This window comes from Hemiscyllium ocellatum, chromosome 6 (genome assembly GCF_020745735.1).
Source record: "Hemiscyllium ocellatum isolate sHemOce1 chromosome 6, sHemOce1.pat.X.cur, whole genome shotgun sequence".
NCBI lineage: Eukaryota > Metazoa > Chordata > Chondrichthyes > Orectolobiformes > Hemiscylliidae > Hemiscyllium > Hemiscyllium ocellatum.
Window position 1 is genome coordinate 42,929,052 of NC_083406.1, and position 72,089 is coordinate 43,001,140.

Below are 72,089 nucleotides of genomic sequence, written 5' to 3' on the forward strand. Positions count from 1 at the left end.
AGTCAAATCTGGAGAAAGTTCTCAAGGAGGACATACCTGAGCATTTGCAGATGCAAGTCAAAATGTACTGTTTACATCTAAATAGTGGATGTTGTTAAAAATTATTGCGACTGTGCAGAATCATTTAGCAGACAATAAGAATCCTATCCTGTGATCGAAAGATGAAGCAAAGTGCATTGCCATTAAAGTATTTTTCTCAAGATGTGGGCAATCATCAAACATGTAGAGCTGGCACTAAGCCATATAAAACCTAATATGACAAATTTCACTGATCAAAATCTTCCCAGGTCATCAGTTTCACTGAAGCAGGTCTTCTTACAATCTACTCACCCCAGTGACTTTGAGGAGTTGCTGACTTTGGAGAAAAATGCCCACTGTTATTGGAATCCAGCAGTGATGGTTAAAACATTGGCATTTTTGTTAACCAAAAGACCCAAGTGAATTCCTCAGTTAGCTTTAATTCCACCCCCTAGCAGCACAGGAGAGTACAGGATGATGTTGGAATCACAATCTGACATCCATATCAAGGAACTAATTATGCACTAGTATAAATTCATCTTCGCTTGTACATTTGAGTCAATGTTTGTATCTTTTTGTTCTGATAGGTCATTGATCACTCCAGGTACAAACTATTTGCTGTAAGCAGCGATAGGTTTAGTAAGTAGAAGTGCAAGTAGTTCTGTAAAATGGTATTTAAGGCAGGAATCTCAATCTATGCTTAAAAACACCAGCTTGAGGCTATCCGGTTGATAGGGGCTTCCTGCTGTGTTCCTGTTGCTGCTGCATTCTTGTTGAACACAGTTTCTTGGTGCTCTCTTCTTGTTTGTGTGTTGAGAGACACAAGACTCTTCTTGTTATTTCCTTTTTGGTAGAGCTTTTTGCCATATTTGGAGACTGATTAGTTTACCACTGAATATGGTGAAACCTTGTTATGGTCAAACTGATCGATTAATTCAGAGTTGACCTGATAGCGTACCACTATTTTGCTATTGCCCATGACTGTATTGCACATTGTTCACTCATTGCATTTCCTTTCTAATTAGCAGAAGACCCTTTCACCAAAATAGTTAGCATAACACAGCTCTTCACCTTTGCTACAGAATTCACCAGATGCAAAGGTTTATCTAGACTTCCAATCAGAGTATATTCTGACCTAAGTTTTATAACTGCTTAACATTTTTTTCCATATTCTTCTTATTTCAAAATCTTACATTGACCAACTGATAGCATGTTTCTCAGTATTTTCCAAATTGATATTCCATACTAACCTATGCACTCACCTTCAAAAATTCCTCCACTATGTTAGGATGAAATACATTGTTCTTAATTGTTAGGCAAAAGTGAGGACTGCAGATGCTGGAAATCAGAGTCTAGATTAGAGAGGTGCTGGAAAAGCACAGCAGGTTAGGCAGCATCCGAGGAGTAGGAAAATTGTCATTTTGGGCAAAAGCCCTTCATCAGGACTGAAGGCAAGGAGCCTCCAGGGTCCCTGCCTTCAGTCCTGATGAAGGGCTTTTGCCTGAAACATCGATTTTCCTACTCCTCGGATGCTGCCTGACCTGCTGTGTTTTTCCAGCACCACTCTAATCTAGACTGTTCTTGATTGTTATCCTATTTTATCACAGTCTGTCATTTTATCCTTAGACTTTCTCCATCATAAAGTCCACTGAAGTACACAATCTTAACACTAACTTACAGATCATATCTCAAATCCATATTCTGCAGAAACAGTCTTTCATGTCTTTATCATTTCCAGACTCAGCTATTCTAATACTCTCCTTGCTGTCCTTAGCTACCACCGAATATTTGCCCATTTCCATCTCCACAACTTGTCCTTTTCCGGTTTCATAATTGCAAGCCATGGCTTCAGTAGTCTAGAAGGCATTCTGTAGAATACACTCTCTAATCTTCTCTGACTTCCCACCACCTGCGCTCCTTTAAGGGTTTTATTGCAATGTTGTCTAGTCCCTCCTTAACAAATTAGATAACTCCAAGCAAGTTATTTCAAATGAATTTGCCCAAGTGTTCCACAATACCGAAGCAGTCAAATCACTACAAGCAAGCTGGTACCAATATAACAGTCTCAACTTTATTGGGAAATAAATTACAATAGCCTTTAATACTATCTCTAATCACACTCAATAACTTAAGCTTACAATAGTTCCTGAATCTCTTGTATATTTATGCAATGGCTCTCTGTCCTGTTATCTCTGTCTGTGTGACTGTGAAGCTGCTCTCGCTCTGAGGACTGTCAGCTGGTCTCTACCTTTCTCCTCAGAAGGTCTCCTGCCTGTTTTGCAAGGTAAGTCCTCGTTTTTATAACTATCCCCTAAACTTCTGGATCTTTTTCCAGCTTTAGCCAATCAGTAGTTCCTGCTTAATGGCTATCAATGGTTTGGATGGTTTTGTTAATTGCTAAATGTCCTGTTACTGTTTGTTTCATTCTTTGAGTATTTAGTTCTTGGTTTATAATATGCATTCTTTCTTCTTTTAGTTGATGAGATATATCAATCCAGAATGACTGTTGACAGAATATGTCTTTTACACTAGGCTAATATATTTTGCACCAAGTTTCTGTTTGTGACTGGTATCTGGGTTTTGTGACTTCAGACTTTTCATTGGCAAATGTGCTTTCAGCAGTCAGGAATAAATTGCAATCAGCTAGCTACAGCAATTAATCTGCTTAATTATTGTTGAGCTTTTGCTCAGTCTTTATAAATTCCCCTTTGGCCCGGCAGCACTTTTTGTTTCTTTGACATGCAAGACATAATGTACTTCAAAAAAGCAGGGTTCTGTTGGAAAAAAGTTACAATAATTGCTGAGTTGGTACTTTACCATTTGGTAGACACTGCTATCAATAGCTTCGAAGGTTCAACCCATTGTCAGTCTCACATCAAGTTATTTCTCAAATATATTTAATATGATATAGGCATTTGCTAGGAATGTGCTAAATGGACATCCTTCGGTTGAGCTGCATACCCCAGTGGAGCCAATGCAGAAAGGTACCTGCAGAAGAATACAGTGGCAACATATAAGTTAGGAACATAAAGACTGGGAGGAGGTTTTGGAATTTTGGGCCCAAGAAATTCCTTTGAAAAGATAAGATATGTAAAAAAAACAGAATGGAGACATTGGAAAGATTAGGCACAAATTTGATAAATCACAAGGAATAATACAGATTTATTTGATGGAATGGTAAGATGGAAAATTTGGAAGAGAAAGTAAACAAGCAAACATAATTCAAATAATTGGGCAGAGACTCTTGTTTATCCGCCAGAAGTTAACAAAATTCTGAGGATCACTTTGCTTTACGTACTTATCCTTTTACATTGTCAACAGCACTTCTATTTAAATAATTATAGCTACACAATTAGATCATTAGGTTGTTCTGACAATATTATTTGAGCAAATAGGAACAGGAATCTAAATGCCAATGGAGAAATCCATTTTGTACACTTTACAAAAAAAAATGTTATCCAAATTCTAATTGTGTGATTAATTGAGTAAATATATTACTTCTAACAAGTACAAATAACAGAAGAGATAAAACATTGAGCATAATGTTGAATACAATTTGCATTTTATTTGCATGAATTTAATAACTATGTCATAAACCTTTTTTAAAATTTAGTTGTGGGAGGCATAAATTAACAGAATTGTGAGGTAAAATCTACACTTTATTGCTAAATGACAGAAAACACTATCCAAACCAGCTACCCTAATTATTATCCGTCCATGTTCACATAACTTCTACTTTTAGTTGACATCTTGAATTATCTAAAATAAATGCATTATCAGCTTCAAAACCTATTTGCAGGTGTTGAGCTTGTATCAAGCATTTTCAAGACATCTCAGCTGGTTCCTCAACAAATGATCTTCATGGTAAATTGTTAATTTTCCTTCAGAGTTAAAAAATGGGCTAACTGAGTTGGTGGATTATCTTCTGTTAACATAGACATTTATTTGGTTAGGTGTTCAAATTTTTATAAATCCTTACAAAGAAGACTTGCAATGTTTCAAAATTTTGCTGCGAAGTTAGAAGGAAATAAAAGTACAAAGAACAGAATATTTTTGAATCTGGAGATTTCTGTCAACACTTGTAAGATTCAAATTGATATCACTGTCAACATCCAAGACTCTTCAACCATAGTACTCCAGGAGTCTGAAAACTATGAAAGACTGACAGGTTACAAGCCTGACATGTACTAGTCATTGCAAATATTGACTGCAATTACAACTGTAATGCATAACATACAGCACTGGAAGAAACAAAAATATTTTCTGGTTTACATAATGCCAATATTGAATGATCATTTAAAGTACTTTTGTAGATTTTGTATAAAGTATATTTTTGGAAAACGACAGAGTGTCTTGGCCCTTGAATTGGAATCTGCATTTGGAACGCATTCCTAACAAACAATTTTATTGTTAATCTATTGCCAAGTGCTCACTCAATCCTTCATTTTTAAATGTATAAGTCTTGTTACCTGTTATTATGAATGAATTGTATCGAGTTTTTTGGTGCGCAGCCGATAGTATTAGTAAAGATATATTACGCAAACTCTATTTGATGATTACCTTTTAGCAATTAATAATTTGTAATGTAGGGTGCACATGGATCAACAAAAGGCGGCTTGATGCCATTCATCTCAAGTACATTTCATAAGATTCAATGTAATTTATTCCAAGTGTATCAGATTGAGAAAAGATGACACCCCCATGATCTTCCAAGTGATTGAGACATTGCCTCCAGCAATTTCCACCTTTGTTGCTCAAATATCCTTTTGCTCTGCCTTTTAATGCTCTAGGTAATAATTTGCCAGTTTTTCAACTAGTTATTTGAACAAGTATATATTAAGTAGCAATACATATTGCATTTATATATTGTCTTCAACAGAGTAAAAGATCCAAAGGTGCTTCACAGAGACATTTTCAAACAGAATATGTCACCAAACCATACTTCTTTGGAGATGTGATGACCTAATGGTATTATCACCAGACCAATAATCCAGGAAATATTTTTGGGACGTGGATTTGAATCTTACCGTGGCAGAAGGCAGAGTTTGAATTCAGTAAAAATTTTAGAATTAAGAGTCTAATGATGACCATGAAACCATTGCTGGGTGTTGGATTCAACCATCTTGTTCATTATTATTCTTTGAAGCAAAGAAAGATAGCTATCATTACCTGGTCTATCACATGTACGACTCCAGACCCACAGTAATGTGTCTGACTCTTAATCGCCCCCTATAATGACCTAGGAAGCCAATCAATTAAAACAGTTGTTAGAAAGTCTAAAAACAATGAGAACTGATGGATCATCTGGCATTGACTTAGGTACCAGAAATGCCCAAAGCAAAACTACAAAGTCCACTCCACCAACAACTGGGGGATAAAGTCAAAACTGGGAGAGCTGAGTCACAGACCAGCCAGAGAGTCATAGAGATGTACAGCACGGAAATACCCTTTGGTCCAACTCATCCATGCCGACCAGATATCCAGATAATCTAGTCCCATTTGCCAGCACTTGACTCATAGCCCTCTAAACGTTTCCTATTCATATACCCAACCAAATGCCTTTTAAATGCTGCAATTGTACCAGCCTCCACCAGTTCCTCTGGCAGCCCATTCCATACACATATATTCCTCTCCAGATGTAAACGTTACCATTTTTTCTTGACTGGTTAATTCTTTCCTTCCCATTTAGAAGTGTTAGGGCTGCCCATGGTTCTTAGTTAACATAAGATGTCCAAAGTAGTTTGTTTGCTGAAGCACTCATTTACACAGTCAGAATCGTGGCCATCATAGTAACCAGATAAGATATATAAATCACACAGTAAGATCTTATTAAGAAGAAGCAAAAACGTAGCCACTGCATGCACAGAGACAGTTTTGGTAAGGGACATCCCCTCTAGCAAGCCAATTAAAGGTTTGCTATTTAACGTGGGGTAGAAGGGGAAAGCTTGACTCACATGAATTAGATGTAAACAGTAGAGAGAAGTCCTCAGCCTATTAGGAGGAAGGAACGAATAACTTATGTAGAAGATAGTAGTATCAGAATGTGCTTGAATAAGATGTATTGTGAAAACACAAGAATAGGTGAAATGGATGTCTGGTAAACATCATGAGATCACAGAAAGACCTAAAACTGCCTGTGGACCAATCACACAGTCACATGAATGACTTGATTGGATGTGTATGTAATCAATCGATAACACTAATGGCTTGCAATTGTCTTGTAAACACTGTAGTGGGCTGAAAACAAATGTATAAAAGTTTATAATCACACAATACCGGATTATAGTTTAACAGGTTTATTTGGAAGCACTAGCTTTCAGAACACTGCTTCTTTTCCAGATGGTGACAACAACCTGATAAAGGACCAGCATGCAGAAAGCTAGTTCTTCCAAATAAACCTGTTGGACTATAACCTGGCGTTGTGTGATTTTTAATTTAAAGCTGCAGTATAACCACTTCCTTAAAAGAACTATCCACAGAGTCCTCTGCTTTGCAGTTATATAGCAGAGACTTCAACCACTACTCAAATTCTGAAATCTCATGATTGTGCAATAAAAATACATAAGGTCATTCAATAATTTGAGAAATCTTAGTACTGATGGTTGAAATTTAAAAATACTTCCATAAAGTTGAACACAAGACTGGAAGGACACCACAGACCACAAGTTTTGTGATTCTTGATGAAGGGCTCTGGCCCAAAACTTCGATTTCCTTGCTTCTCAGATGCTGCCTGACCTGCTGTGCTTTTCCAGCAACATACTTTGTGGAACAATAATTCACTGAAATGAACATCAGCAGGTATTTTCTTTGATTGCGGTTGAAAGAGCCATTGGCTCTTTGGAGATCTCAGGAGACTGTATGACGACAGCTCGAGCCTCCAGTTCCAACAGGCCCAGCTGTGAAAATTAGATGAGAGTTGAGGTTTCTCTCTGCCACTGGGAGCTGAAGAGGAAAAGTGCACTGAAAGGCTTTCTGGCCTATTGATAAGTGTAACGTGCAAGTTTTCAAGTTTTATGTTGGCAGAATCAACAAAGAGAAGTGACTTTTACTTTGTCCCTGAAACTGCTCTACCTACTGAGCCTACTTAGAAAGACAAACACCAAATATTTAACTACAGAAGCTACTCAAAACCTCTGAATTCTAACTTCAGGTTTTCAGCCACCACCCTTTGGAAATAGAAGCTTTGAGCAACCTAAGCCTGTAAAGATCTTAGGCAATGAACTTATTGTCATCTTTTTATGTAATCTTCATACTTACAGGCTGTCAATCTACTAAGCTATTAGTAACTTCCAGAGATAGTTGAGTAATAAACTAATCATTGATCTTGTTTCAAAAACAAATTGTGTTGCTGGTTAATTTTAAATTTAAACATTCAATAACTATGAAGTTTATAAATGAGCTATATAAATTCACAGTTCATGGACCACTCTGAGGACATGGGTGGAATTGTTGTGACAAGAAAAATGAGTTATTCTGGTATTAACAGAAGGGGAATTGGTACTTGGAACTCTTGATGAACAATAAAACTTTATTTGAAAAGCAGGAGATTGATTAGTTGCTGAGTGTATAAATACCATTTACACAGGAGATTATTTTACATTTCGTAATGCTATTGAGAGAAAAGTAAAACTTGAATTGAAGAAAAGAGAACATGTTACCAGTCTAATTCCCATAGGGACTGAGAACTTTCTAAACAAAAATAGGAATTTCTCTGTAATTAAGAATATACCACACAACAGATTTCATGTTAAGATTTTATGAGATGTGTGCAGTTCCAACAACACTGGAAAGCTTGGCAGCAGGCATCATCCTGCTGAGATCAGCTCAAACATTATCTTCAACATGCACTCCTTTCACCATCAACACACAATGGCAGCAGTGTCTACCCATTACAAAATCTATTGCAGCAAATCAAAACCTCTTGTGACAGTAACCTCTTAATCTGTAATCTTTACAAGCCTGGAAGAATCAAGGTAACAGAAGGCACTCCACCACCTCCAAGCCATACACCTAACTCAGAACTATATTCCTTCACTCTCACTGGAACTAAATCCTGAAACGCCCTCACTAATAGCACTTTGGGTGTACCTACACCACAAAAACTGGCACAGTCCAAAACAATGGCTCACCTCCACTCTGTTAAATGCAAGTAGCGATGGACAACAAATATTGACCGAAGTAGCGATGGACAAATCCTTTGAAAGAATAATAAGTAAAACAAGGGAAATCTATTGTGTTTTAAATTTAAGGAAACATTCTAAAATCTGATCTTATAAACCTTTACAATCACAATGTATCTATGAGAAATGAATGTAAGACTCAAATGACATAGGCCAAGTTCTAAATTGGAACAAGGGAAGAAAGGTAAGAATGTGCGGTGAAACATATTTTGCTCGATATTAGCAGTTCAAGAACATTTATAAAATTCGAGATGGGATGCAAAGGATAGGAATTTCCTGAGGTAGTTAGACATTAACAGAAGTTGGCAATAAAGTCTGATAAGTATTTAGCTTTAGCAATTACTGAAAAGTTCAGGAGGAAATAAATCCTGAGTTGCTTAAAAGTAAGTGGAACCTTTTTCAAAATAAATAAATGAAAAGCTTTCAAGAATACATTAAAGCAGAGGATAACGGTGCCTTCTAATGGGATACAAGCAAAGATCCTGAGGAATAGGCTGATTAGGAATAGTCAACATGGCTTTGTGTATGGGAAATCATGTCTCAAGAAGTTGATTGAGTTTTTTGAAGGAGTAACAAAGAGGATTGATGAGGGCAGAACAGTGGATGGGATCTATACAGACTTCATTAAGTTGTTTGACAAGGTTCCTCATGGTAGTCTGGTTAGCATGCATAGATCACATTGAATACAAGTAGAACTAACCACTTAGATACAGAACTGGCTCAAAGATAGAACACAGAGGGTGATGGTGGCTGATGGCCACAGACTGGAAGCTTGTGACCAGCAGTGTGCCACAAGGATTGGTGCTGAGTCCACTGCTTTTCATCATTTTGTTAAATGATTTGGACGTGAACGTAGGAGGTATGGTTCGTAAATTTGCAGATGACACCAAAATTGGAGACGTAGTGGACAGTGAAGAAGGTTACCTCAAAGTATAACGGCATCTTCGTCAGATGGGCCAATGGGCCAATGGGCTGAGAAGTGGCAAATGGTTTTAACTCAGTTAAATGTGAGTTTTTGAATTTTGGAAAGGCAAATCAGGGCAGGACTTATACACTTAATGGTAAGGCCTTGGGCAGTGTTGCTGAACAAAGAGACTTTATAATGCAGGTTCATTGTTCTTTGAAAGCGGAGTAGCAGGTAGATAGGATAATGAAGAAGGCGTTTAGTATGTTTTTTTATATTGATCAGAGCATTGTGTATAGGAGTTGGGAGGTCATGTTGCAGCTGTACAGGACATTGGCTAGGTCACTTATGGAATTTTGTGTGCAATTATGGCCTTCCTATTGGAAAGATGTTGTGAAACTTGAAAAGGTTCAGAAAAAATTTACAATTCTGGGTAATCCAAGATGGAGGACGGGAAAAATTTTTGGCTGTAAGAGCTGCTCCTTTTTTTGAGGTGTTTTTGGTGTTGGAGGTGATTTCCTCGAATTCCAGGAGCAGCAATTACTGTTTTATATGCTGTTGCATTGTTTTGGAACTTTTGGGAAAAAAAAAGTCATTAAAAAAGCAGTTTAAAAGGGAGAAGAGCAGACAAAGGAAACACATGATGAGGACAGTGCAGGACAGAGAGAGAGAGAGAGAGAGAGAAAACCTGCACAGTTACCGCCTTTGCTGTTTGAATTTGTGTATCACTGGACATCGGCGTGCATATGGGAAAATTAACAATCAGTGAAATTTACAACTAATCTTGGAGGAACTGTTGGGCGTAGTTCACAACACAGAATCAGATAAGTTCATTGTTGTTTTAAATCTGTCCAAGAGAAAGGCTGCAGTAGTGAGTATAGTGGATTTATTTTTTGGATTATATGTTTTTGGAGATAAGTCTCTTGATTAAACTTAAAATATAAGCCATAGCTATTAATTTAACCTGGGGCAATGTTTGTAGACAAATAAGACGGTGTGATTTTCTGGGTCTGGAGATTGTGAAGGAGCAAAAATGGCCTTTGCAGCGATGTGTACTTTCTGTCAGATGTGGGAGTTTAAAGAGAGTTTAAGGGTTACTGCGGATTATATCTGCCATAAATCCTGTAGGATGTGAATCTTATCCGATCAAGTGGTTTGGTTGGAGAGACAGAGAGAAGTGATGAGGAATTTGCAACAGCAACAGCATGTGATGAGTGGCAGTTATAGGAAGGAGGAAAGTCTCGGATACAGTCACATAGATGGGTTAACTCCAGGAAGGGTGAGAGAGGTTGACACCTAGGGCAGGAGTCTTTTGTGGATACACCCATTTCAAACAGGTATGCTGTTTTGGAAAATGTAGGGGGTGATGTATTCTCAGGGGAATGTAGCACGAACAGCCAAGTTTCTGATATTGAGACTGGCTTTAATGCAATGAGGGATAAGTCAGCTTCCAAGAGATCAATTGTGTTAGGGGATTCTGTAGTCAGAGGTACAGACAGACGTTTCTGTGGCCAGCAGAGAAAAAGCAGAATGGTGTGTTATTTCCCTGGTGCCAGGATCAAGGATGTTTCAGAGAGGGTGCAGAATGTTCTCATGGGGGAGAGGGGCCAGCAGGAGGTCATTGTCCACATTGGAACCAAAGACAATGGAAGGGAAAAGGTTGAGGCTCTGAAGGAAGATTACAGAGAGTTAGGCAGAAATTTAAAAAGGACGTCCTCAAGGCTAGTAATATCTGGATTACTCCCAGTGCTAAGAGCTAGTGAGGGCAGGAATAGGAGGATACAGCAGAAGAATGCATGGCTGAGGAGCTGGTGTATGGGAGAATGATTCACATTTTTGGATCATTGGAATCTCTTTTGGGGTAGAAGTGACCTGTACAAGAAGGATTGCACACAACTTGGAAGGGGACTAATATACTGGCAGGGAAATTTGCTAGAATTGCTTGGGAGGATTTAAACTAGTAAGGTGGGGTGGGGGGCACGGGGAGGGGGGGAGCAGTGGGACCCAGGGAGATAGTGAGGAAAGAGATCAATCTGAGACGGATACAGCTGAGAACAGAAGTGAGTCAAACAGTCAGGGCAGGCAGTGACAAGGTAGGACTAATAAATTAAACTGCATTTATTTCAATGCAAGGGGCCTAACAGGGAAGGCAGATGAACTCAGGGCATGGTTAGGAACATGGGACTGGGATTGGCAGGATTGGCAGCTTAATGTTCCAGGCTGAAACATTATGCTACAGGAAGGATAGAAAGGGAGGCAAGAGAGGAGGGGGAGTGGCATTTTTGATAAGGGATAGCATTACAGTTGTGCTGAGGGAGGATATTCCAGGAAATACATCCAGGGAAGTTATTTGGGTGGAACTAAGGAATAAGAAAGGGATGATCACCTTATTGGGATTGTATTATAGACCCCCCAATAGTCAAAGGGAAATTGAGGAACAAACTTGTAAAGAGATCTCAGCTATCTGTAAGAATAATAAGGTAGTTATGGTCAGGGATTTTAACTTTCCAAACATCGACTGAGACTGCCATAGTGTTAAGGTTTAGTTGGAGAGGAATTTCTCAAGTGTGTACAAGACAATTTTCTGATTCAGTATGTGGATGTATCTACTAAAGAAGTTGCAAAACTTGACCTACTCTTGGGAATTAAGACAGGGCAGGTGACTGAGGTGTCAGTGGGGGAGCACTTTGGGGCCAGCGACTATAATTCTATTTGTTTTAAAATAATGGAAAAGGATAGACCAGATCTAAAAGTTGAAGTCCTAAATTGGAGAAAGGCCAATTTTGATGGTATTAGGCAAGAACTTTTGAAAGCTGATTGGAGGCAGATGTTCGCAGGTAAAGGGATGGCTGGAAAATGGGAAACCTTCAGAAATTAGATAACAAGAATCCAGAGAAAGTATATTTCTGACAGGGTGAAAGAGAAGGCTAGTGGGTATTAGGAATGTTTGATAGCTAAAGAAATTGAGGGTTTGGTTAAGATAAAGAAGGAAGCATATATCAAGTATAGACAAGATAGAAGAGTGTAAGGAAAGCAAGAGTATACTTAGGAGGGAAATCAGGAGGGCAAAACGGGGACATGAGATAGCTTTGACAAATAGAATTAAGGAGAATCCAAAGGGTTTTTACAAATATATTAAGGACAAAAGGGTAACTAGGGAGAGAATAGGGCCACTCAAAGATCAGCAAGGCAGCCTTTGTGTGGAGCCACAGAAAATATGGGAGATACTAAATGAATATTTTGCATCAGTATTTACTATGAAAAAGCATATAGAAGATATAGACTGTAGGCAAATAGATGGTGACATCTTGCAAAATGTCTCGATTACAATGGAGGAAGTGCTGGATGTCTTGAAATGGTTCAAATTAATAAATCCCCAGGACCTGATCAGATGTACCCGAGAATGCTGCGGGAAGCTAGAGAAGTGATTGCTGGGCCTTTTGCTGAGATAATTGTATCATCGATAGTCACAGGTGAGGTGCCGGAAGACTGAAGGTTGGCAAGCGTGGTGCCACTGTTAAAGAAGGGTGGTAAAGACAAACCAGGGAACTATAGACCGGTGAGCCTGACCTCAGTGGTGGGCAAGTTGTTGGAGGGAACCCTGAGGGACAGGATGTACATTTATTTGGAAAAGCAAGGACTGATTCGGGATAGTCAACATGGCTTTGTGCTTGGGAAATCATGTCTCACAAACTTGATTGAGTTTTTTGAAGAAGTAACGAAGAAGGTTGATGAGGGCAGAGCAGTAGGTGTGATATATGGACTTCAGTGAGGCATTCGACAAGGATGCCCATGGGAGACTGATTAGCAAGGTAAGATCTCACGGATTACAGGGAGTACTAGACATTTTGATACAGAACTGGCTCAAGGGTAGAAGACAGAGGGTGGTTGTGGAGGGTTGTTTTTAAGAGTGGAGGCCTGTGACCAGTGGAGTGCCACAAGGATCGGTGCTGGGCTCTCTACTTTTTGTCATTTATATAAATGAATTGGATGCGAGCATAAGAGGTACAGTTAGTAAGTTTGCAGATGACACCAAAATTGGAGGTGTAGTAGACAGAGAAGAGGGATCTGGACCAGATGGGCCAATGGGCTGAGAAGTGGCAGAGGAGTTTAATTCATATAAATGTGAGGTGCTGCATTTTTGGAAAGCAAATCTAAGTAGGACTGATACGCTTAATGGTAAGGTCCTAGAGAGAGTGCTGAACAAAGAGACCTTGGAGTGCAGGTTCATAGCTCCTTGAAAGTAGAGTCGCAGGTAGATAGGATAGTGAAGAAAGTGTTTGGTATTCTTTCCTTTATTGGTCAGAGTATTGAATACAGGAGTTGAGAGGTCACGTTGCGGCTGTACAGGACTTTGGTTAGGCCACTGTTGGAATATTGCATGCATTTCTGGTCTCCTTCCTATCGGAAATACATTGTGAAACTTGAAGAGTTCAGAAAAGATTTACAAGGATGTTGCCAGGGTTGGAGCATCTGAGCTACAGGGAGAGGCTGAACGCTGTTTTTCCTGGAGCATCGGAGGCTGAGCGGAGACCTTATAGAGGTTTGCAAATTATGAGGGGCATGGATAGGATAAATAGACAAAATCTTTTCCCTGGGGTCAGGGAGTCCAGAACTAGCGGGCATAGGTTTAGGGTGAGAGGGGAAAGATATAAAAGAAACCTAAGGGGCAACCTTTTCACATAGAGGGTGGTATGGGTATGGAATGAGCTACCAGAGGAATTGGTGGAGGCTGGTACAATTGCAACATTTAAGAGGCATTTGGATGGGTATATGAATAGGAAGGGTTTGGAGGGATATGGGCCGGGTGCTAGCAACTGGGACTAGATTGGGTTGGGATATCTGGTTGGCATGGACAGGTTGGACCGAAGGGTCTGTTTCCATGCTGTACATCTCTATGAATCTATGACAAGGATGTTGCCAGGGTTGGAGGATTTGAGTTATGAGGAGAGATTGGATAGGCTATTTCTGTTTTCCCTGGAGCATCGGGGGCTGAGGGTGACCTCATAGATGTTTATAAAATCATGAGAGGCATTTGTAGAGTAAATAGACAAGGTCTTTTCCCTATGTTTGGGGAAGTCCATAACTGGAGGGCATAGGTTTAGGATTAGAGGGGGAAGATTTAGAGGGACACAAGGGACAACCTTTTCATGCAAAGCATGGTGAATGTATGGGATGAGCTGCCAGAGAAAGTGATGGAAATTGGTACAATTACAACATTTAAAAGGCATCCGGATGGATATATGAATAGTAAAAGTTTAGTAGCATATGGACCAAGTGCTGGTAAATTGGACTAGATTAGTTTAAGATATCTGGTCAGCATGGATGACTTAGATTGAAAGGTCTGTTTCTGTCCTGTAGATCTCTAGGACTCTAGGACTCTAAATTAAGGCAAGAAATAACAGACAGCTGAGTAATTACAATTCAGAGTTGAAGAATACATTTCACATAAGCAAACTTAAACATGGTAAATCTAATAGACAGTTTTGATCAAGGAGGTAAAAAATAAATTAGTTGATTGGAATAAGTTGTGGGCTTTGCAGCTGGACTTGCAGCAAATCTTTGCCAAGACACTGCACATCGGACCATTGGGTAAGACAAACAGATATAGGGTGAAATCTTTTCCGGCTTGAATGAAGTGTGTGACCATAAAAAAATTGGAAAAATTGAGATGTCAAGTAAAGCCTTTCCTAGCGTCAAGACCGAAGAAGTCATATTTTCCAACAAAGTTTTGGACTTTGAACTGACGTTCTCGTAGTGAACAGTAAAAGATTTATTAACAATATCACTCTTGTTATCACCAAATTCTGCCTTATTAATATACAGCCTCCCATTCTTGGTGCCACAAATCCATGAGCAGACACCTGGAGATTTTGGCTTGCCACTTGCGCCTCTGGACATCATCTTGGACATCTGGGATCAGCTCCCTGCACAGCTGCTGCATGCACTTCTCATTCACAGATTTTGATGGCAAAGACATACCAGCCTCATAACATCATCAAAGCACATCTCAGATTGACGTACATTATATTTCTGCACTATAATTCTGTGCATTGGAGTGCAATAGTACCTTCTATTACAAAGCTGCTGTAAAGAAATTTTGTATACAGAGATAAGCAATCATGTTCCAGTCTCAAACAGGGAGTATCTCAGGGCTGCCCACTTGCTCTCTGAGCATTTACTCAGTTTACACTTACCTGAGTCACACAGCATCCCCGCTTTGCCTTGCCTTGCCTTTGCTTGTTGTATTTTGCTCCCCTCAGCCACTTTAAACACTCAGAAATATTTTGCACCTGCAGCACAGGCAGTAAGGAGAGCTGCTTGCCATGATTATCAGCAAGCCCAGATTAGAGTGATGCTGGAAAAAGCACAACATGTCAGGCAGCGTCTGAGGAGCAGGAAAATTGATGTTTCGGGCAAAAGCCCTTCATCAGGAATGAGGTCATCAGTCAGGGGTTACCATACTGTCAGTCAAAGGGCTTCATGTCATATTAGTCCAGGGGCATGGGCATGTTCAATAGGCTACTCAGTCAGACAAGGTCAGGATACTTGTCTTGCAAGGGAGTCAAATGTCAAGCAACCTATTTCCCATTTTGGCATTTTCTGTTTGGGTATTGCCTGTTCCTCCTGGACTGAGACAAAGGGAAGGATTAGGTGAGATGATAATGGCTACCACATCTACTCATGCTGCAAAGAGGGAAAAGATGGTAATCTGTCCCTAGTAAATGAGTAGGAGGCAAAGAGGTCATGCAAGGCTCAATGTTTGGTCTGATTGAATGGGTGAGAGGAAGTGAGGGAAGATGTTGCTGTCAACATTGAGAGTGGAAGAGCATAAGCCTTAGCAGGAGTGGCAGAGATAGATTGAGGGTGAGATGGCAGAGACAAGATGGTGGTGGAGAAATTCAGTGATGGTTCCTCAGATGTTTGAAATAGCACTGACCAAGATGATAACCTTGGACCAAGCTAGCAGCCATTTCTACCAATCCAGTAGAAGGCAGATCACCATCCTCTGCACTGTCAACCATGAACTCCGGGTCCCTGTCTGCAAAATGGAGCATCAATTTCCTCTTCGCTACCTGCAGTTGCAAATGTTGCAGGACGTTGTGCAGCCATCAATAAACATCTTCACTTATGACCTTGTGAAGGAAGGAAGCTCATTACTTAAGCAGCTTAAGATGTTTGGGTCTCGAACACTACTGAAAAATGTGCTGCTGGAAAAGTGTAGCAGGGCAGGCAGCATCAAAGGAGCAGGAGATTCGACGTTTCGGGCATAAGCCCTTCTTCAGGAACACTACCTTGACTAATTCCCGTAAACATACCATGGAGCTGAAATTATTGACTTTCAGCTATCGTGACCATCCTCCATTTTGCGCCAAGTGTGACTTTCATCAGTGGAGAGCTTTTCCTCTAATTCTCATTGACTCTAGTTTTGTTAAGTCTCATTGATGTCACACCTGGTCAAATGCAACCTTGTTTTCAAGGGCAGTCATTCTCACCTTTGCTCTGCAATTCTGCTCTTTTGTCCATACTTGACTGAAAGCTGTAATAATGGTAAGGGCAAAGCCCTGGCAGAACTAAGCTGAGTGACAGTAAGCAGGTTGATGCAAAGCAGGGGCTGCTTGATAGCACTGCTAATGACCCTGTCTATCACTTTACTACATCTTTGTTAATTTTTAAACAATAGCACAATGTTTGTCCTTGAGTACTATACTCATAGCTAGGGACAATAGGAAAACAATGACCACTACATCTATTTTTGTATTAACAGATTAATGATTAATTTCACCTAGGCCTGCAGATTTATATACTTTTAACTATATTGATTTCCTAAATATCTTCTGTTTGAAATTTCATTAAATAATTTTCAATTGTCTTCAATTGAAATGTTTTTGTTGATAAAAACAGATGCAAAGTAGTTAGAATATAACCATTCCAAAATCATTTATCTTTATAAACAATTTACTCTCATATTTTCCAATAGGCCACACTATTCATTTATCTTCTATCTCTTTAAGTTTTCTAAAAAAATATTGGTTTTTCCTTGATTTTACTTGCTATTTTGTTTTTCATGGCTCATTTGCTGTCCGAATTTCTTTTTTTAATTGCCATCTAAATTACTCTGTACTCCTCTGGGTTTTTGCAGTACTCAGTCTTCGGTATCTCTGAAAGCCTTTCACACTTATTTTTGTCTATTTTCTTTAAGCCTGTTGATGATATTGGTATATTGTTCCCTCATCTGGTGAGGTGAACTTGCTCACTTTGTGCCTCAGAAAGTATTCTCCATTCCTCAAGAAAATAAAACTTTCCCATACTGTCTCTTCAGCGACATGCCCATCAATGTTTCTTGCTATTTCTGTGTTCACAAACATGTGACACTGACAGCAATCTGGAAATTGCTACCATCTATATTTAATATCTTACTTATCTCTGTAAACTCTGCTTGAGAACCTCACCCCTTTTCCTGCTTATGTCATTGGCACTATAAGAAATTGCAATCACTGGTTGTTCTTCCTTTCCCTTCAGAACATTCTTGACCCTGGCACTTTCTCATCCTGGAATCATGTCTGTGGCTGAGTCTTGGATCTGTTTCCCTTACTGTCCCTAATACTATAGGTCTTTCACTGCTATTCTTTTCCCTGCCACCCAGGTGAACCACCCATAGTCCTGAGGATTAGTTGCCAATGCACTACATTGAATTCCGGTTGGACAGTGTGATGCACTTATAGGATCTTAGGCCAACTGCCATTCCCTTCAAGTCCTTCTGCAACCATAAGACCATAACCATAAGTTATAGAAGCAAAATTAGGATATTTGGCTCAGCAAGTCTGCTCTGTCATTCGATCATGCTGATATATTTCTCAACCTCATTATCCTGTCTTCTCCCATAACCCTTGATCCCCTTAATAATTAAGAATGTATTTACTTTTGTCTTAATGGCACTCAATGACTTGGTTTCCAAAGCCTTCTGCGACAATGGACTCATCATCCCCCCAGGTCAGAAGTTCCCTCTCTGCTTGCACATTTTAAAGCAGTGAGTTTACAGCATCCAACAACATGCTATCTACAAAACTATAAGCCTTACAGAAGTTCTGTTTTGACTTCAACTGCTGATAAAGTTCAAAAGCTCAGAGCCTAAACCGCTGCAGCTGTCTCCACTTCCTACTCATGTAGTTTTACAGGACACACAGTCTGCCAAAAATTTTATACTTTTAATTTACCTTCATTACAAAATGTACTCACCTGATAAATCATTTGCATTATTTGATCTAATTTGATTTATTGTAGTCACATATACCTAAGTATAGTGAAAAGGTTTGTCTTGTGAGTAGGACAGGCAGATCATACATGACATACAGATCATGGGGTGCTGAGACAGAGTGAGGCATACAAGGTTAAAACTGCATAGGAATTAAGATCAATATTTAATAAGATCAACATTATTTGAAGTTAGAGCGGTCTATTCAGTAGTCTAATAATGACAAGGAAGAAGCTGTTCTTGCACGTATTGGTGTAGGTTTTCTCTGAAGGAAGAGGTTGGAAGAGAGCATTACCAGGTTGGGAGGGGCCTTTGGCGATGCTGGCAGTCTTTCCGCGGCAAGGAGAAATGTAAATGGAGTCCATGGGTGGGAGGTTGGCTTTCCTGATGGTCTGGTCTGTGCACACCACTTTCTATTCTTTCTTCCAATTCTGTGCAGAGCAGTTTCCATACCAGACCATTATGCACCTGGATAGAATGTTTTCTATGGTGCATCTGTAAAACTGATTCAAATTCCTTATTCAAATTGTGCTTCTTGAACATGAAAGTAAGAGTTTTTTGTAAATCCTGATTGTGGTATGTTTGTTTTCCAAATCTTGCTCACTCATTTCCCTGAAGGCGATGCACAAGCCTAACCCTGATTTCCAACTGACTAGCATTTGGTCCACTGACAAACATAACAGGGAAAGCCATGAATTTGTCATTTAATACCAAAACCACCCCACATTCCTGTGGGATCAGGGTAATGGGTGTTAATACATTCATGAATGAGCCTAATTGACATAGCACTTACAATTGCTGGGAATCAACAAGAGGTTAGCATGTGCATTAAAGTGCATAAGACTGGGGGTAGTGCACTGAAATCTTTAGAAAACTAGTTGGCAGACAGGAAACAACCAAATGGCAGGCAATAATTAGTGAGGGACCACATGGATCAGTGTTTGGACGCCAGCTGCTCACAACATTGATGATTAGATGAAATACTAAATGCAATATCTCCAAGTTACAGCTGACACAATCTGGGTGGGTGGGTGAATTGTGAAGAGGATGCAGAGATTCTTAGGTGTGATTTCAATTAGTTGAGTGAATGTGCAATTGCATTGCAAATGAAGTATAATGTGGTAACAAAAACAGGAAGACAAAATATTATGTCAATGGTGATAGATTGGGAAAGGGGGAGATGCAATGAGACTTTGAGTTCTTGTAACTGAGCTCTGAAAGTAAGCTTGCAAGTGCAATTGGCAGGTAAGGGAGCAATTGATATGCTCACCCTCAGAAGATTTATATACAACACCAAGGATGTTGTGCTGCAATTGTGTAGGTCCAGTAGTCATTCAGGAAAAGTTATTGAAAAAATTATGTGGGAAAGATGACTGAGTATTGCCTGGGTTTAGGTCAATTTTGTTAAAGCAATGATCTTAAGAAAAGACATTAGCAAGATTTGAGAAACTTAGGTGTGACCAATTGCGAGAGTGAGGAAACTGAAAGAGAATCTCTTTTTACTGTAATTGCAACTTCAAGAATATTTGAAACTTGGAATTTATCTTAATGCACACCATTGCATATTGGCCAAGTCAAATCAGTAGCTTAAAGGCCAAAAAAAAGGAAAGTAATACATTTTGTGTTCATGATATTTCATTAATCCGGACATCAAGGATAATTCACACCAATTGCAACTATTGATGACAAACAAACATCACTACAAACATTACTTACTAACACAGAGCTAATTTGGAAGAATAAGGTTCAATGATTTTAGAGGATTTGACAGTGGTGTGAATCTGCAACCAAACAGAGTGTTTTATGTGATACAGCAATGCTTACATTGTCTCCTGCAACAAAAGAACTTTACCTGGACATAGTGGTATTGATGAATCTAGTAGACATTTATTACAGTCAACCATTAGTTACTAATATTATTTTCTTGAGACACAAACATGTCTGGGCAAACATTAAGCTTTTAGGTTACAACAGAAAAGTATGTTTCTAGTAGTTATGCTTCAAGGGATCTGAGCTGAGATGAAATATGACACATTTATGTCTTCAGGTCACATGCTATGATACATTGATGATATCATGATCAAGTTTCTTATGGGCATTTGACATATTGACTAAGAAAAGTAACATCACAGAAATTGCACTGGAAGACCAGGTGAAAAAGCAGGGATTATATCTTTCCTATAATGTAGGAACTAGTGACATTTTGAGCTTCTGTTGGAACTTCACAACTATGTGTTTTCATTTGCAAGATTTTTGTCCAAGTTGTAAAACATTTATATGAAGTATGAAGAGCTTGCTCACCATTTTATCTACTTTCCAACTCTCTTCTTTGATTCAAACTTCAGTCTTCTAATAGGAAATTGCATGCCTTTTCCCTTTTAACGATTAATAGTCTCATGAAAACTGTGAAACATGATGTTTCACTTCCTTTGAAATTGAAGTTTTTTTGTTGATGTCAGCCTAGAAATTGCAAAAAAATGTGTAAGAAATCATTGCTAATGATCCTGGTTAAAGATGATGAGTTGTAGCTCAAAGCTACTCAAGGCTGTTGAGCCTTTCCTCAACAGGAGGTCATATTGGAAAATTGGCTGAGCAACTGGAATGCCCGAGTCTTGGCCCTGTTGATTTCTCTGGTCATTATAACCAACAAGAAGAAATTACAAGGGTTATAAGGCAGGCACACAAGCACTTGCAACTGATTATTTGAACTGTCTGCTGACCAAACACAATACTTTTCACTTCAGTAAGCCTCAGTTCCACACTGGTAAATACATGAGTCAACTATACATTTGGCATTGGTGCAGTAATGCTGTAAATGTTTTTTTTGTTTTAACTAGAAAGCCAAGGTAACCTCTACTGTAATGCCTAAATGGAGAAGAATGTAAACTTTCTTCACCGTGAAGTGTAACAAGTGCTTCTGTGAAATTCTCACTTTGTTTGCACTTTCTTTTGGTCTCCATTGGCATCCATGTGCCAACTCAATTTAAAGAATTTAAATAACTAAATGCAGCTTCAAATGAGTTCAAGCAAGTGTCAAGTTATGTTCCATAATGAAGAAAATCCTGCTGTGCCTCAGAAGAATAAATTTACAACATAACAACAGGAATAATGTGAACTCCAAAAGAACAGGAAAGCAAATATGTGAAACGGGAAGAATGCCATCCATTTGCTGGTGATTTATTTTTGCTCAAAGGTGTTTTTCAGATGTGAAAACATCTGTTTCACCTATTTAATTGATTAACTATTGTCAGACATTGTTAAGGATTTTCAGTTACAGTATATTGTGGATGTTCATAAACAGCAATTAATTTCATTGTTTTTGTTAGTGCGTCATGATTGTGGTAAAAATGGACCGTCAGTTTTCAAATTCCATTATCTGATTCAAATGTTTGGGAACTTCATGGCCTTAAAAGCATTTTAATAAAATGAATAAAAACTGAATGAAATGGCTCACTAATCATCTGATGAGAATAAGCCAGTTCATGAATGCATCAATAAACAAGATGGTGTCTGAAGTGAAATTAACATGTCTTTAACTTGTCTGAAACCAGTAAACCAGATTCATATATCCTGCTTAATGTATACCTTTTTGTAAGTTTCATATAATGGGATTAAATTTGCTTGCAGATGATCCAATTTGGGAAAATCAGTTGCGAAAGATAGTTTGGAAGTAAAGGTTACATAGTTGCTATTTTGTAGCAGTAGGCAGTTCCCATCTGAGTAAAGACCAGAATCATCAAGAATCTGCAGGTGGTCTTTGATAAAAATTAAACAAAACATCCCAAAGAGGGCTTGGATTCAGAGAGATTTAGAGACAGGGAAATAAAAGATAAGTGAAGGGCCAAAACAGTACCAGGCTAAGATAATATAAATTGATTTTTGATTGGATGAAGGAGACATTAATGACATTAACCCAAGCAACAAGAATGTAGATGACTAGAATGGCATAACAAAACTGAGTTCCTCTGTCTTTATCAGAATCTTACTCCAGTTAGATTGAATTTTGCTTGAAATAAATAATTTTCACACCCATATTCAGTCTCCAGTAGTCAATTATTAGTCAGTTAAGGCAACACAATCAATCCAGATATGGAAACAGGCAAAGGGACTGTATTTCAGAAGACAGGTTTTTGAGCAGAACAAAGAGAAAAAATAAGATTTGTGCATCGGAACTAAAAATCTCAATGCCTTTCTCTATCCCCGTTCTTCTCAGGCTTTTGAAAACAGAGGAGAAAGTGAGGACTGCAGATGCTGGAGATCAGAGCTGAAAATGTGTTGCTGGAAAAGCGCAGCAGGTCAGGCAGCATCCAAGGAGCAGGAGAATCGACGTTTCGGGCATGAGTCCTTCCTGAAGAAGGGCTCATGCCCGAAACGTCAATTCTCCTGCTTTTTGAAAACAGAGCGCAGGGACAAACAAATTGGAGAAGCAACCACTCACTGAGAGCTCCAATATATCTGCTAATTTCAAAATTGTTGAGGATACATGTTACCCAGTAAACAACCATGACATCAGATTAAATTTAGCACCCTAAGGACTCTAAAATTTCTGAAAATGTATATTTCTGATCTTCCCTGTGATTGATTTGTGATATAGTTAAATGCTACAAAGAATTTGAAACCTTTATTGTGGACACCCAAGCTGTTTTAAAAGAGGGCAGCCTATTCACTCCACCTCAACTGCTCATAACATCTGCTTGTGCTGTTTTGTTATAAATGTTACAGGGGATGCAACGTGGACTCACTAGGATGAGTGGTCTTCTTCTACGCTGGAATAACATTGACTCTAGCTAGTTGTTGCTTAACCATAAATTAACCAACTTTTCCAATCAGAATACTGAACGCTTTGACTATATATATATAGGGGAAGATCAACAAAATATACTGTGAATTTGTTTGTAGCGTGATGATCTCATGGCTTCCCCTCAAGTGTTCCCATTCCGGGTTAGTGAATATACACCTTTCTTTTGCAGATTTTGTTTTTTTGAGTATGAATGAGGACTCACCTACAAAGTGCAGGTACAAGTGTACTTAGAAATGTACAAAAATTGTCTGATTGTTTTCATATACTGTAAAAGAGTTCCCCGCATTGTCTTGGACTAATTAAAGCCAGATTTGGAATAAAATAATGAATATACTGTAGGATCTCTTATTTGCTTGTCAAAGTGGCTGTTCCAACTGTAGGATTTATCTTCCATGCTCATTTAATTATATGAATAACTTTGTCAATGTTATTAACACAGTGCTTTACATTTCATCAGCTGGACAGTGAAATCCTTCCCAGTCCCATGATCAAATAGCGTATGAGATTTCAGGAAGATGAGCTCATGGATAAAATAACTAAAGTCTCTATTTGCAGTTGTAAATGTTTTTGATATTAAATTTAATTGTCATATAAATCAGGGCAAGACTCAGTGATAATGTCCTGTGGAGTGTTACTGAACAAAAGTGGAGCTGCAGGTAAACAGGATAGTCAAAAAGGAGATGGTATACTTGCCTTCATTGGTCAGTGCATTGAGTATAGGAGTTAGAAGGTCATATTGCAACAATACAGGACATCAGTTAGTCCTCTTTTGGAATACTGCATTCAATTCTGTCTTCCTACTTTGGGAAGAACATTGTGAAAATTGAAAGAGTTCAGCAAAGATTTACAAGGATTTACACCCCGCACCAACCCAACCTCTACTCCCAGCACTTTCCCCTGCAACTGCAGGAAATGTAAAACTTGCGCCCATACCTCCTCCCTTACTTCTCTCCAAGGCCCCAAGGGATCCTTCCATATCCGCCACAAATTCACCTGCACCTCTACACACATTATCTATTGCATCCACTGCACCTGAAGTGGCCTCCTCTATATTGGGGAGACGGGCCGCCTACTTGCGGAACGCTTCAGGGAACACCTCTGGGACGCCCGGACCAACCAACCCAACCACCCCGTGGCTCAACACTTTAACTCTCCCTCCCACTCCATCGAGAACATGCAGGTCTTTGGACTCCTCCATCGGCAGAACATAACAACACGACGGTTGGAAGAAGAGCGCCTCATCTTCCGCCTGGGAACCCTCCAACCACAAGGAATGAACTCAGATTTCTCCAGTTTCCTCATTTCCCCTCCCCCCACCTTGTCTCAGTCAGTTCCCTCAACTCAGCACCGCCTTCCTAACCTGCAATCTTCTTCCTGACCTCTCCGCCCCCACCCCACTCCAGCCTATCACCCTCACCTTGACCTCCTTCCACCTATCACATCTCCATCGCCCCTCCCCCAATCCATCCTCCCTACCTTTTATCTTAGCCTGCCTGGCACACTCTCCTCATTCCTGATGAAGGGCTTTGGCCCGAAACGTCGAATTTCCTGTTCCTAGGATGCTGCCTAACCTGCTGTGCTTTAACCAGCAACACATTTTCAGCTCTGATCTCCAGCATGTGCAGACCTCACTTTTTACAAGGATGTTGCCAGGATTGGAGAGTTTGAGCTATGAGGATAGGCTGAATAGGCTGGGCCATTTTTCCCCTGGAGTGTCAAAGGCTGAGGGGTGACCTTATACAAGTTTAGAAAATCATGAGGGTCATAGATAGAGTGAATATCCAAGGTCTTTTTCCCAGGGTAGCAGAGTCTAAAATTAGAGGAAATAGGTTTAAGGTGAGAGGGGAAAGATTTAAAAGGGACCTAAGGAGCAACTTTTTCACATAGAAGATGGTGCATGTATGGAATGAGCTGCCAAAGGAGGTGGTGGACGCTGATACAATTACTACATTAAGAAGACATCTGGATGAGTATATGAGTAGGAAAAGTTTTGAAGGATATTGGCCAAATGTTAACAAATGTGACTAGATTAATTTAGGATATCTGGTTGGCATGGATGAGTTAGACTAAAGGGTCTGTTTTCATGCTGTACAGCTTTATGACTCTGACTTGAGAAATCAAGTAGATTCTAAAACAGTATCATTCATTCAGCTGTACAAGAGGCAAGTCTAACAAATACAATTTAGTGGCCTACAAAGTTCCATTAGAACACGGTTTAATTTCCTGGAACCCAATGCCTGTTTTAACACCTGACTTCTATTGTGTCGATATATAATTACAATTTCTCTTCTGTAAATCTTCTTGACTCCTCCTGTGCATAATGGGAAAATGTAGATTAAGGATTGAGTGCTTTGGAATTAAATGGGATAAATGCTAAAAATTATGCTTGTGCCTATGATTCCTGACATTTCAAAGTGTTAAGCTTGAGGGGTATCTTCAAAAAGAAGTGCAATGATATAAACAGACGGTGCTAGAAATATTCAGTAGGTCGGATGCCATCTGTGGAGAGAGAAGAGAATTAACATTTTATGTCCATGACCAGTCGTCAGAACTGGGAAATGCTACTGATATAACAGGTCACAAAGCAAGAAAAAACAGGGAAAGGGGTTGGCTAGTCTAGAAAGGGTTGAGAAGAAAGGGTAAAGTGAATTTCTGTGAAAGTAGGAGTGATCATATGAAAAGCAGAAATGCTACTTTTCATAAAAAAAGGGAGAAATGAGTTGTGTCTGAAACGTTTGAACTTATTACGATAACAGCAAACTGCTGCCATCATAATGCACTATAATGAGCTTTCCGACAGTTATTTCTTCATCAACTAGAACCTCTGATAACCCAGATCTTTTCTGCATTCATGAGTCTCCTGTAGGTGCAGTGAAGTGTTTTTACTTTCAGCAGGGTAATTGTGCCTGGTGAAATGATCCTTATGTTAATTCTTGTGGCATAAGACTAAGATCTGAATAACATAGTACTGAAGGATTCAATAGAATTTAGTTCCAGCTCCAATTACCTACATATGTTACATATCACATGGATCAGGAGAAAGTGAGGACTGCAGATGTTGGACAGTCAAAGTCAAAAAGTGTGGCACTGGAAAAGCACAGCAGGTCAGGCAGCATCCAAGGAGCAGGAAAGTCGACATTTTGGGCATAGGCCCTTCATCAGGAATGTGGGGGCAGAGGGGTTAAGAGATAAATAGGAGGGTGGGGGAGGGGGTAGGAGGAAGGTGACTGGGAATGTGATAGGTAGATGCAGGTGGCGGATGATAGTGATTGGTCAGAGGGGAGGGTGGAGCAAATATATGGGAAGGAAGATGGACGGGTGGGAAAGTTCAAGGGGGCAGTGCTGAGTTGGAAGGTTGGTTCTGGAATAAGGTGGAGGGAGGGGAGATGAAAAAACTGGTGAGGTCGATGTTGATGCCATGTGGTTGAAGGGTCCCAAGGCAGAAGATGAGGCATTCTTCCTCTAATCGTTGAGAGGCTTGGATTTGGCAGTGGAAGAGACCCAGGACTTGCATGTCCTTGGCAGAGAGGGAAGGGGAGTTGAAGTGATCAGCCACAGGGTGGTGGGATTGTTTGGTACTTGCATCCCAAAGATGTTGCCTGAAATGTTCTGCGAGTTGGCGTCCTGTCTCTCCAATGTAGAGGAGACCATATTGAGAGCAACGAACACGGTAGATGAGGTGTTTGGATGCGCAGGAAAATATCTGCCAAATGTGAAAAGATCCTTTGGGGCCTTGGATGGAATGCAGGTAAGGTGGGGAGAGAAATAAATATTTCCCACCCCTACCTGTGTTCCACAGAAACCCTTCCTTCTGTGACTCTGTCATTAGGTCCAACTGCTTTCCCCTTCCCCAATCCATCCTCCACACCCAGCACTTTCCCTTGCCACAGCAAGAGGTTTAAAACCTGTACCCACACCTCACTCCTTACCTCAGTCCAAGGCCCTCCAATTCCTCCCAAATCTAACCCTCCAACTCAGCACTGTCTTCTTGAACTATCTTATGTAACCATCTTCCTTTCCATCTATCAGCTCCACCCTTCCCTACAGCAGATCACTATGAACCCTCACCTGCATCTAACTTTCACCTTCCCAGCCACCTCCCACCTATGTTCCTATTTATGTTTCAGCTCCCTTTCTGCTCCAACATTCTTGAAGAAGGGATTATGCCTGTTATGTCGACCCTCCAGCTCCTCGGATGCTGCCTGACTTGCTGTGCTTTTCCAGCGCTACACCTTTTGACTATATCACAGGGATCAGCATGCCTGGATTAAAACTAAGTAAATTAGATATCAAGTGTTATATGTTTCCCACAAGCATGCCATGAGAACTCAATTAAGTTGGAGACTTAAGCCTTTGAAACCTTTCTACCATCAGGACATATACTATAGTCTAGTGGTATTGCAAGTATGCCCCCTAAAAGTATATTTTTTACTAGTTGTGAGGAATAAAACAACATTTTTCCTTTTCCAAAGAAAAGTAAATTACAAACAGCCATGTCGGTTCTGATATAATGCGACAGTTCTGTTCTTGTGCAATCTCATGTTTTAAGAAAATCACACAGTAGCCATGCCATTTACACTAATGTGGCCAGAATCGCATTACAGCCAATACATGTAAGGAAAGTTTGCCTTCTACAAACAACAGTTTAAAATCTTCAATCCCTTTAAAGCCAATTTGCCATTGAAGAAACACATGTTATCGCAGAACCAATTGCATATGGTTATACATAGGCATGTGTAATCAATTTAATAATTATGTAAGCAGGTATAAACAAAGTTAACAAGATTACATTTCATTGTCTCATTATTGAATACTTATCTAGAGAGGTACGTGATATTCTTGGCTGCATTTGGTAATATTGTTACTCGCTGCTGTCTCTCAGCACCATCACAGGATCATTATCATCGGAGATTTCCTCCTTCTGTGTGCACAGTTGTTGAGTTGTATATTTCTCTGAGCTGGCTTCTGTTCTCTCATGATGTAGTACAATGATTAATTATGACCTCACATAACCTGTATTTGTTGGATGTTTTAGAAACCTTTGTTACTATCCAGATATCTTTGACAGTATTTCCGACTCAAACCGGCTGTCCACTTTACCATTGTGATGGTTACCTACTTACTTGGTCATGCATCTTCTTCCTTTTTGTTTGTTTCTTATAGTGAAACATCGTGTGTCTTTTTCACTCTCACCGACATGGACATAGTTTGAATCTCATGAACCGTTCCAATGCTGATTCTTGGTATCTTTCAGGGAGAAGATTTTGGGAATCTAAATTGAACTTCCATATTGGCACTGCAATGTGATTGTATTTGTGCATGGAAATGATGACCCATTATAAGCTTGTATATGTCTTTTGTAGCCCGTACCATGGAGCACCATTGGTTTTTAGGATGCAGATTGTTAATATTTTGCCACATGCTTCTGTGTTAATTTTGGTTTTCAGTGTGTATTGGGGATATACAATATTGATGGTTGTAAAACCTTCATCAGCTTTGTGATGTTCTTCCATTTCTTTGCTCAACTGCATTTTGTTCTGGAATCAGACTTGGCTTTTGAAACTAGACTTTCTGTAGGTGTACCCAAAGTTCTTTGGTGCCACAGAATTTGTAGAGCTGATGTAACCTTTGCCACCTTTTAGATAAGTGTGAAAAACATATCTATGACAGATCTCACTGGTTTGGTGCTGTAATCAAGCAAAATTTGATGTTCTGAGATAACCCATTGCCAAAGAATTCGAGCCTGACAGAAAATTGGCCAAACTAAATTAAACAGCATCCAGCACTTAGCAGCTACAAAGAATAATAGAAGCTAAGCTCAAAGAGGTCACAATGGTTCAGGGAAAACCAGTTACAGCCAGCCTGAGAGTTCTAGCAATCAGACTCACTGGTGCCTTGACTTCCATCCAGTGTCTGAGGATGTGCTCTTTGTAACTGCCAATATGGAATTTCAGTTTAAATTCCCAAAATCTTCAAAGTATATATACCAATAATCAGCATTGGAATGATTCATGACAATGAGAAAGATGTTGGTGCCACTCCATTAGATGCTTTAAACCCAGCTCATGACCCCATTGGCCAAAGGCCGCAGATCATGTGAGAAGGTCCTGGACAACGGGGTTATGTACATTCACTTGGAAGTCACCCAGTCAATAAAGACTCATAGTGGAAGGATGTGCTGCAATCCAAATAGATCCAGGAAAATATCCATCCTGGCTTGCAAGACCTACCATAATGAAAGAGAACCAGCTCTACATTGGAAAGGAAGAAAATTTCAATGTCCCAGGTCAAACACAAGGATCCTTATGAGTAATATCCTTTCTCAAGTGGATAGTGCTAGATAAAGTGTAAATATTATGTGAATTTGGATAATGCTAACATTGTGTTTTCAATAAGGAATATTTTGTTTGTAAAATTGAGTTGCAGTACAAGCCAAATGTTGTGTCTCTTTTTCTGCCTCACCATAACAGCACTTGGTAGACTACTATTAATATATAAACTGGTTGAAGTACTGACAATATTAAACTTTGTTGAATGTAGCAATTGGGTTTTCTGTTCCTAAAGCATGTAATCGAAGTTGGCCTGCACTATGGCTTCTTGCAGACATCCATCTTCAAGGGATGCCTCAATGTTATGCTTTATCTTGCTCAAAATATCTCTTCTGAAGGCTTTTTTTGGTGCTGAAGTAACACTAATGGAATTAATACATTCATAATGCAAATTACACTCATAATGTATGCTGCATTATATTGTGACAATTGTCAATAGATTTTTGGTATCTCATCTTGTAAGATATGAGTTGATGCTTTTCAATTCAAAGTTGAATTGGACATTGAGGTAGTCTTCAAGTACCTTTCAGAGTTTTTCTGAATTTTTTCAATCATCTGTGGAATGACTGCATTAATTCTATGAAGTTTCTCTGTGCCGATATTAAGTCATACTTTAAGTGATTTCCTCCTATTTATTGCTTGATATTTGAATAAAGCTGCAGCGATTACTTGGGTAGTTATAATTCAGTAATGAAGTAATGATCTCATTGACAGTTTCCTTAATCTTTTGTCAAATGTTTGCTATCCATTTCTTCCTTTGAAGGTTTGTAGCTTTAAGTTATTGAATCAAATAACTGATGGAGTAATATTTAAGTTGGCTTCCATAACATAAGAATGAGACATGAATAACATTGTTGCTATCATCTAATAAAGTTATCTAATAATCTATCATCTCATCATGTGATGATGAATGAAATGAGGGGATAGATGATGGATATATTAATTGAGGGTTAATTGGGTATGAATCAGTTATATCAATATGGGGATTTAGTAATTGATGGAGTGTGAGTTTTATGAAGTGTGGTTAACTGAATTAAAAAATACTCAATAAAGTAATAGACATGGACTTTGTTTAAATACAGTTATCTTCTAATGTCTGACAGGAAGGATTCAACAGACTTTTATTACTGCTCCTGGGGCTTATATATACAATACAATCACAGGAGTTGTATCTAAGAAGTTCAGAAATCAACTGTAGCCCACTTTGCTCAGCATGCTGAGCTGCAAGATGACTCAGTAAGATGAAGAGTAAGGTCTTTGAGCTCTTTGTACAATCAGGTCACATACCATTATACACAACATAATGAGTCTGTCTATTAAAGTTGAATGAAATACTAGCACAATGGAACTCACTACTGGGTCTAGAAGATTGTTTAGTGCCAAACCAAAAGATACATGACACCAATTGTATTTGCAACATTTGCCAGTTTCACTGAAAGAAATGAAATGCTGGCTCCAATAATAGCAGAATGCTATTTCCTACTTGACAAGGTGGGCATGTTAAGGATCCAGGAGTAGTGTGAGTTGGTGGGGTAGAGGCTTATGAGCACAGGTTAGAAACTCTGTTAAGCCAACTTGCTGCTGAACTATAACTCCATAGCATGCATCAAATCTTGTCAAACAGGATTGCCACATGAAAGTCATTTCTGATTGAAAAGTTTAGCTTCCAGTCAGACCAGTGGCATACGAGGGCAGGCCTCGTGAGCAATTATGGAGAATGTAGGGACTGGGAGGAATAAATGCTCCTCAATTTGGTGTGGACCTTTGAATGGGTTGGTCTGATGGGATGGTGGTTAAAAATCAAGAAAGCAGCTCTTGTGCATGGGTAGTGTGGTAGAGGCTGTTTTTGTGGAAGTCAGGGTGGGAGGGGATGGCACTGAAGCATGTAATGGAGTTAAGGAAGACTTTCTTGCACATAAACAGATTGTGAAGGTTTTTCCCAAAAGTTATACTCACTTTTCCCGAGTAGCCAGAATTCCCAATTCCAGTATCTTGCCCCCAGCTCCCCACCATCCAACCTGGAAGTGAACAGATGGGAAACCTGATGGATTGGAAAGGACAAGAAACAGATTTCAGATTCTTCAAGTTTGATTATCTCACCAACTCAAGTGCCCTATTTCCTGTGATGGAGGACTAAACTAAATCTTACAAACTTTATTTGATTATGTCCACCATTGTTGTCTGAGCTGCTGAGCATTTCCAACATCTTCAAATTATGTTTCAACTATTCAGACTATACATTATCTTCATTTTAGAGAGATTTAGCAAGGTAAGCCACTTGGTAAGGAAAGGGAGTAGTTAGCCTGTCTATTTATATTTAATTGGACTTCTACTTCAACCTTATACATGGATTTCCTTTCCTAAGGGCAAATACCTTAATTCACCATGCCAGCTTTAGGGAAATAAATGCCCTTAATATTGGGAGCGTCGCACTGGAAAAGAGGATGGGAGGAGGTGAATGTAAGTCTTCAGACCTATGTTTCCCAGATGGGGCAGCTAAATACTTTGGTGCACTGTTTAAAAGGTTTGTGACTGTTCTCTAGGACAACAGTGTTGTTAAATATTAGATCTCATTCGACCTTCCAGACCTCACTGCTCACATTTCACTTAGGCCACCTTGGTGCCAAATGATGCTAACCCATGACCCTCCACTCATTCACATGGTTCTGTGGGGTTCCTAAATCAACTAAGGGAAAAGTATACCCACCAATGACCCATCCTTGCTGCCCTTTGCCCTCACAACCTCCATGGTAACTCATCATTGGCAGCTCCAGGAGTTATGCTAGGATGAAATAAAATTATTTTATTGCAGAATTCATGATATAATAAAAAGCAAAAGGCCCATCCAATACATTTAAATTGTTTCCATATCTATCTCTTTCAGGAAAACCTGCTTCAAGGTCAACCAATCCCTCACTCACATCCAAGTGTTGACATTCAAACTGTAAACCGATAGACCTCCTCTGTGTTGATGACAAGTTATGGAAGCAAGATGCTATAATTTGAACATTCAGTGTTATGTCAACAAATGGCAATTTAAACTGCCCAAGCATAGAGTCTTATTTCTCAGACAGAGACCAGTGCTGTTTTCTTCCCCTGAATATGAACTGGGGATTTAAATACCTTAACAGTTGACAATTCACCAGATGTTATCTAACATTTTATGAGCATTTATATCTACTCCAAAATTTTGTAACTCTCATATTGTGAAATAGAGCATCCAGTGAAAATAGGTTCTGTTTGAACTCAATAAGGGAAAATAGAACCTGATCGAAATGAGGGTGTGACTTCTGAATCTATCTTCCCTGTATCATTTTGGATGAACTTCAGAGTCAACATAACTTTGGGAAAGTTCTGGCCTGAGTGTCTCATTGCATGAATTCTTCTTAACATAAGAACATAAGAACTAGGAGCATGAGTAGGCCATCTGGCTGATCTTTTTGTGGCCTCAGCTCCACTTACCCACCCTCTTACCATAACCCTTAATTCCTTTACTGTTAAAAAAAAATCTATCTTAGCTTTAAAAACATTTACTGAAGAAGCATCAACCACTTACTGGGCAGAGAATTCCATAGACTCACAATCCTCTGAGTGAAGAAGTTTCTCCTCAATTCAGTCTTAGGTCTGCTTCCCCTAATTTTGAGGCCATGCCATCTTGTCCCAGTTTCACCCACCAGTGAAAACATTGTCTCTACTTCTACAGTATCTATTCCCTTCATACCTTTACATGTTTCTATAAGATCCCCACCCCCAATTCTTCTAAATTCCAATGAATATAATCCCAGTCTACTCAGTTTCTCCTCATAAGCCATACCCCTCAACTCCAGAATCAACCAAGTGAACTTCTTTTGCACCCCCTCAAGTGGCAATACATCCTGTCTCAAGTAAGGAGGCCAAAACTGCACACAATACTCCAGGTGTATCCTCAACAGCATCCTATACAGCTGCAACAAACCTCTCTGCTTTAAACTCAAGCTCGAAGAATGAAGGACAAAATTCCATTTGCCTTCTTTATTACCAGTTGCACCCCCTGCAGACCAACCTTCTGTGATTCATGCACAAGGACACCCAGGTCCCTCTGCAGTGTGCTGTATTTCCTTCCCATTCAAGTAAAAGTCCTTTTTACTTTCATTCCTATTGAAATGGATGATTTCAGATTTATTAACATTGTACTCCAGCTGCCAGACCTTTGCCCGCTCACTTCAAATATCAATGTTCCTTTGCAAAGTTTCACTTGCATGCCTTGCTCTACCACTCATCTTAATGTCATCCTCAAACTTTGACACACTAGACATGTTCCCCAACTCCAAATTATCGATATATATTGTGAATAATTGTAGTCCCAACACTGAGCTCTGAGGCACATCACTAGTTACTGATTGCCAATCAGAATAGCACTCATTTCTCCCTACGCTTTGCTGTCTGTTAGTTAACCAATCCTCTATCCATGCTAATACATTGCCTGTAACACCTCACACTTTATCAAATGCTTTTTAGAAATCTAGATACACCAGATCAACCATGCTCATAATGTCTTCATAGAATTCCAAAAGTTTAGTTCAGCATGACCTGCCCTTCATAAACCCATGCTGTGTCTACCCAACAGGATAACTTCTATCTAGATGCTTTGCTATTTCTTCCTTGATAATAGACTTATGCATTTTCCCCATGACAAAAGTTAAGCTAACTGATCTTTAATTCCTTATCTTCTGTCTACTTCCCTTTTTTAAAAGTGGCACCATATTTGCTGTTTTCCAATCTGCTGGAACGGCCCCAGAGTCCAGTGAATTTTGAAAAATTACCACAAGTACATTTCTTATTTCTCCTGCTATCTTATTTAGCACCCTGGGATGCATTTTGTCAGGGCCAAGAGACTTGTCTACCCTTTGCTCCACTAGCTTGCCCAACACTACCTCTTTCATGATAATGATTGTTTCCAGGTCCTCACCTACCTTCGTCTCTGTCAATCACTGGCACGTTATTTGCGTCCTCCACTGTGAAGACCAACACAAAATACCTGTTCAGTGTCTCAGCCATTTCATCATATCCTGTAACTAAATCCACTTTCTCATCCTCTAAAGGACCAATGTTTACTTTAGCCATTCTTTTTGGTTTTATATATTTATAGAAACGTTTGCTATCTGTCTTTATATTCTGGGCTAATTTTTTTCACATAATCTATCTTACTTTTCTTTCTAGCACTTGTTTCCTGCTGATCTGAGCCACTTTGTGTGCTTCCTATTTCAATTTGATAGCCTCCCTCATTATTTTAGCCATCCATGGCAGATTACCCTTTTCCTACAGTCCTTCCTATTTGGGGGTATATACTTTTGCTGAGCACCGTGAAAAATTGTTTTGAAAGTCCTCCACTGTTTGTCAACTGTTCTGCCATAAAGTCTTTGCTTCCAGTCAATTTTAGCCAACTCCTCTCCCATCCTATTGTAGTCTCCCTCGTTTAAGCACAGGACCCTGGTATTGAATTTTATTTTTGCACTTTCCATCCGTATTCTAAATTCAACCATACTGTGTTAGCTCATTCCAAGAGGATCCTTACTATGATATCATTAATTATTATTCTTGTCTCATTACACAGGATCAGATCCAGGATAGCTTTTTCCCTTGTCGGTACTTTTGCATTCTGTTCAAGAAAACTATCATGGATACATTCAATGATTTCCTCCTCAAGGCTACCCTGACCAACCTGGTTTGACCAATCGACATGTAGATTAAAACCTCCCATAACAATAGCTGTACCATTTTTACAGGCGTTTGTTATTTCTGTTTATTGCTTGCTCCAATGTAATATTATTATTTGGTGGCCTATAGACTACACCTGTCAGTGACATTTTCTTCTTAGGATTTCTCGTTTCCATCCAAATGGAATCAACCTTATTCTTCATAGAACCTATATCATCTTTCACCACTGCCCTGATGTTATCCTTAAATATCAGAGCTACATCATGTTCCTTACCTCCATGCCTGTCCTTCGGAATAGTCTGATATCTCTGGATATTTAAATCCCAGTCTTGACCATCCTTCAATATGTCTCTGCAATTGTAACCATGATTTGTGCTGTGATTATTATCAAGGAAGATTCACGATGATTTGCGCCGTTGACTCATCTACCTTGCTACAAATGATATGAGCATTCAGATAAAGTGCCCTTATGCTAGTTTTTGTACCCTTTTTATGAATTCCAACATCTCCAATATTAATATCTCCTAAGTTATCCTTCCTTTACACTTCTTTCATTGTCTGACATGTAATTGAACCCTCCTGCACACATGCTAACTCATTGCTTTCCTTTTAATTTACCACCATATTTCCTGTTGTTTTCCCTTTCCTTCCTCCACTTCCTAAACTTCATGAAGACACTCCATTTATGACAGCTAATATTCAGTTATCCTTCAATCCCAAAAATTGTGTTTTGCACTCCTTGATATTTTTATTATGAATGAGACCACAAAATAATTTCAGTTGGGTCAGATTGCTATGTCTTCTGACTAAATTATTTCAGTCTTGTTAATTCGAACTAATAAATATACTTCATCTGACAAATGTTTCATTTTTATCTGTTTCATAGGTAGCAGTTGAACCTTTTGTGAACTCACGCAAAATGATACTTCTAGATATTTCAAAAACAATGAAGTTAAATTTGTCTATGCTTACAAAAATGAACAGGTAGAAAAAAGTACATTTTCACTTCTTTTCCCAGGCATGGTCTGTGCATCAATCATCTTGCTTTGTTTGCTTACTCATCCATTCCTATCTGTGCTAATACTTACATCCCCAACACCCTTTGATCTCTATTTGTGAAAATACTCACATCCCCATCAGTTCTAATCATTTACGTGATTTGGTGGCAGCAAATCTGTGGGTGTATCTGTTAGTCAACCACTTCATTACTATTTTATCTGCAGATCTCCCGTACAACCAGCAGTAGTGGACATAATATGTGCCTGTATGCAACTATTTCAGTATTTAGAGCTGGTCAGTTGAAAAAATTGGGACTTGGCCATCAGATCCCTGCAAAAACATCACCAAAGTGCTCAACTGGTTGAAGGTTACGCATTGTTTCTGTGATGTCTTACCAGAAGTGCTGACAAGATGTTGAAGAGACTAAACCCTAATTAGCAATGAGAGAGAAGAGCTCACTGCTTAGTTTATTCAAGGCATAGTTCGTGTTTACAGAGGAAGATAAGTAGCAAGAGCATATATTCACTGTCCTGGATTCAAAAGGGAAATGGTTTCATAAACTTGATCAGCTGGGAAAATAGACTGAGAAATGGTAAATGGAGTTTAATATATAGAAGTGTGAGGTTTTGCATTTTGGAAAGTCAAATCAAGATAAGAGTTTGATGGTGAATTGTAGGACATTAAGGAGTGTAATGGAACAGAGGAACCTTGGAATTCAGGTGCACAGTTCTCTGAAAGTGGAGTCACAGGTAGATAGGCCATTGAAGAATGCTCTTGGCACACTGGCCTTCATGAGTCAAGGCATTGAGTATAGAAGTAGGGAGATTATGTTGACATTGGTGAGGCCGCACATGGAGTATTGTATTCAACTTTGGTCACCTTACTATATGAAGGAAATAAGTAATCTAGAAAGAGTGCAGAAGAAATTTACAAGGATATTGCTAGGACATAAGAGACTGAGTTATAAGGGGATGGTAGACAAGCTCAGATGTTTATCTTTTGCATGTAGGAGACTGACAGGGGGCCTTAAAGAGGTGTATATAATGATGCAAGGCATGGATAGAGTGAATGCATTCAGTCATTTTCCCAGAGTTGAGGAGTTAAGGATGAGAGATTATCAGTTTAAGGTTAGATGGGAAAGAATAAGAGGGAACATGAGGAGCAACCTTTTACACAGGGGATAGTACACATATGGAATGAGCTACCAGCGGAAGTGGTTGAGGTGAACAACATTTAAAAGGCATTTGGACAAATACATGGATTGGAAATGTTTAGAAGGATAAGGGACAAATGCAGGGAAATGAGGTTAGCATGGATGAACATTTTGGTCACCATTTATCAATCTGGGCCAAAGGGCCAGTCTCTGTGCTGTATGACTCTATGAGTCTGAATAAGTAAGTCAGAAAAGGTGAGAACAATGGCATGTTAACCTGCATCCTGCTGCAAATATCATTCCACACTTTAACTTATTTTCTCAAACCCGGTCAAGTGCATGAATTCTTGCATTTTGCATGTGTACTCATCCATCTCTATCTGTAAATACTTACATCCACATCTATCCATCTGCTACTCCAACTCACTGTTATCCTTTTGCAATATTATGTTTATCGCTCAAAGAATCACTTTCACCAGATGTGTTCCATTCACGTATAGATTCATTCCCTCCCTCTTTGTAGGAGAAGTGAGCAAAGGACATGAGGCAGAGGAAGACAAATGAAGAGGGACCTCCATCGATTGTGCAGTTCAAATCTGCAGAGCAGGAGGAGCTGGAATTTAATGGAATGATAGTTTTGATCTCAATTTTGAAGATATGGAAAAGTAATTTCCAGATATTTGATGTCAAAATCAAATCATAGCCAGCCACATACTCTACAGTACTCAGCCATGTTGAGCTTGTTTCAGCAGAGGATGAAGTATAATTCCGTTTATCGTGATAACTTTCCTATCTTGTTTTGACCCATTCATCTATTTGAGTTTCCACTGAGTTTCACATGTGCAGCAGAATTAGGTGAAGGAAGCCAATTATTATTTTTCAGAGGACAAGCATCCTTCAGAGTATGCACTGTCACTGTACTTCAAAACCCAGCATACCAGGCAAAAACACAACTGAGTCTTTCACAGGTCCCATCAAAGTGTGTGCATCTGAACTGGTACATGATTTCATAAGGAAGGAGAAAGGTACAACCTGGTAACTGTTATAAGAAGCTACAAAAATAAATAACTGATAACTTGGCAATATAAATAAAGGAACTCTTGAAAGTTGTTTCATTGACCGGAGAAGGTATATTTCTTGGATGTAATGAAAATATTCATGGGAACTGGTACAGGATGAGATGAGAAGAATATCTTAAAGCTGTTCAAAAGTTATTTGATTTAGTCTTCAGAAGCTTATAGAAGGATAATAATCTGAGAAGGGCTTTCACTCCCATGGTTAAAACAAAAAACTCAATTCCTCATTAGACATTTTGTATTAAGGAGAATTCTTATCATGTAAGACAGTCATGTCCCTGTCACAATTCATTGTGTCAATAACATCCCAAAGGGAAAATGTGGAAGAAAAAAATATGAATTGCTTCTTTGCTGTGTAATTTTCTGATTTTATCCTATTGACAGAGTACACAATCTCTGATCTTTCAATTAACTAGCAGACATTATTTGCAGATGGGAGATTGTTCCCAACAAAATGGATGCAAAAGAGAAGAGAAATTCTGGACTGTACATGATTGCACAAACTCAGAGACAGAAGGAAGTTTATGTCATAAGTTCCTCAGGGTCTGAAGGGAAAAAGTTAATTGCAAGTTGTGCTCATTGTCTTTGAGTGACTTAAGATCTCCATATGTTTTATTTACTCATAGATGTTTCAGTTGATGACTTCAGGAGGAGCCATAGAAAGGAAAGGCCCAATTCCAATATTTATATGACTGAGAGTACGTTACTGCACTGATTGCTATCTCCAAGATTAACATTGTCAACTTTGGCTTTCGTACTCCCAGTGACAACTCTGACAATCAAAAGATCAACAATCTTTTTTATTATTTGTTCTTGGGGCACAAGCATAACTCGCAAAATAATCAATTATTGTTCAACTTTATTTCATCCAATTACAATGTTACAGAATTATTACAGTGGAAAGAAGCTATTCAGCCCATTGTGTTTGCATTAGTTCTATAAAGAGCATTATGGCCTTGTGGCATTCACCTGACTTTTCCCCATACATTTGCAAATTGTTTCTATTCAATAACTATTGAATGTCTTTTAGAATGCTTGAATTTAGCATGCTTCCCACACATTTCTAGATAGTGCATTCTGGACCTGAAACCATTCACTGTTGGAAAAGCTTTGCCTCACAACGCATTTGCTACCTTTACAAATCTCTTTAATGTAATGTCCTCTCATTGTTGCAGGAACACATTCTCGCTATTCCAGCATCCTCATGATTTTGAAAACTTCCATCACCTCTTAAACTTCATCTTACTAATGAAAACAGTCCCAAATTCTTTATTCTTATAACTGAAATTTCTCACCACAGGACCTATTCTTGAAACTGCTTTTGTGCTCTGTGAAATACATTCACATTCTTCCAATAGTGTAGCACCCACAACTGTACATGTTATTCCAGCTAAAATCTGAACAAGTGTCTTACATAAGTTCAACATCATCTCCTTGCTCTTGTACTCTGTGATTATTGAGAAAAACCCAGGATATTGTATGCTTCATTAACCACACTCTCTGCCTATCCTGCCACATTATTTTAGATTTAGATTTAGATTTTACTGTCACATGTTCTCTATTACAGGAGTACAGATGTACAGTGGTACAGTGAAAATAATACAGCACAGTGGTTCATTAGTTAGCACTGCTGCCTCACAGCACCAAGGACCAGGGTTTGATTCTAGTCTTAGGCAACTGTCTGTGTGGAGTTTGTATGTTCTCCCCGTGTCTGCATGGATTGCCTCCAGGTGCTCCGGTTTCCTCCCACAGACGTACAGGTGCAAATTGCCCACAGTATTTAGGGATGTGTAGGTTAGGTGTATTTGTGAGGGGAAATATAGAGTAATACTGTGGGATATTCTTCAGAAGGTTTGTGTGGACTTGTTGGGCCAAATGGCCTGTAGCGATTCTATGATTTCTATGAATGTATAATGTCACACATACAATGCTGTCTTAGATACAAAGGTACCAGTGTACAAAAACATAGGTACAAAGTATAAAACAGAGAAACAAAGTTTAAAAGTTAAGTATTACAGACCTTCATAATATGCAGAAAAATAAAGGAATGAGGTAATAGTTAATATTAAATCTTTCTTAAGATAAACTAGAAAATAAAAGCAATAAAGTTAAAAGTTCAACAGTTTTTTTTGAGTGCTTAGCTGTGCTTGGTCCCCAATCTCCTCTGTTTAACTCACCCTCCGGGAGACCTCAGTTACCTGTTCTTGAAGCCGCTGGTGATACAGGGGACCTCCCTTATCATTACCCTTACCATTGGGCCATGACACAGTCACCTCTAGTGAAGCTGCCACCTCCGATCTCCTCCTGCTGCCTCCAGAACATGCCCAAGCAGCATCTACTTCCAGCTTTCAATAGGCAGGTTGACCTTGGTTCCTGCTCTCACTGCTGGCTGCCTTGGACGCAGGGCCGAATAACTGCCATGGGCCACCGTGACACCGCCACACTGGGCCAAGGGACTGCAACAGACCACCGAGAGACCAGTAGGTTGAGAGGCCATCACAGGCCACTGAGAGATTGCCACACCAGACCGAGAGACCACCATGGGACACCAAGAGACTTCCATACTGGGTTGAGAGACCACTTGCTGAGCCCAGAAGAAAAGAAACAGAAAGAAAGAGAGAAAAAGAAAAAAAAAATTTAAAAAAAAGAGCAGATGAGCTCTGGCTAAAACATCCCTTTGTTTCTGTACTCCCTAGAATAATATATCCCTAATTCTATATTAACCTTATACCCCTTATTCTGCCCAAATTTCTTTCTACAAAATGCAGCAATCCAGACTTCTCCCTATTGTTACCTATATGCACACTCCACCAACTTTACAATGTTCTTTTGATGTTCTGCATAGTCCACCTCACAGTTTACAATTTTTCAAAATACTGTAATATTTACAAACTATTACATTGCTGCTTACATACTAAGATCCGGATCATTAATAGATATCAGAAAAACAATGATCCCAATACTGATCCCTGGGGACTCTACTACAAAACATACACCAGCTTAAAATAAACTTATTGACGATACTTTCTTTTCCCCATCACTTACTCAATTTTGGATCCACATTGCTCTTGTCTTTTTTCATTCCATGGGACTCCAAGTTTGAGTCATTGCATTTGCTGAAGTGTCAAGGCCATCAACAATGCCTCTCACTTTATAAAGGAGCAAGACACTTCTGTAAACAATGCCTGAACTTTCACATCTTACAGAATGTATGCAGACAATAAGAATTGTTGTCAGGTTTAGTCCATAAAATGGTGAATGTCAATAATCTCAGCATTAGTATAGCATAAAACATATGCCAAGTTAGTGATAGTATGACAGTTTATGTTGGAGGTGATCTGTTGAAGAAATGGATTTCATAAAAATACATTGTCCAAAAAATAAAGACTGAGCTGTCATACATAAAACACCATTTGCTAATACAATCACTTTTATGATAGCTGACTCCCAGTAAATTAACATTTAGATATTATCTGTGTAGTTTTTTGTAGCCCTTTGTAAGTTTCTCTCAAATAGTTAACTTGTAATCTGTGACCCAAATCAGACCAAATTATTACCTTCATATCATTAAAAAAATCTTGAGATTTCTCTTTGTAATTATTGCAAAATTTTACCCACAATATAACAAAACATTCAGGTTACTGTGCACACCTTTTACATCAAATCATTACCAAGGTAAATCAATGACTCTTTTATATTGCAGTGTTTTCATTATCACAAGCTACTTCAGTAATATGATTGCTCAAAATTACATGGCAAGAAAATTTATGTAGAGTGTTTGCAAAATTTATTTTTTATAGCAAATAGAGTAATCGTGATTATGAAATGATACAATCCTCATCAGCACTCATGTAAGAATGAAAACGAGGTAGAATCCATAGATTGTAATATGACAATTGGCCCTTGGTCTTAAAATGGATTTGGTGCTTATCCAAGCAAATTCTGACAGACTATGAGTTGGAATTTGCAAATCCTCTCTTAGCAAAGTTTGGTAAAATGAGGTGGCATTGAAAATAGGACAGGTGCCCAGATCACATCTTTGCTCATTCCCCCAACCCAATCCCCCTAATCTGAGGAAGTATATGAAATCAGCAAGCTGGCTGCCAAAACTAATGAACTAAATAAATAAACAAATAGATAAATACATAAATGTCAATTGAGCTGGTTGCAATATATATCTATCATTCACAGAAACATGGAAAACGCAAAAACTTGGAGCGGGACTAGGCTATTTGGCCCATTGATCTTGCTGTACCATTAAATATGATCATGGTTATTCCTATCTCAATATACTTTGGTCCCATACTCATTGGTGCCTTAAAAATCTAAAAAATACCAATGTTTAGTGACTTGGCCCTGAAGCCTTCTGTGGTAGAGAATCCCATAGGTTCACTGCCCATTTGACTGAGGAAGTATTTCCCCATCTCAATCTCTACTCATATCTCACACTATGATCCCTGGTGCTCAACTTCCAAGTAGGGTTAACATCCTTTATACATCCAGTCTGTTTTGCTTGTTTAGAATTTCATGCATTTCAGATTCCCTCTCATTCTTCTAAACTTTCATGAATACAGGTCCATTCAAACAAATTTCTCCATCTACCATCTCTTGTATTAACCTGGGGAACTTCTCTTGTACTTGCTTTATGACAAGTATATGATTGTTTGGGTCAGGAGACCAAAACTGCACACAATACCCCAGATGTGGTCTTAAAAAAATTCTGTACAACTGCAGTAAGACATCACTACTTTTGAACTTAAACCCTCTTACAATAAAGACCAATGTGCATTTGCTGCGCCTGTCTGCTTATTTTCATTGACTGTTGTATAAGGATATCCAGATTCCATTTGATACATACACACCTTTCAATATATACATTTAAATAATACTCATCCATGCAATTTTTCTCACCAAAGTATATAACTTCAGATTTAGTCACGTTGGATTGTCTCTACTATATGTTGCCCATTCATTGAATTTATCTAAGTCTTCTTCACAACTCAGCCCCACCCAGTTTTGTGCTGTCATCAGACTCAGAAATATTGCATTTGGTACCCTCATCCAGGTCATATATACATATCTTGAACAGCTGGGGTTTAAAGGACTCACCTAAAAGCACTCCCTCATCCCATCTTGAGCCTAAATTACTGTTCTGGAGAGTTTTAAACACAGAGAAAATGTGCGTCATAATCATCAAATTGCTAGACAATTCCCATGGAGTCTGGTAAAACAACAGTTCTGCAGGGTCCTGATGTGCAACTCCAGTTTTATGTTACTCCCACCGTTGATTGGCTATTGGAATATTTTGGGTCAACATAATTTAAATGCTTTATCCAGTTTTCAATATGACCACTTATCTGAGATTCAGAAAAGCAAACTTGACACTTCATTTAATAAACAACAAAATTATTGATACATTTATAAAAAATGTAAAATTCATTCAAAAGAAAATAAAGCTAACACATTTTAAAAGTGTAAGTAATTACCTTTCTAAATAACACCAGTATCCTTCCACAGGCCCACTGCAATTTCACTACTGCAGGGAAAAAGTTCTGCTAGTTCCTCAATTATCCATTTGTTTCTTGTGCCATGCAAATAAGGCTGGACATTAAAATCATGCCTACCTGCTCCCACCCTTAGTTGGTATTACATTGATCTTTTACATACCTGTCCTAGCTTAAAACATTGCTACAGCTATATAATTGCACAGTCAAATGGCAGTGCTGATTGCAAATTCAGGAAATAGCAATGTAAACATCTTATGGCTGAAGAAGTGAAAAGCATGATGTTGAGGACAACTTGTTTGATGCATGCTTTCTTAAAGATATGAGAATTTCTATTCACCACCATTCTTTAACACAAATGCAAGCAATGGACCTGGATATTTTGAGGGTGTAGGGCTTGGAATTTATTCTATGTATATCTGGCATTCAAGAGCAAATCCAAGGTGATAATAAAGGGCCTTAGAGTTGAACATTATGGGACTCATTATTTGCTAACTTGCATTAAGAAGTCTCCACAGCATTTAGGTAGATGGAGCTTGACTTAGCATCCTCATGTGACAATGACCAATATTTTGGGAGTGTAAAAGATAATATGCAGAAGATTTTGAGTATTGTTTTAAGGCCTGTCACAAGTAACTGTTTACCTGCTAGATGATTAAAAATAACTTTTGAAAGACTTCAAACAACTTTCTGGGATATCTTGTGAAGACTTTACCAAAGACTTCACCAACAGTCAATTAGCTGAAGATTTCTATTCTGTAGACTTCACCCAAATAATTACACATTATAGCTTATTGGATTCATCAGAGGAAAGAAAGCATTTGGTCAAAATATCTTTCATGGGGTTCCCTTGGTCTACAGAGGGAATGAGAGAAGGTGATGGAGCAAGCAGAACAGCACTATCGGCTGCAGGGAGGAGAGAGAGAGAGAGTGACAGCTGGGTGTCATAGACTCTTTTCCTTCTTTGTGTGCAAGGATCCTGCTTTCTCTGTACCTCCTCAGTCAGGGCCACCAGTACCTTTTTTAAGAACCTGTCCACTAGATTCCTGAGACATCTTGTAACTTGCTATTGAATTTCAGTCAGTGCTCTCTCAGGATTTGCCACAGGTTATCTGTATGAGACTCGCATTTGTCACTCCACAAAGAAAGCTTTTAATCAGTACTTGAGATTTAAACTTACAGATGTGGAGTAGTAGGATCAGTTTTGATTACGCTGAATAGCCAAATAGTGGGTCAAGTGACACCTGCCTCTAATTCAGATGTTCATAAGTTTATTTTAGCAACCATAAATCATGACAATTATCAATTAGCTTCAAAACTGGATGATAAATACAAACTTTCAAACATACCAGTCTTATTAGTAGTTTTCACTTGACAACATTTTTCATCTTTTAACCAAAAAAACACTCCTTCCCCAATCTGAGATATTTCTATACATTCATGCATAGCATCCTGTTCTATGCAGGCACAGAGAACATGTACATGCATTGCTCCAGTTTCAATACAACAAAATAGGTGATAGCCAATTTTTCATTCATTTCACAGGATGATGCCTTGACTAACCAGAGTCAATCTGTCTTATTTAAAACTTAACAAAGCCTGGAAGCTAACTGTCAATCATTATTAACAATTGCAATGCCTCAATGAATCAGTAACCACTTTTCTAGCCATCAGCACTTTCCTCTTATAGAGTATAGATGTTGTTCTCCTTTTACTTTGGTATTGATGGAGATTGTCCTGATGAGCACAGGTTGAGAAGTGTGTTTGTTTGCAATGTTTAAACACTGTACTACTAAATAACTTTCTTATTTATTGATGTGAGGTCACTTTACTTTTATATGCATTTAACTTTTATTGTTCCAGCATGTCTGAGGAACCTTATGTCCCAGAATACAGCCAAAACATCATGTTAGTCAACATTACACAACAGTCGGGCACCAACAACAAGGTACTCGTTTTTAGCCAGTGCTGTAATTTGAGAAATACATTCTATGAAATTCCAACAATTGATTGCAAAAGTGTAATTGTTTCCAAATGCTTCAAATCACAAGACATAACAATTATCGTTGAATGAATGAGGAGCTTAGTACCCCATACCAAGATAAACCTCACTGTTTGCCGTGTCAAATTTAATGCATGATTAACAGACTAACTTTCTAAAATTAAGGCAGAAAATACTGGAACTAATCAGGAGGCAGTGCTCCACCTGCAGAGATTTAAAAAAAAAAGTTAGTTCTTCAGTACCATGTTCAGAACTGCAGGAGTTTAAGATGTAATAGGTTCAAATCTATTTAGTGGCAGCGAAGTGAGAAGGAGTAAGCCAGTACAGAAGTCTGCAAGGTGGACGGCAGGATTAATCAAAATACAGAAGGGATGATGGTGCAAGGCTAAAGGAAAAGGTAGTGGGACAAGGAAGAAAAAAGATGTGTTGATTGGAATAACATGGTAACCACCAACAGTGATCATCTAGAAAAGTGAGAACAAAGGATATGATCTGTAATTATTGAGCTCAACATTGAGCCAGGAAGTTTAAATAGTGTCCCTTAAGGCCAGGTTGAGCTGACAATTTATGTATTCTGGTATCTTGGTGCACCCCTGCTCATTGGAAATTGTGATCCAATGTACAGCATGATCAGCAATGATTGTAGCATGGATCACGACACATTGCTACTTCCAATATTTTTACTAATCTGAGAGCTGTGCCCTTAGATTTTAAGCCCTGGTATCAATTTTCAATTCTCCTGCAATCCATTTGTCATCTGATCCCTGAATATTGGATCTGACTTTATCATGGGTCTCTTACTTGATACTTTACCACAGACCTTCTAAAAATACTACTACATTTGCATACTCTACCATTGCAGACCATATCTACCACATTGTCCTGGTCTACTTTTCCAATATATTATTTTCCTGTTTTTCACCATATCAGATTACCTCAACACCTACTAGCAGGATACTTAACCTTTTCTGACAACCATTATTTAGTTCAGTTGATCTTGAGATTTCAGATAAAATAAAGCTAATCCAATTAGGTGAGCATGGGTCCTGTCCTGCAGCCTTTACTTCACAACATTGGGAACCCATAGCTTTCTTAAAACCCACCATTTTGCAGCTTTCTACAAGGGTCATCCAATCACCTCTAGGTCAGAATGTTTTGGTTTAAACTGTTAAATAAGAACTTGAGCCAAGAGCTTGGATTGCCACTCAAAATGATGCTAAGGAGACAATGCTGCATTGGGAGAAGTACTGTCTGCTTGTTCCAGTTTACTTTGTGTAGAAAAGATTCAACATTTCTATAGGACAAACAGCAAAAAATTATCCATGCATCTCAGCGAAAAGTCCAAATTCAACCAAACAGAACATCGATTGTTATTTTGGTAACTGCTTCCTCCAAACCAATTTGTGCATTTCTAATCAACCTAACCTGTGGCATCTACATCACCTTGAAAGATTTCTAAAATATATTTTCATTTTTAAAATTTCTGAATATAATAGTTGAGGAACATTTCTGGCATTACACATGTTCCTGTGTTTTTTTATGAGCTGGGAAATGAAGATACAAAATGTTCATCTAAATAAATAAAGATGCATTTTCTTATACATGGTGGAGCAGACGAAAACAGCAGAAATGTGCAGAAAAAGAATGGTTTTGAATAACGTGTTTCTAACATAATGATAAAATAACTGCTGAGGATGATAAACAAATGCATCTGTTTGTAGAACTGCATCTAATAATATTAAATTATGTATTTCTAATGTCAAATATATGCGCTTCAGCTTGTTAAATTCTTTTCATTGCCAGTTTATTTTAATTAGATGCCCCTTTATTCAGGCAATAGAAACATAGATGAGTCAGTGGCGAATGACAAGATTAACTAGACAAGACCTAAAGATAGAGCTAAGAAGAGCTGGGGGGGACATGAAAAGTTGTTGGCAGGTAGGATCAAGGAAAACCTTAAAGCTTTCTATAGGTAAATCAGGAATAAAAGAATGACCAAAGTAAGATTTGGGTCAATCAAGGATAGTAGTGGGAAGTTCCGCATGGAATCTGAGGCAATAGGGAAAGTACTAAATGAATATTTTTATGTCAGTATTCACACTAGAAAAAGACAATGTGGTTGAGGAGAATACTGAGATACAGGCAACTAGACTAGACGGGATTGAGGTTCACAAGGAGGAGCTGTTAGCAATTCCGGAAAGTGTGAAAATAGATAAGATCCCTGGGCTGGATGGGATTTATCCTAGGATTCTCTGGGAAGCCAGTGTCGAGATTTCAGAGCCTTTGGCTTTGATCTTTGATCATCATTGATAACAGGAAAAGTGCCAGAAGACCGGAGGAGTGCAAATGTTGTCCCCTTGTTCAAGAAGGGGAGTAGAGACAATTCTGGTAATTATAGACCAATGAGCCTTACTTAGATTGTGGGTAAAGTGTTGGAAAAGTTTACAAGAGATCAGATTTGTAATCATCCAGAGAGGAATAAATTGATTAGGGATAGTCAACTCAGTTTTGTAAAAGGTCAGTCATGCCTCACAAACTTTATTGAACTCTTTGAGATCGTGACCGAACAGGTGGATGAGGGTAAAGTGGTTGATGTGGATTTCAATAAGGTTTTTGAAAATGTTCCCCAGGGTAGGCTATTGCACAAAATATGGAGGCATGGGATTGAGGGTTATTTAGTGGTTTGGATCAGAAATTGGCTGGCTGGAAGTAGACAGAAGGTGATGGTTGATGGAAAATGTTCATCCTGGAGTTCAGTAACTAATGGTGCACTGCAAGGATCTGTTTTAGGGACAATGCTGTTTGTAATTTTTATGAATGACCTAGATGAGGGCGTAAAAAGATGGGTTATTAAATTTGTGAATGACATTCATGTCAGTAGAGTTGTGGATAGTGCAGAAGGATGTTATGGATTACAGAGGAACACAGATCAGCTGCAGAGTTAGGTAGAGAGGTGGCAAATGGAGTTCAATGTGGAAAAGTGTGAGGTAATTCACTTTGGAAGGAGCAACAGGAAGACAGAGTACTGGACTAATGGTAAAATTCTTGCTAGTGTAGATAGGCAGAGAGATCTCAGTGTCTATGTACATAGATCCCTGAAAATTGCCACCCAGGTTGATATGTTAGTTAAGCAGGCATACGGTGTGTTGGCTTTTTTTGTTAGATATATTGGATTACAGAGCCACACGATCATGCTGCAGCTGTACAAAATTCTGGTGAGGCTGCACTTGGAGTATTGCATACAGTTCTGGTTACTGCACTATAGGAAGCATGTGGAAGCTTTGTAAAGTGTTCAGAGAAGATTTACTAGGATGTTGCCTGATATGGAGGGAAGGTCTTATGAGGAAAGGTTGAGGAACTTGAGGCTGTTTTCAATAGAGAGAAGAAGGTTGAGAGGTGACTTAATTGAAACATATAAGATAATCAGAGGGTTAGATAGGATGGACAGTGAGAGCCTTTTTCCTGGATGGTGATGGCTAGCATGAGGAGACATAGCTTTAAATTGAGGAGTGATAGATATAAGACAATTGTCAGAGGTAGTTTCTTTACTCAGAGAGTAGTAGGGGCATGGAACACATTGCCTGCAACAGCAGTAGACTCGTCAACTTTAAAAGCACTTAAATGGTAATTGGATAGGCACATGGATGAAAATGGAATAGTGTACGATAGATGGGCTTCAGATTAGTTTCACAGATCAGCACAACATCGAGGGCTGAAGGGTCTGTACTGCGCTATAATGTTCTATGTTCTATGTTATAACTCTTTTTGCAGAATTGCTCAAAAATCTTCTTACGCAATCTCATTGGTTGCACCCTGCATTACTTGAACTTCCTTCTTCACCTCCTCACTTCTTGGCATACAGGAACCAAATGTCATAACTAACTGAGCTTTGAATTGCACCCACTCATTATTAATGTATAATAAATACAAGACATATCATAGGGATTTAGTTCAACAGAGTGCATTTTGTCAACATTTTATAAGCTTGGCATTATATATCCTTCTGCAACATCATAGAATCAGCTATGATCATATTGAATAGACAGTAGTCTTGAAGGCCAAATAGTCTACCCCTGCCTTTATATTTCTATGTTTCATGAGAGCAGCTATGAAATCATTTCTCTACTAATTCACAACAGGGCATTGCTGAGCAAGTGTTGCATGACAACACTTTTGACCAACTCTTTCAATGATTTTGTTAATCATCCCCAGTAGATTATTGGATCATTAATTGGATTTGACCTGCTTGTTGTGTACAAGACATACCTGACCAATTTTATACTTTGTTGGGTTGATGCCAGTGTTGTACCTGCACTGGAATAGCTTAGCTAGGGTACTGCAAGGTCTGGAACACCATGTCTACAGTACTATTGCTGGAATGTCTTCAGGGCTCATAAGCTTTGAAGCAACTAGTTGTTTTAGTTGGCTAATTGTTCGTCATTGATCATGACTGAATATTGGCAGGAATGTGGTGTTAAAGCAGATCTGTTGATAGTGGAAATGTTTAGCTCTGTCTATAGTATGCCACTTCCACACTTCAGCAAGAATGTAGTCTGGTGTTGCAGTTTCACAAGATTCTTGCCTCAGTTTTAGGTGGGCTTGGTAAAGCTCCTTAAGTGCCTGGTACTGAACTTCAAGACTCTTCATTGAAACAGTACTGATCCCTTACCTTACTGTGAATGGAAAAAAAATAGGGATATGTTTGGTCATGAAGTTACAAATTGTAATGGAATACAGTTCCACTACTGATGATGATATCTCACAGCATCTCACTGATACTCAGTTTTGAATCAGTGGATCTGTTCAGAAATTAGCCAACATCGCAAGATGGTAGCTTAACACATGATGGAGAGTGCCCTGAGTCTGACATCGGGATTTCATCTCCACAAAGATTGTGTGGTGATCACTGCTACCATTTAGTATCATGAGCAGATGCATCTTAACAAATGGACTGGTGGCAATTAGCTCAAGTAACCTTTGCCCCTTGATTTGGTTGTGTTAGTCTAGTCTGACAGAAATTCCCTTCAAGCCTATTTCAGCTTGGACTGTATTGATCCAGTTCAGACTCTTTTATTGATCAACAATGAAGTCCCACCCAGAGTACATTCTGCACTGATGCTAGTCGAAGAGTGTGGCGCTGGAAAATCACATCCGGTCAGTCAACATTTTGGGCATAAGCCTTTCAAAAAGAATGTCTCTGATGAAGGGTTTATGTCTGAAACGTGGACTCGTCTGCTGCTTGGATGCTGCCTGACCTGCTGTGCTTTTCCAGCACCATGCTCTTCGACTCTGATCTCCAACATCTGCAGTCCTCACTTTTTCCCTGTACTGATTTCATCGCCATCACACTTTCCAAGTGGTGTTCAACATACAGAATGACTGATTTATCAGCTGAAGGGGACATTAGGTACTAATCAGCAGGAGGCACCCTTGCCCAGATTTGACCTGATGCTACGAGACTTCACAAGCCCGGAATCAATGTTGAGGATTCCCTTACAATGCATTGCAATCTCTCTGCACTTCTGATAGGTTTATCCTGCTGACAGATCAGAAAATACAAAGAGGTGTTCATGGAGTAGCCTCGAATGTTGGTTTGTAGGCATAATTCTATAGGCTGATTCACTAGCTGTGAGATAACTCTTCCAATTTTGTCACATTCCCAGATGTTCATTAAAAGGGTTTTACTGGATAGAGTGGCTGTATATGTACCCTTTTCATCGACTGCCTATATCAATGATGGTGGACCATCAGATTTTATTCTTATCAAATGATTTTATCAACATCGATGCAACAAAGTGGAATTCAAAGGGCAGTTAAGTGGGCCTATAGTTACTAAGACGCTCGACACAATATAGAAGGATATTTTCCTTTCCTGAAAAGCCTTTGTAAAGCAGCTGAGATTTTAGAACACTCAAGGTTTCCAGTCCTGATGCTCACTTTTCATTAGTGTAAAAAGCAATATGTTGTTCAACTTACACTCCACCCTTTCTCTGAGGGAGAAATGGATCTTTCGAGCTACCTCTTGAACATCCACTCTTAACAACTCCTTAAGATACCCTTATTCCATGAAATTGGATTCCATGCTGGTGTGTCCATTGGGTCTGAGGAATTCCCTTGATTTGACAAGCTGTGACCATGTTGAGTACCCAGTGAAGGAGAATTAACTGACTGTGACATGAACATAGCGGCAATGTACAGTTCTAAGAATGAGCAGAGTTTTAATGCTAAATTTTGTGGCTGAGCCCTTGTAGTCAACTTGTGATGGAACTATCATTAAATCCATAATTTCTGTCCATTTCCTGTGATACTTGCACCCTCTCACTTTCCGCTGCTTGTGACTCCATCAGCATTCACCTTCCTCCGGTTCCTTCAGTACTTTTGGCATGATGGCACAGTGGATGGCACAGTGGATGGCACAGTGGATGGGCGGCATGGTGGCACAGTGGTTAACACTGCTGCCTCACAGTGCCAGAGACCCGGTTTCAATTCCCACCTCAGTCTGTCTGGAGTTTGCACATTCTCCCCCTGTCTGCATGGGTTTCCTCCGGGTGCTCCAGTTTCCTCCCACAGTCCAAAAATGCGCAGGTTTGGTGAATTGGCCATGCTAAATTGCCCGTAGTGTTAGATGAAGGGTAAATGTATGGGAATGGGTCTGGGTGGGTTGCTCTTCGGAGGGACGGTGTGGGCTTGTTGGGCCGAAGGGCCTGTTTCCACACTGTAAGTAATCTAATCTAATAGACTTTCCGAGTCCTGCTTTTGAATTTCTATCTTTTAGTGCAACGAAAATAAAAGGATTGAAATTATTTATTAATTCAGGTGTCCACATGTCCCATGGAGAAATGAATGGGTGAATTTCCTAGTGCTGGAGCATTGAGGTTTAGACAGTATACAAATATTCATCTATTTCTGGACCCCTCCCACACCCATCTGCAAACTCAGGTTTTTAACCGGGGTGCCAGTGATATTTTGACAGAAAGAATAAACACATGTGGGGTACCAGGCTGATGTTTAAATCTCTTGTATGTTTTATAAACTCTTTCCACTATAAAAACAATAGAGAAAAATCTATGCTTTTATTACACAGGGCAGATACTTCTCACTACCTCCAGAGATACTCGTGATAAATTACTGAACAGGCAGTTCAACTGGAAATTTGAGCATGGTGCTCATGCTAAGAGAAAAGAATAAAGGGACAGGAGGGTTAGTGTCTTGCCCTGTTCAATCTGGTACGGTATTGAAATTCTTGCAACACTGCTTCATCATCCTGACCAATGCTGACATACAATCTTGACATAATGGTTGGGATGTAAAGATGGAGTGAGCCAATCCATCCTTGCTTCAATTTCTTCTGAAAAAGCCTACAGAATGTCATCAACAAAATTGATGGGTATATTTTGTTTTCATCATGGAAGCCTACCAGCAGTTATTAGGGGAACATTTGAGACAATTCAGAATCTGTACAGAGCTGTTTAAGTGAATAGCTTTTGTAAAAAGCAGTGTGTTGTTCAACTTTCACTCTCCAGCCTTTTCTCTGAGGGAGAAATATATTTTTCTACCTACCACTTGAACATCCACTTCTATACCTTGATGTTCAATTGGCTTTGTAACAATTCTGTCCAAATCATGCTGATTAATTGAGTGGATGTTTTTCTTTTTAATTTGATATGTTGGTATGTTTTGAGATTGGAATAATGCACATGAGATGCAACACATGTGTAGTTCAAGCTTCCCAGATGTGTCCATACTGAAAATTCAAACCATGAAATCAGACTCAGGATTTTATAGATGGATAAGGGTATACTGTGAAAGGTACAATTCTTGAAAACTGCTGCGTATGTGCTTTCATTGCACTGACATTACATTGTTGTAAACGATTTCAGTTTGTTCAGCATCTAGGACTTCAGGGATAAAGGCTCTCACTTTAGTTTTTCAAATTAGCACTTTAAAACCTTTGCTGTCATGTCCTTCAGTTACATTAGTTTTTTTTTGGTTGGTACAAAATCTCTGAAATATGCTTTGGACCTTTGTGCATTGAATTCAATCTTCTTGTCTTTTTCTTTCCAATTTTATTTTGGAAGGCTTTAATGTATTTTCTGTAGTTTGATGGCATGCAATAAATAGTTTAAATAAACAATAAAATACACTGCCAACCCATGGGACTGTTGCCATGACTGTCTGACGGTCTGATAAATAAGAAATCTAATATAACTCCTGTATTTATATGGTGCTTCATTTAGTTTGGTGCAAGTACAAATGACCCTTCTTGATCTCCTGAATTCTAGAAATCAGCATCAAATTTTACGTTCAACTTTGTCTGCAAGATGAACCTATTCCAAATTTCTTCTGAACTAGCTGTCCCAGAAGGGAAAGGAGGTGGGATAGCATTGTCATGAAAAACAGAAAAAAATTATCATAGTGAGGAAGGAAAAATGCCTGGAAAGGCATGCTGTAGAATCTACCTGGAAAGAGATAAGAAACACCAAGGGGCAGACAACATTGTTGGGGGTTGTCTTTAAGGTGCCAACCAGTTAAGATGTAGGGAAAGGCATGAACAAATAAAAAAACATTCAGAGATGCATGCATTAAGGATTCAGCTATAATCATGATTTGGATTTGTCCAAACTATCTCTAATGAAAGTAATGATATCATAGAAAGGAATGGAAGTGTACAAGATGGTTATTTTAAATGATATATTGAGAAACCAAACAGAAATCAGGCTATTTTAGAACACGTAGTGTGCAAAGAGAAATTATTAACAATCTAGCTGTGAATAGTTCCTTGGGGAAGGGTGATCATAATATGACTGAATTCTTTATTAAGTTGAAAAGCCTGTACTCAATTCAAAAATTGAAGTCTTGAATCTAAATAAAAGAAACTTTGCAGATATGAGGCATGAACTGGGATGGATGGATTGTGGAATATCACAAAAGGATTGATGTTGGATAGATAATTAAAGAATATATACATAAATTTCAACAATTATTCATCTTTATTCGGCACATAAATAAAACTAGTAAGGGCTTAACCATGGCTTGCATAAGATGTAAGGGTTAGTATTAAATTCAAAGCGGATTTGAAGAAGTATCAAATTGGATTGAAATACTAACTCTGTTTTTCGCTTAGCAAGTCTGACAGCACCTACACAGTTTCTCCAGCACTTTTTATTTCATTTATGGAGCTTGCCCAGTTCATTTTCTGCTCAATGATAACACCCAGGATGCTGTTGAGGAGGAATTCAGTCATGGTAATGCCACTGAATGTCAAGGGACAGTAGTTAGATTTTCTATAGTTGCAAGTTATTGTTACCTCGTATGTGTGGGACAAATTTCATTTGTCACTTTTTAGTCAAGCCTGGATCTTGTCAATTTCTTGTTGTATTCAGACATGGTCTGCTTCAGTATCTGTGGAGTGGTGAATGGTGATGTACATTGTGCAATAATCAGCAAACATTGCTCCTTCTGAATTTATAATTGACGAAAGTCATTAATGAAGCGGATAGGCCTAGGACATCACCCTGCAGCTGAGATGACTGACCTCAAACTATCATAACCATCTTACTTCCTGCATTGGATCATTCCAAGCAGAAGAGAATTTCATCCTGATTCATATTGACTTCAGTTTTATTTCTGCTCCTTGCTGGAATACTCAGGCAGCTGCAGCTTTGTTAACACAGGACAGACACTCTTATAAAGCATCTAGAGTTCAGCTCTTATATCCATAGCCCAGGCCCACTGAAGTCATGAGCAAATTGAAGCCGGCAAAACCAAACATGACTGTTTTTGAGCAGTGAGTATTTATTCCTCTTGATGACTTACTTTCCAATGTTTAATAGTAAATGTTTTTGAAATCAGGCTAAATATAGGATGAGTGATAACTCAGATTAAAATTTTATAATATCTATATAAATTCAAGTCCTCATCGAGATGTAGTAATCAGAGAATTTCAAATCCAAGTAACCTCCTCAAAATAGATTGCATTATTAAAGTTGCTTTTCAGTATCTCACATATTCATTTCCCTTTCCTGAATTGAATTCATTGATCATCCTTGAGGTATAGCTTCCTCAGCATAAATTGTCTTCCTCTTCGAGAGCCTGGTGTTGGAAAAGCACAGCAGGTCAGGCAGCATTCGAGGAGCAAAAGAATTGATGTTTCGGGCAAGAGCCCTCAGTCAGGAATGAATTGTCTTCCTGTCTATCAACTATTTGTCCATTAATCCAGTGCGAGTTAACCTGTTTGAGAGTCAACCTGGGTTTGGATGGCATCACGACAGAGTTTGATCCTTTCCTGTATCTTACATTTATGCATTCACAGGATGTTTAGCAGAAACAAGAAGCCAAACAGAGATTTTCCTTCATAGTTTACATTAAGTGGTCTTAATGTCAGTGTTGCTCCATTTAGTTGTAGTTGAACAGATGCCCTTTGAAGCTTGATGGTTCAACTGTCACTGGACAAGTGACATTAGGAAAACCTTTCCACCAATTTCTTAAACAAGTGCATCTTTGGAAGCTTTGTAATGTTGACAGAAAGAGATGTTCTTTCCAAATAGTTGCAGTGTTGGAGAATATATGTTGTTCACCTTCATCTCTACACCGAGGAGTGCCACTCAGTAAAATCAAAGGAAATTAAAACACTTAGCACTTGATGTTGTTTACATGCCCTAAATTAAATGATCCCAAGGGTGTCAAGCAGACCATTTACAAACACAAATATATAACATAAAACCATTGGCACATTAATGGCTTTTACAAGAGCTTTGCACAATTCCTGCAATTGTGCATTGATGAACACAAAGAGCCATTGAAAATGAAGGATGGGGCTGAATATAAAATTCTGTTAAGTATAGAAAATAGAGGTCAAACTTTATAACAGTTATTTGCAGAATTCCTCAACACCTTGCTATTTTTCCCCCACACTAATTTTTAGCATGGAAGTGGATGCTGTAGTTTCATGAGAATGGATATGACAATGATGTTGTGATGTACAGTATATCATAGTCATGGGCAGGAGAGTGTGAAGAAAGGCTGGAACAGTTTGTAACAGATAGAAATGTATTTTCAGACCACCATACATATATGGTGAAAAATGTTTACATAAAACTACTAGAGTTAGACAACAGTTACCCTTAGATAAGAAGAAACCGCTACATGCAACAAGCTATCAGAAGAGGCAATGATAGCTATCCTCCAAAATGCAGAACAACAACTGCAAGCCACACACTTCGTGGCAACAGAAACCAAATATTGATAGGCCTCCAAATGATAACAAAAGATGAAGACAAGTAAATAACATAGAATAACATTCAAAAAATCATACGTGAGGTAAGATAAATATTTGGGCCTTGATATTACAAGAAGGATAGGGAGCACGTGGTCACGTGTGAGAAACTCAACAAGGCTGATAAGGTGCACACCCTGAGTATTCTCAAAGGCATTTTCTGTAGACAGATGGCTTGGCCAGCAGGTAGAAGCACAGACAAGTAGAAAAGTTCAGGGCCAAAGACATATGGAGATGAATTCCAGCAGTCATTAAAGACTGAACACTCTGGGGATACAATCTAGCTTGTGACTGGGGATTTTACAAAGATAGGTCATGGTGGAATTATAGACAATTTTCAACACAAACATCAGAATTTTACTACTGAAATGTTGTCATTCAAGATGCTAACATAGGTCAGCAAGTGCAGAACTTGTGAATGAATGGGGACTGACACGAGTTAGGATATATAATAAACATGAAAATATTAGAAGAGTAGAAATGAGCCATTCTGTAAGACCATAGACAATTTGCTCAGGCCACAACATATCTTTTGTGCCAGCTCTACATAGTTGAAAACTCCTCAATACTTCAAAAATCACTTTTATTGATCTAGTCTTCAGGAAGAGAATTCTAGACATTCACTACTCTCTGAGAGAAAAAAATCACGCAACACCAGGTTATCGTCCAACAGGTTGTACTCCACAAGCACCTGATGAAGGAGCAGCACCCCGAAAACTAGTACTTCCAAATAAACCTGTTGGACTATAACCTGGTGTTGAGTGATTTTTAACTCTGTGCACCCGAGTCCAACACCAGCACCTTCAAATCATCCCTTTATACTATCACTGTGTCCCCTAAATTCAGGTTTACCCTACTAGTGGAAGCATCTTCTCAATATCTATCCTGTCAAGCCTCCACAGAATCGTGTATATTTCAATAAGATCACTTCACATTCTTCTACACCAAAAAAAGCCTAAATTGTTTAGCTATTCTTGATAAGTCAACCCCTTTATCACAGCCTAGTGAATCTCTTTTGAACTGTCTCTAATGCCTATATGTCCTTTTTTTAAATTAAAGGAACATAACGGTACATAGTATTCCAGGTGTGGCCTTATCAACATTCTGTTTATTTGTAACAAGCCTTACCTATTTTTAAACTCCATCCCATCACAAATAAAATCAATATTCCATTTACTTCCTTAATTATTTGCATATTTTTGTTTTATGTTTCATGCACAAGAATACACAGGTCCCCTTGTACTGTAATGTCTTTGGAGTCTTTCTCCATTCAAATAAAACCTTTTGACTGACTTTCTAACATTTAACACCAACAGCTCAGTGTTTGCCTATTCACTCAAACCATCTTTATCTCCTTGCAGATTTTTTATGTCCACATCAAAAAATGTTCTTCCATCTATTTTTTGTATCATTGACAAATTTGGATACATTACATGCTTCCTTTTCCTCCAAGTCATTCATACTGATGATAAATAGTTGAATCCCTAGGACCTTGTAATATTCTTCACGGTATGTTATATCTTCCTGACCTGAAAAAAACCCATTAATCCTGATTGTGATGAGTATATGCTAACTAAATCTCAGTGCATGTTAATACTTTATGCTCACTACCAGGAGCTCCTGTGTTGTGTCATAAACTTTTGTATAGCACCTTATGACATTTTTATGGAAATCCAATATATTACATTTACTGTTTCGCCTTTACCAATTCTGTTTGTTATATCCTCAATCAACTCCAGAAAACTTGTCAAATACTATTTCACAAAGCCAAGCTAACTCTGTTTGATCACATGAAGCTTTTCCAAACATTCTACTGATTCTCTCTTAATAATGGACTCCGTCATTTTCCCAATGACAATACTATACTAACTGAATGTTTTTGTTGCTTTCTGTCTCCTTACCTTCATGAACAGAGAAGTCATATTAGTATTTTTTTCCAATCTGCTCGATCGTATTGGAATCCAGTTGGTTCCAAAATAGCCACCATTATTTCCTCAGCCGCTTTCCTTAAAACCCTTGAATGCAGACTGGCAGGTTCATCATCTTCCTGATTCAACTGGATTAAATCGGGGGTGAGTACTGTTGGGGTAGGCCTTCCTACACCTAGAGTATCGTAAGTGGTCAATGAAGGACGTTTTGAAGACCTCATCATACTGCCACAGGCATTTTATCAATAGTGAGTGAGTCTCCACCTCTAGAGCAGGCTGCCAGGATATGTTAATGGCTTCCTATGGGATGGGGTATTGGGTGTGTTCAGAAAGCATGCGCCTAACAGAAGGCCCCATTGTTAGGAGTTATTACTGCTGTGAAGACTTCATCTTGCTTCCACATTAAATCCAGCACTCTGTCTCAGAGGAGGCTTAGCTGACTACTCCTGATATAACCACCCCAAAATTCTGCATTCCAAGGTGCCCAAGATTATTCCTGATACTGGGCCTCCTTCAGTGCCTGCATGCCAATTGGTACTGGGAACAAAAAGGCCTCAGATTGGTTGACTGCTCCTAAAGGAGATAGGGTCATCCTTTATAGATCCAAAAATATTGATCGCAGACAGTTAAATGTCTGATTGATTTCCATTGAGGCACTGGAAAATGGCCACAGTGGGATTTTCACTGGACTACTGACTGTGGCCACAACCAGGAGAAAGTGAGGACTGACCGATGAAGGGCTTATGCCAGAAAAATTGATTCTCCTCTCCTTGGCTGTTGCCTGACCCCCTGTGCTTTTCCAGCACCACACACTGTGGCCACAACCAATCTGATTAACAAAAACAGAAATTCCTGGAGAAATTCAGCAGGCCTGGCAGTATCCCTGGAAGAAAACATAGTTAACATGTGAATTCAGTGAACCTTCTTCAGGACTGGACTCGTTAACTCTGATTTTTTTCTCCACAGATACTACCAGACTAACAGAGTATCTCCATCAATTTCTGTTGTCCTTTCACTTTTTCAGCATCTACAGTTTTTTGTTTTATTTTAGTGGCAGACTTATTAAGTCGAGCCATAAGCTGTGAATGTTGATGTTAAAGCATAAAAGTTAAATGTGAAAAAGATGGTAAGGTGGAAGGATTGGGCAGCAGAAAATAACTATTGGAATCTGTAGTGATAAGCACAGGATTGGGAAAATAAATCATTGCAGGTGGTAGTCTTGCTGTGATAGGCAAATAAGAATGGAGGCATTCATTCTATCCCATCCAGATGGATAGCAGAGAATGCAAAGTATGCATTCAATTGAACATTGCTAGCGGGAACAGATTGCTGGCATATGATGCATAAACGATCAACATCTCCACAGTCTGCTAAGATTTATTAGAAGATGAAATATTGTATTCTGTGAGAGACAAAACAGAATTTTTTTTGGATTGATGTAGGTATTGGTTAGATGCAATCTAAAGCAGAACGTGTAGGTCTGGTCAATTAATTATTGTAAAGACGTTGCTGCCCTTGAGAGACTACAGAGGTAAACAACAAAGATGATTCATGAACCATGTAAAACATCAATTAAGTTAGATTTTCTTCCCTTATACAAGAGAAAACATTGCCTAGATTTAATTGAAGATCATGAAAGAAGTTGACAAGATTGATTCAGGCAAATTATTGTACTGTGCTGAAGAACTCAAATGCAGGCGTGTAAGCTTAAAATCTGGAAAGTAAGGACATATCTACATCTACATTAATTCCTTCATTACCTGAAGGGTGCATCAAAATAGTACACAGCGTAAGAATCACTATAACTATGGAATTATATAGCGTGGAAAGATGCCATTTGACCCATCATATCTATGCTAGCTCTTTGATAATGCAATCAAATTACTGTCGATTTTCATATTCTTACCTCGATGAATTCTGTTCCCCCAAGTATTTATCAAGTTCTCCTTTGGATTTATTGAATATTCCTTTAAGCACTCTTCTAAAATGCATAACAGGTCACAATAACTCAATATGGAAAAACGTATTAGTTCATGCTGTGTTTGATGATTTTACTAATCACCTTCAATTTAGGTCTGATTATGACCCTTCTAACACGAGAAACGTCTTTTCCCAGCTTGCTTATAGCACCATTCACAATTTGGTTTTATTCATTGTAGGTCTTGCTGACTATTGTCCATCCTTAATACTCTTTCAGAAGGTAAGTGTGAGAGATCTTTTATGCAGCTTGGTAAATAGGAACACTGTTTGTAAGCTAGTTCCAGAATGTTGACACAGCAACAGCGAAGGGGCAGTGATAGAGTTCCAAGGGAAAGTACATGACTTGGAGAGGAAATTGAATATCTTAGAGTTCCTGTGCATGTGCTGCATATCATATTTTTAGATGGTAGAGTTTGTAAGCTTGGAAAGTGCTGTTGGTGCAGACATGGTGAGTTACCACTGTGCATCTTATGAATGGTACATACTGCTATGACTATACATCACTAATGGAGGAATAAATGTTGAAGATGTTAGTTGTAAGCCAAGCATCCAGGTTGCTCTGTCCTGGATGGTGTCAAGCTTCTTGAGTGTTGAAGGAGCTGCATTCATCCAGGTAACTGGTGAGTTTTCCATCATACTCCTAATGTGTATCTTGTAGACAGTGGACAGTCTTTTGGGAATCAAGAGGTGAGTTACTCACTGTAGAATGCTTAGTATCGGACCTGATGTTGCAGTTTTAGTTTTTTTTATATGTCTGGTCCAGTTCACTTTATGATTAATAGTGGAGGATTAATTGATGGAAACCCCATTGAATGTGAAGGAGTAATAGTTAAATTCTCTCTGTTGGAGATGGTCATTGACTGACTCTCCTATGGTATGAATATCTATTATTGCTTCTTTTCAGCCCAAGCTTGAAAGTTGTTCAGGTTTTGCTACATTTGGTGACGGGCTGCTTCAGTATCTGCAGAATTACAAAAGGTGCTGGACGTAGAGCAGTCATCAACAAAAACCTCTACCTCTGATCTCATGATGAAGACAAGGTAAATTTTGAACACTTTCAATAGGTTTCCTATTGAATTTCCCTTCAACTTTGCCAGCCTCTCCATGCAAGCTCATCATCCCTGATATCATGCTCATAACTACTGTCACAGAATCATAGAAAGGCAGATGGAGACAATTCAATCGATCACCCCTGCATCAGCTCTTCACATAAGCACTGTAAATTTCCTGAATTTTTCTCATACCTTTGCTCATTATTTCTATCCAAATAATCATCCTAACCACTGGCTCAACCAGCTGAGTATTTTCAAATTGGATGATAGGGATTGGCACATTCAATCACCATTTCTTCAGTTCTGAACTCATTGAACCACAGCTCCAGTTTACACTGGATGTTGGTGAATTACCCTCCAAAGATTCTTTGCAGATACTTTCTTTCAAAATCCTCCTCTTTTCTTTTTGTCCATAAAAAAAACCATCCCCAACTTCCTCTGCTTTGATTTCAAGACATCATGGAGACCAGGATGATCTGCAATGATAGAACTCAATATTGGAGCAAGCATCCATCTTCCTGAATGTCTATCCATCCTCTCCAATCTCCTTATCAAAATCCAGCACCTTTCTTATGAATCCAATTCATTCTGCAGTTACATAAGGAAATCAATAGCATCTTCCCTGGACCTCGCATGGTGATCCATTTAATCCGTGCCAGAATGGAAGGTGGGAGAGAGGAGTGCCCCTCATTTATCTGAACTCATGCTTAACGTGGCATGAATAGGAAAGTGTCAAAAGACACAGTTTGAACACCATTTGAAATCACAATTTGCCAATTCTCCATAAATCTGGTATGTGTTCAGTGTTCTGGAAATGGTCATAAGTGGTCTAGCTGACATTTTGGAAGTTTTGCATCTCTCACAACTCTGACCAGCAGTGTTTTAAAACTAAATTTGAAAGCCAATATTGTTCCGGGTGCAAACTGAGCCAATAAGACCTGAAGAACAGCAAGTTCATAAATTTGTTTACAACGTCTCTTCAACATGTCTGCCATCATTAGTCAGACTGACAATTCATGTCACTTGATCTTGCACGGAACTCGTGTATTAATGCATAACTCATTGAAGATAGAAGTTATCTTTATAAAACAAATAGATAAAAATTTAAGAGTAGGAGTAGGCCATTCAGTCTATTGAGTCTGCTCCGCAGGTCAACATGATCACTGCTGATCATCAAACTCAATACCCTGTCCTTGCTTTCTCCACAGACCTTTGGTCACCTTATCCCTAAGAACAATAACTCCATCTTGAAAACATTCAGTACTTGGCCTCAACCACTTTCTGTAGCAGAGAATACCACAGGTTCACCACTCTCTGGATGAAAAAAGCTCTCTGCATTTCAGTTGTAAATGCCCTTACCCAATATCCTTTGACTGTTACCCCGATTGTGGATTCTCTGGTCATTGAGAACATGTGCACAACTAATAGAAATTAAAGACCTGTGGAATTTTCTGAATGTAGGTGCACCAAACAAGGCTCCAGGAGTACAGGAGCAAACATTGAGACTTTCAATTACTATTTCAGTGCAGGAGAAAGATTTCATCAATAAAATGTACACTGTGCTGGGTAGGTATTTATTATAAAGAGAAAATCTGAATCCTAAATTGTGACTGGGAATAGCCAGATGTTGAAAGTCATCAAAATTTCTATCAGAACAGAACAGATTAAGAAAATCAGTTAACTTCCGAAGATTGTTTATACTTGGTGCAGTCAATGAATCAGGAGTTTGATCTCAATGATCTTCTAAAATGCTGCCATGGCAGTTTCTTTTTGAATATACATAAACATTGTTTAACATGCTAGAGTGATACTCATATCCTTTTAAAGCAAACCCACCACCACTCACCCTGCCCTTTGATCCATCAACAATTCCAACATCAGTAATCTAAATTCACTCTCTGCCTCAAATTTAGCTAACCAAAAATTTAGCTATTTTCCATTTCTGGTCTGCAGTAAATATCAATCAATGTTGGAAATTGAATTGCAATGCTTTATTTTGGAGTCAAAATGTCTGGCACTGCATCTGCACTACAGACCTACATGTTCCAATTCACCTTTTGCAGTCTCCTGATCTTATTTATCGTAATATTATTACAATGGAGACACTAGAAGCATTTTGATAGCATTTAACACTGTCATTTTGAATCAAGCTTCCGACATTATATTCTAAATTTGGATCCTTGTACAGTCCCACTTGCAACATTGTGATTATTCACATCAGGGAAAAAATATTGATTTGGAGGAATTTTGAAAAAAGAAACAATTTTTTTGCTACAATACACTGGCATTATAGTAAGACTGTGCTATTTCCTAACACATTACACTGACTGACAGATTTTTCAACATGCCACCTTAATTATTTTTTGAATCAACAATTTTCAACAGAAGAAGGAACTGGAGAAGAATAGGGAATATCAAAAATTGGAAAAGTTTAATCTTTCTTATTAGATATCTTCCACTGACTCTGTTCAGTTCTGATAATCACAACTAAGAGCTTTGCATTTTTCAAATGTTAAACCTCTCAGAAAATCATTTTGTTTGTAAAACATCTGAAAGTCATAAAGTCATGGAGTTGTACAGCACAGAAGCAAACCTTTCAGTCCAACTCACCCATGCTGACCAGATAGCCTAAATTAATCAAGTCCTATTTGTCATCATTTTGCCCATATCCCTCTAAACCCTTCCCATTCCTATACTCATCCAGATGTCTTTTAAATGTTGTAGTTGTATAGCCTCCACCACTTCCCCTCGCAGCTCATTCAACACATGCAACACCCTCTGTGTGAAAAAGTTGCCCCTTAGGTCCTTTTTAAATCTTTCCTCTCACCTTAAACCAATGCTCTCTAGTATTAGACTCTTCTACCCAGCAGAAAAGACCGAACTATGGCCCTCATGATTTTATAAACTTCTATATGGTCACCCCTCAGCCTCTGAGGAAAAAAAGCCCTACTCTATTCAACCTCCTATCCTGGCAATATCCTTGTAAATCTTTTCTGAACATTTTCAAGTTTCACAATATTCTTCCTATAAGAGGGAGATCAGAACTGCACACAATATTCAAAAAGTGGCCTAACCCAATGTCCAATACAGCTACAACATGACCTCTCAATACCTATTCTCAATGCTCTGTCCAATAAAGGCAAGCACAACAAGACACCTTCTTGACCACTCTGTCTAGCTATGACTCTACTTTCAAGGAACTATAAGCCTGCACTCTAAGATCTCATTATTCAGCAACATTCCCCAGGACCTTCTCATTAAGAACCAGATGGAGTACCAGTCCGTGCACTCAGAGCATGCACAGATCAACTGGTTGAGGTCTTCTCGGACATCTTCAATCTCTCCCTGCAGCAGGCCACTTTCACTGCCTGTTTCAAGATGGTCAACATCATCCCTGTGCCTAAGAAGGCTCATGCATCATATGTCAATGACCTCCGCCCAGTGGCCCTAACCTCAGTGGTCATGAAGTGATTTGAAAGGCTGGTCATGGCATTAATCAACTCCATTCTCCCCACTACTCTTGACCCACTCCACTTTGCCTATCAGACGAACAGATCCTCGTGATATGCCATATCACTCCACCCTAGAACATCTTGACTCCAAGAACAGCTACGAAAGAATCCTACTCATTGACTACAGTTCAGCCTTAAACACTATTATCCCCTCGAGACTGATTACTAAACAGTGATCTTGGACTAAGACCCACTCTCTGCAACTGGATCCTCAGTGTCCTGACCCACAAGCCACAATCAATGAAGATTAACTTTTTTTTTAACTTTTTTAAACTAAAAATTTAAAAAGTTTTTATAAAAAAAACACCGGGTAGACCCGGAGGCTTGTGTTGCTAGGTTACCTGGGTAGGGTTTTTTCTCTATTTAAACGCGCAGGCGAGTAACCCAAGGCACTTCGGCAGAAGAGCCTCCCACCCGCCCTCCTCCTCTAACCTAAATAATAAGACCCGTTGCGGCAAGCAGGTAAGTGCTGCGTTTTGCTTGTTTGGTTTCTTTACATTTAGTTTTTTTTAAAGAAAGCTAGCTTTTTAGAGGGATGGCAGTGCAGGCAGTGCAATGTTCCTCTTGCAACATGTATGAGGTGAGGGAAGCCATTAGCGTCCCTGCTGAGTACACTTGCAAGAAGTGCACCCATCTCCAGCTCCTCCAAGCCCGTGTTAGGGAACTGGAGCTGGATTTGGATGAACTGCGGATCATTCGGGAGGCAGAGAGGGTCATAGATCAGAGCTTTAGGGAAGTAGTTACTCCGAAAGTTCAAGATAGATGGGTGACAGTGAGGGGGAGTGGGAGGAGGAAGCCAGTGCAGGGACCCCCTGCGGTCATTCCCCTCAAGAACAAGAATACCGTTTTGGATACTTGTGGGGGGGATGACTTACCAGGGGCAAGCAACGAGGTTCAGGCCTCTGGCACGGAGCCTGGCCCCGTTGCTCAGAAGGGAAGGGTGGAGAAAGGTAGAGCGATAGTTCTTGGGGACTCGATAGTGAGGGGTACAGACAGACGGTTTTGTGGGGGCGACAGTGACTCACGTTTGGTATGTTGCCTCCCAGGTGCAAGGGTACGTGATGTCGCTGATCGTGTTTTCTGGGTCCTTAAGGGGGAGGGGGAGCAGCCCCAGATCGTGGTCCACGTTGGCACCAACGATATAGGTAGGAAGAGGGGTCAGGATGTCAGACAGGCTTTCAGGGAGCTAGGTTGGAAGCTCAGAGTTAGAACAAACAGAGTTGTAGTCTCTGGTTTGTTACCCATGCCACGTGATAGAGAGTCGAGGAATAGGGAGAGAAATCAGTTAAATGCGTGGCTACAGGGATGGGGCAGGAGGGAGGGATTCCGGTTTCTGGACAACTGGGGTTCTTTCTGGGGAAGGTGGGACCTCTATAAAAAGGATGGTCTACACCTGAACCTGAGGGGCACCAGTATCCTTGGGGGGAGGTTTGCTAGTGCTCTTTGGGAGGGTTTAAACTAACTCCGCCGGGGCATGGGAACCTGGACTGTAGCTTTAGGGTACAGGACCTTGAGTGTAGGGAGGTTATGAATAATGCAGCGATCTCGAAGGAGGGTGCCTGTAAACAGAAGGGTGGATTGAAGTGTGTATACTTCAATGCCAGAAGTATAAGAAATAAGGTAGGTGAACTTGCAGCGTGGGTTGGTACCTGGGACTTCGATGTTGTGGCCATTACAGAGACGTGGGTAGAACAGGGACAAGAATGGCTGTTGCAGGTTCCAGGGTTTAAATGTTTTAGTAGGATCAGACATGGGGGTAAAAAAGGGGGTGGTGTGGCATTACTTGTCAAAGATAGTATTACAGCAGTGGAATGGACGATGGAAGAGGACTTGCCATCTGAGGTAGTTTGGGCTGAGGTTAGAAATAGGAAAGGTGAGGTCACCCTGTTAGGTGTTTTCTACAGGCCTCCTAATAGTCCTAGAGAAGTAGAGGATAATATTGCAAGGATGATTCAGGAAAAGAGTGAAGGTAGCAGGGTGGTTGTTATGGGGGACTTTAACTTCCCAGATATTGACTGGGAGAGCTATAGCTCGAGTTCATTAGATGGGTCGGTGTTTGTCCAATGTGTGCAGGAGGGTTTCCTGACACAATATGTAGACAGGCCAACAAGAGGTGAAGCTATACTGGATTTGGTTCTAGGTAATGAACCAGGCCAGGTGTTAGACTTGGAGGTAGGTGAGCACTTCGGGGACAGTGACCACAACTCGGTGACTTTTACTTTAGTGATGGAGAGGGATAAGGGTGCGCCGCAGGGCAAGAGTTACAGCTGGGGGCAGGGAAATTATGATGCAGTGAGGCATGACTTGGGATGTGTGGATTGGAAAAACAGGCTTCAAGAGAAGAACACTAATGAGATGTGGGGATTGTTCAAGGAGCAGCTACTACGTGTCCTCGATAAGTATGTACCAGTCAGGCATGGTGTAAAGGGCCTTGTGAGGCAGCCGTGGTTTAGTAAGGAATTGGAATCCCTTGTGAAAGGGAAGAAGGCGGCATATGTAAAGATGAGGCGTGAAGGTTCAGTTGGGGGCGATAGAGAGTTATAAGGTAGCCAGGAAGGATCTAAAGAGAGAGCTAAGAGAAGCGAGAAGGGGACATGAAAAGTCTTTAGCTGGTAGGATTAGGGAAAACCCAAAGGCTTTCTATAGGTATGTCAGGAATAAAAGGATGACTAGGGTAGGTATCGGTCCAGTCAAGGATAGTAGTGGGAAGTTGTGTGTGGAGGCGGAGGAGATTGGAGAGACACTAAATCAATACTTTTCATCAGTATTCACTCAGGAACAGGACACTGTTGCTGATGTGAATATGGAGTCACAAATGATTAGAATGGATGGCCTGGAAATATGCAGGGAAGAGGTTCTGGGAATATTGGAGAGGATGAAAATAGATAAGTCTCCTGGGCCTGATGGCATTTACCCTAGGATTCTATGGGAAGTTAGGGAGGAGATAGCAGAGCCATTGGCCTGGATTTTTATGTCGTCATTGTCAACGGGAATAGTACCAGAGGACTGGAGGACAGCGAATGTGGTCCCCTTGTTCAAGAAAGGGAGTAGGGATAGCCCTAGTAACTATAGGCCAGTGAGTCTGACTTCAGTGGTGGGCAAAGTCTTAGAGAGAATTGTAAGGGATAAGATTTATGAACATCTGGATAGGAATAACGTGATCAAGGATAGCCAGCATGGTTTTGTGAAGGGCAGGTCGTGCCTCACAAACCTTATTGAGTTCTTTGAGAAGGTGACTAAGGAAGTGGACGAGGGTAAAGCAGTAGATGTTGTGTATATGGATTTTAGTAAGGCGTTCGATAAGGTTCCCCATGGTAGGCTAATGCTAAAACTACGGAGGTATGGCATTGAGGATACATTAGAGGTTTGGATTAGGAATTGGCTGGCTGGAAGGAGACAGAGGGTAGTAGTTGATGGACTATGTTCATCTTGGAGTGCAGTTACTAGCGGTGTACCACAAGGATCTGTTTTGGGACCATTGCTTTTTGTTATCTTTATAAATGATCTAGAGGAAGGGCTTGAAAGCTGGGTAAGCAAGTTTGCGGATGACACAAAAGTCGGTGGAATTGTGGATAGTGAGGAAGGAAGTAGTAGGTTACAGCGGGATATAGATAAGTTGCAGAGCTGGGCAGAAATGTGGCAAATGGAATTCAATGTAGCTAAGTGTGAAGTCATTCACTTTGGTAGGAGTAACAAGAAGATGGATTACTGGGCTAATGGTAGGCTACTTGGTAGTGTGGATGAGCAGAGGGATCTTGGTGTCCATGTACATAGTGGTAAATAGTGTCCAGGTAAATAGTGCTGTGAGGAAGGCATATGGTGTACTGGGCTTTATTGGTAGAGGAATTGAGTTCCGGAGTCCTGAGGTCATGTTGCAACTGTATAAGACTCTGGTGCGGCCTCATCTGGAGTATTGTGTGCGGTTTTAGTCGCCATACTATAGGAAGGATGTGGAGGCATTGGAACGTGTGCAGAGGAGGTTTACCAGGATGTTGCCTGGAATGGTAGGAAAATCTTATGAGGAAAGGCTGAGGCACTTGGGGCTGTTCTCATTGGAGAAGAGAAGGTTTAGGGGAGATTTGATAGAGGTGTATAAGATGATTAGGGGTTTAGATAGGGTCGACACTGAGAACCTTTTACCGCTAATGGAGTCAGGTATTACTCGGGGACACAGCTTTAAATTAAGGGGTGGTAGGTATAGGACAGATGTTAGGGGTAGATTCTTTACACAGCGGGTTGTGAGTTCATGGAATGCCCTGCCAGTAGCAGTGGTGAACTCTCCTTCTTTATGGTCATTTAAGCGGGCATTGGATAGGCATTTGGAAGTTATTGGGCTAGTGTAGGTTAGGTAGGATTCGGTCGGCGCAACATCGAGGGCCGAAGGGCCTGTACTGCGCTGTATTTTTCTATGTTCTATGCTCTATTGGGGACAATATTTCATCTTCACTAACACCCAACACTCTAGCCCCATTTTCAGCCCCTGACTGTACTCACTGTACCCATGACTGCATCACCAAATACCAGACTAATGCTGTTTACAAGTTGACTGATGACACTACCTTAATCAGTTAAATCCCAGATGGCGACGAAACAGACTACAGATAGGAGGTAAAAGACCTGGAAAAATGGTGCACTGAGAACAACCTAGCTCTCAATGCTGGCAAAACCAAGGAAGTCATTATTGATTTTTGCCGGGATGTTACTCATGCCCCCCCTACACATTAACAGCATAGAGGTGGAATAAGTGGAGACTGTCAAGTTCCTGGGAGTGGTCATCCATAACAAGCTTTCTTCGACTCTTCATGTGGATGCACTAGTTACAAAGGTCCAACAACATCTCTTCTTCCTCAGGCAGCTGAGGAAACTTGGTATGACGGCGAATACTTTTGCCAACCTTTATAGGTGCACCATTGAGACCATTCTGTCTGGATGCATCACTACCTGATATGGCAGGTGTACCATTCCAGATCGGAGATGGTTACAGAGAGTGGTGAACTTGGCCCGAACAATCACAGAGGCCAACCTCCCATTTTTCAAATCCATCTACCAAGCCTGCTGTCAAGGAAAGGCCGCCAGCATTCTCAAAGATTCATCCCACCCTGACAATACTTTTCTATAACCTCTACCATCAGGGAGAAGATACAGAAGCCTGAACACATGCACCAGCCAGTTTCTTAACAGTTTCTACCCTACTGTTGTTAGAATACTGAATGGACTCACAAACTCTTAACATTCGCATGTACCTGTGTTTTTGTTTTTGCCGCTGTTTACCTATTATTTACTTATCTACGTTACTTAACTTTGGGATCTGCCTGTATTGCTTACAAGACAAACTTTTCACTGTGCCTCGGTACACATGACAATAAATTTAATTCAATTCAATTAAATGTAGATCTCCTGTCCTGATTTGTCTTACCAAATTCTGGGAGAGAAATAAGAGAATACAGAAATTAGCACCCCCACTATCTAAAATGTCAACTTCTTTTACCTTCCTTCACAGATAAGAGGGGCATGGTACTGCTCAGCTTTTTAAAAAAAAAATTCTATCAGATCTCTTGTATTTCCTTATTATCTAAGGGCTACTTCACTTTTTAAAGAAGGTGTTAATTGTTAATGCTATTGCAGTATCACTTCTTAGGGTAACTTGTTCATCTGAAAGCTGCAACTTTCATTTTTCCATTTTGCATTTTTGGTCACTTAGTTACAATCCTTTCCAGAGTGGTTGCATTACCACAATTTTTGTTATTTGTCACACTGCACATGTCAACAATTATGGACTTCTATACTCATGATTTCTCAAGTATATTATAGAAAATATTGTGTCAAACTATGCTCGCAGAGAGTGCAACTACCAACTGCTGGATGTAGATTTAAAAAAAATAAAACAGCCTAATGTATCCAAATCAGCATTTCCACCAGGACAGTAGAGACACAGAGTGAGCTACTTCCACTTGGCAATCAGATTCAGAAGGTGCAGGGGACCACAGTGGAATGCACAGAGCACTGGGGAAGCCAACCAAGCAACCACTGCTGTCTGTGATAAAATCAAGCTTTATTGCCAGGTTATCCAGCCTGTCTCCGGTAAAATCTGAGGGTGATTCCTTGTAAGTGGCAGCCAAATGCAGCTTTTGCAGGATGCATTTATCAACTGGTTGACTGCAGTCTTTGTTGTGGAAGAATCATTCAATGTTCTATATTAAAAAAATTACCAAGAGACACAGAAAATCCTTCACAGAATTAAACTTTAATCTTGCAAAATCAAAGCTGTGGCAGCCAACAAACTGTCTTCTCTGACTCCCCATAAGTTCTTTGTTCTCCTGCAGTTTATACAGTTGCTGTTCCCACACTTATTGGATAACATTAGCATAACCAATCATGCTGGTTTGTTTTGTCTTTCTAAGCTAATCACTGTCTGCCACACTG